General features: G+C 36.1%; 4 protein-coding genes across 6 annotated transcripts in view; 2 read left to right on the top strand and 2 right to left on the bottom strand.

Annotated features, from left to right (window-relative positions):
• Positions 1–1,310: 1,310 nt before the first annotated feature.
• Positions 1,311–9,939, bottom strand: LOC132857082 (T-cell leukemia homeobox protein 3-like). 2 transcript variants are annotated; one of them, XM_060887054.1, is made up of 4 exons: positions 9,430–9,939; positions 7,447–7,458; positions 5,015–5,240; positions 1,311–1,524 (listed from the first exon to the last, which is right to left on the bottom strand). In XM_060887054.1, the coding sequence occupies exons 1-4, from the start codon at positions 9,797–9,799 to the stop codon at positions 1,311–1,313; spliced, it is 822 nt and encodes a 273-aa protein (XP_060743037.1). In that variant the 5' UTR covers positions 9,800–9,939. The 2 variants fall into 2 exon arrangements, with proteins under 2 accessions (XP_060743037.1, XP_060743035.1); XM_060887052.1 differs by lacking the exon at positions 7,447–7,458 and having other exon boundaries at positions 5,015–5,249.
• On the top strand, positions 6,172–6,891 carry LOC132857305 (claudin-23-like). The gene has a single exon (XM_060887278.1). The coding sequence runs from the start codon at positions 6,175–6,177 to the stop codon at positions 6,889–6,891; it is 717 nt and encodes a 238-aa protein (XP_060743261.1). The 5' UTR covers positions 6,172–6,174.
• Positions 9,940–24,739: 14,800 nt separating the features above from the next.
• hrh2a (histamine receptor H2a) lies at positions 24,740–35,914 on the bottom strand. Its single transcript, XM_060887328.1, has 4 exons — positions 35,753–35,914; positions 27,652–29,029; positions 27,415–27,490; positions 24,740–27,314 (listed from the first exon to the last, which is right to left on the bottom strand). Exons 2-3 carry the CDS (start codon positions 28,771–28,773, stop codon positions 27,476–27,478), a joined length of 1,137 nt encoding a protein of 378 aa, XP_060743311.1. The 5' UTR covers positions 28,774–29,029; positions 35,753–35,914; the 3' UTR covers positions 24,740–27,314; positions 27,415–27,475.
• Positions 35,915–46,488: 10,574 nt separating this feature from the next.
• Positions 46,489–60,948, top strand: part of LOC132856588 (dedicator of cytokinesis protein 2) — a 109,891-nt gene continuing 95,431 nt past the window's right edge. The window contains exons 1-16 of one of the 2 annotated variants that reach the window (XM_060886199.1): positions 46,489–46,647; positions 49,566–49,649; positions 51,496–51,536; positions 51,633–51,688; positions 51,927–52,023; positions 52,181–52,329; positions 53,364–53,499; positions 53,720–53,877; positions 54,183–54,264; positions 54,830–54,962; positions 56,407–56,482; positions 56,697–56,773; positions 57,973–58,223; positions 58,986–59,084; positions 59,823–59,895; positions 60,713–60,816. In XM_060886199.1, the coding sequence (XP_060742182.1) occupies positions 46,605–46,647; positions 49,566–49,649; positions 51,496–51,536; positions 51,633–51,688; positions 51,927–52,023; positions 52,181–52,329; positions 53,364–53,499; positions 53,720–53,877; positions 54,183–54,264; positions 54,830–54,962; positions 56,407–56,482; positions 56,697–56,773; positions 57,973–58,223; positions 58,986–59,084; positions 59,823–59,895; positions 60,713–60,816 (1,659 nt within the window). In that variant the 5' untranslated portion in view covers positions 46,489–46,604. Of the gene's footprint in view, positions 46,648–49,565; positions 49,650–51,495; positions 51,537–51,632; positions 51,689–51,926; positions 52,024–52,159; positions 52,330–53,363; positions 53,500–53,719; positions 53,878–54,182; positions 54,265–54,829; positions 54,963–56,406; positions 56,483–56,696; positions 56,774–57,972; positions 58,224–58,985; positions 59,085–59,822; positions 59,896–60,712; positions 60,817–60,948 lie in introns of both variants that reach the window. The other variant, XM_060886198.1, reaches the window with a different exon arrangement.

The raw sequence follows: 60,948 nt of genomic DNA, 5'->3' as shown, positions 1-60,948 counted from the left end.
ATAGTTTTGAGTGAATGTTAAAAAGTGGTCTATAATCATTTTTAGAAATATGATGTTTACTGTTTCCCCAACAAACTCATTAGAGTGAAAAGTGAAACGTTTTTGTTGTTTTCCAGTACAGGGAAATGTGTCCAAATTATTGTAAGCTGTAATCACACATAAGGTACAGATGCATTATACAGAGAGTGAAAACACTGGAGTATTCCCTTTAAAGGCAGAACTTCAGTTAGCCTCAAACAAGTTCCTCTGCAAAGGGTTTGTGACTTACGATGTTTGTATTAATTACTAGGCATTTAAACCAGGATTTACAACATGGCAACTTTCTGTATTGTAGTGGCAATGAGACTGGGCCAAGATAAAGGCTTGGCCTAAAACACTATGTAGAAGCCCGAGACACATTTCATTTCAGTACTATTAGCCGCAAAGCAAGTAATCATAGGAAATTCAGAAGAATAGTAAACTTCATTTTCAACAACACAGTCACTGGCAATGAGTAGAAATGTACACTATACTCATTTATATAAAAGGTCAAACATATAATCAGACATTCCACAGTCTATATTTGTGCCAACAACACTGGAACATCAGCTGGGACGGGAATTAAAAATTAAGCAAAAAATGATGACAGCAATAGTGTGTTTTTGCCTGGGTGTTGAGATATTACCTTTTGTTTGTTTTGTATAAGGTTTGGATTTGCAGCCACAGATTGTCCTTTCTGTCCATCATGAAAAGAAAGCATGATGTAAAAGAAGTAAAAACGTCTTATAATCATAAACCTTGCTTGTGTTATTTTACATTCACAATCCCTACTGCAGTGTTATTTCTTGTTTGACACCTGGGAGGTTATACCTTAGTATACATTTCAGTATACACTACATGAGTATACATTTTATTCACACATGTAAGCCACCTTTCAGATATCTGAGTATTGAGTTTTGAAGATTGTTGTGCAACCACATCAACTCAAAGACTGTAGATGAACCATTATATTAAATATAAAGCACTGGGAGCAAAGGAAATTCTGATTCTTTAATCCTGATGCATATTTGGTATGATATTGATCAATAGTGCACTCCTCACAGAATGCAGAAGTGGTATAAATCTGAATATGTCCTAAGAAATGTCTAGAGCTCAGAGATGTCTACAGCTTTGCTCATATTTGCATGTCATCAAATTATTTCTTTCCAGCATCTACCTATCTACCCAATATGATACCAAGCTCATGAAGCTTATCTTACTTGGCTTGTAACACATTCCCAGATGTTTAGTTGTTGCACCATGACAGTCATTCCTTATTTGCTTGTATTTATTTAGGCCAGTGAAGTAGTTGTGGCCATTTTGCCTGCTTTGTCTTGAGCCCATGGCTGCAGGTTCTGCAGGGCATACAGTGAAGAGTTGTGCACGCAGAGGGGATCTACTGGCACTGACTCACTGATGGACTTCTGCAGGGCATCAGCCTGCAGCTGGAGTAGCATCCGGTTAGCCTGCTGGCGCTCGGCTTCCCTTTCCTCAGCTGTCTGTCTCCTAGCAACATATTAAAGGTTGAACGTAAATTTCACTTTATACATTTATGGGTATCTTAATGGCAGAAAGATTTTCCAGGCATAAGCAATACTGACTGTGTTCCTACTATAATGTTTGTTCGCATGAATGTATGATTTGCATATTTTTAAGTATTTTAAATAATCAAAAGTGTGTTTATTAAACTCATTAACTGAAAAGTCATGCTTACTTCACATATTTGCATAACTTAACTAACACAATCACATATGAAAACTATGTCAATCCCAAGAGAAGTGTATTTAAGTCTTGATTAACCCTTGTATGATGTTTGGGTCTGTGGGACCCATATTCATAAGCATCAATAGTTTTGAAAAACTTTGCTTCCTTGTAGATTTGTTGATTTGTTCCCACTCATAACTTGATTAAATTTGATTTTCTTTTTTTTTTTTAATACATTTTATTAAAAAACAACAACAAACGAGTAGCACTTTAATTAAAAATGTAATGTAATAAAGGTAAAGGGCAAATATTAACCATATATTCTATTTATATTGCTTGTAATTGGGATGAAGTAAACATCTGTAGAGTATTTTAACATAAAATTTTTGATTGTGTTGAATTAAAAACCCAAAAATGCAGCGGGTCCAACAGACCCACGAACGCTGGTTGAGTAACAAAAATACGAACAACATACAAGGGTTAAGGTAAAGCAATTATTTCAGTTTCAGGTTCATTAACTTTGTAATGATGACAAATGTCTGAGCATCTTTAAATGTTATCTAATATTCTAGTAAAAAAATAAAACCAACAAAAGTTAAAAGGAAACTAATTAAATAAATATGTCTTTTAAGGTATTACATGAAAACTTCCAAAAATGTCAAGATACGCAATTGGAAAAGATTAGACAAAATCATCTAAAAAATAAAACAAAAAAAGAAGCAAGATGAGAGAATCCTAAAATACCACAGAGAGGAAAAATAAACAGGAAAAAAAAAATAAAAATATAAAAATATAAAAAATAAAAAAATAAAAATATACCCCATTAAATATTCAGTTCTTTATTAAGAAATGTCAGCATGTTGATTTCAAAGTTTTAATTCGTACTTGTAGATGAAAGTCATGTAATTTCATGTAAACAACAAATAATAACTTTTTTTTACTTATTAAACAAAGGAAATAATCAAAAAGGTGTATTCCAACTGAGGAAAAAGTTAGGACACCCTGAGCTAGTGTTTTCCCATTTTGGCTGGAATAACCTCAAAGAGACGTTTGAGGTAGAAATTTAAAAGTTTTTGACATCGACTGGAAGAAAGTTTCCCCCACTCCTCAATGCCGAATTCTTTCATCTATGTAAGTTTTGAGAGGTTTCTTGCATGCACAATCAGTTTCAAATCACCCCACAGGATCGCAATAGAATTTAGATCTGGGCTTTGACTTGCCCATTTTAGAATTCTCTGTTTTTTACTTTTTACTGAGTCCTTGGTGGATTTACTGGTATGTTTTTTTCATGTTTCAAGGTCAAGTTCCACTTCAGCTTCAATTTTTTAACAGATGGTCTCACATGTTCCTCAAGCACCTTCTGATACAATATAGAATTCATAGTGAATTTGGTGGATTCTGACCAGGTCCTGATGCATCCTCAAACCATAACACTTCCACCGCCATGTTTCACAGTTAGTATGGGGTTATTTTCTGAAATGCTGTATCTGGTTTATACCAAACACACCCTCAGTTATGCCAAAGTCCAAAGCACATTATTCCAGAAGTTTGGGCCTGTGTCTCTGTGGTCTTTGGCAAACATCAGTCTTGTTCTCATGTTTTTCTTAGACAGCAAATTTTTCCTCCTTGCACACATCCCATGATAGTTGTTCAGTCTCTTTCTGATTGTAGATTGATGCATTTTGACATCAACTGTAGCAAGAGCTTGCTGTAGATTCTGTGATGATATTTTAGGGTTTCTGGAGACTTCTTTAAGCATCTTGCAGTCTGCTCTTGGGGTGAATTTGCTTGGGCATCCTGACCTGGCCATGTTAGCAGTTGTTTTTAATGTTCTCCACTTTAAATGATTTCAGGACAGTGAAATGGCTAATTACAAATTATTTTAAGATCTTTTTATATCCTTTACTAGACTCATAAGCATCAACAATCTTCTGTCTGAAGGCCTCAGAGAGCTCTTTGGATCTCACCATGATGTGATACACCTGTAGGTAATTATATCCATTTTAAATACAAATAAATGTGTCCTTACTTTTTCCTCACAAGAAATTGGATTTCTTTTAAATTGCATTTTCTAGATTATTTAAAAAAGACTTTTCTTTTTTTTTTTTGTTTAGTTACATTACTTGAATATTCCAATATTGATAAAATGTACATTAAATGCCTATATGTTTAACTATTTAAAAACAAACACATGCTTTCATGGGGTGTCCTAATTTTTTCACATGTATACATACACACACACACACACACACACACACACACACACACACACACACACACACACATATATATATATATATATATATATATATATATATATATATATATATATATATATATATATATATATATATATATAATAAATACAATGTACAATATAATGAAAGGAATGGAATAATAGGACAATAAGGTTAATGATAGACTGAGTGTGATTTTACAATATAGTGACATCACTGTTATAGTAACTCTAAAGTCCTGAACTATAGTACAATATCAGAAATGCAAATAATTGCAATGAAAACCAGGATTGAAAATTCATACAACACGTTTAAACTATCATACAGGTTTGAACAGTATTTTATTTGAAACTTTTGTAAATTTCTGTAAATGTTATTATTTTATATATGTAGACAGACTTTCTGAGATACTGGTATATTTCACTGGGGAAGGTTTACCCCATGTCAAAATCTTTGTCCTGTGAATTTTCCCTTGCCTGAATTTCTAATCAAGGTGGTAATGGGAAAGGGTTTAGAGTATTATTAAGGTGTATTAAGCTAACACTTTACTATAATGAACCTAAATAAAGATAATATAATATATAATATTTTAAAAATGTATTCCTAATGATGTATTACACATGCACTAATCCTTAATACACACGCACACACTCACCTTTTTATTATTTGTACTTTTAAATAAATGACAAAGTGAGCTATTTGGATCGTAGTGTCTCAAGGCAACTTAAAATAAATGGTGTCTTCACAGTGCATGACTTACCTTGTGCACAAAAGACTGTTAATATGAAATTGTGTATTAATATTGCAAGTCATGATATTAATTAAAAGAATGGGTTAACCATGTGAATTATTACCAATACTAATGACTTATAATAACCTTTAAAATATACATATTTATTTTCTGTTGTAGGCATGCAGGCCTATTAACTCGCTGTTATGGAAGTATTAAGCATATGACTAATTGTGGACCTTATAAAAAGTGCATTATTAGGGATTCATAGTTAAAGCTTTATCTATGTTAAGGGTTTAACATCGGTTTCTATAATCGGACTTACCTCCATTTGGTTCTTCGGTTCTGGAACCATGTTTTGACCTGAGCGTCGGTCATCTTAAGTGTCTTGGCGAGAGCCGCGCGCTCAGCACTGGCTAAATACTTCTGCCGGTGAAAGCGCTTCTCGAGCTCGCAGATCTGCACGCGTGAAAATGACGTGCGTGGTTTCTTCCGCTTGGGAGGTGTGCGGTTCTGGTATGGGTGACCAATGCGCCGGGTTATGGGCAGCGCTAATAGAGCTGGAACAAGAAAGACTCAAAGTCAAGGGAAAGTGGACAGGCTTGGCAAAGCGTGATGAAAAAAGAAAGCTGGATTAAAAATAAATTAAAAAAATAAATATGTAAAAGTATACGACAAATAAATATGCACTGATACAATAATTAACAAGTACATGTGCGAAATAAACGCGTGGAAAATGTCAAAGTATCAGCATAACATGGAGAGGGTGTTATCTCCATAACAAGGCTTGTGATTGATAAATAGTACAAATGAATAATAAGCCTAATTCACCCTAAAGTTCAGAAATGAGATATAGTTAAATTAAACTTAAACTGGTCATATAAAACCCACAAAGCAAATGATGATGTTCATCTTCACATAATAAACATATTCAGACCTGATCACAAAACTGTATAGTCTACAATGAAGTGCAATTCAGTGGCATTCAGGATGCGCTCAGTGGCCTCGCGTAAGCCTTGTGAGAATAATCTGTCCTTAAGGAAGTGAATAAGGTGTAGCTCATTTCCCTCAGTACAATAACAAAACCAAGATGTGACCTTCAAAAGAAGGTGGCAAGAATTTAAAATAAAATCTAAATATTAAAAATGTCAGTACAATAACTTTCATGCTTGAAATTCACAGGATTATCAATGAATATGAAAAATCCTCAGCCAACAAGTTCATATGTTCTGTCATTTAGACGTTGTAAGACATCTAACACTCCGTTTTTGTATCCACCATCCATTTATCTTAGACTGTAATACAATGCTATAGAAACCTGAGGGCTTTTGATTCAGACTGAATGGCTGACCACGTGATAAATTCCGAAAGTGTGGGAGTTTTCTTAGTACAACCCTGTTCAGGGTCAGATGATAGTGCATAAAACTCTTTTACGAATGAATGGTTAGACTATATATTTCTCTATACATACACAGTGTGAAGACCATGCGAATCCCAGAAATTATAATATTCGGTTTAGTTTCCGCGCCCTGCGGCTGGATCCTGACCCTGACGAGTACAGTGCCACCAAACTGGCGCACCATCCACAACCTCACTGGACAGCCCTCAGAATTAATTTTACACCAGGGCATTTGGGATATCTGTAGGGTCTTTAAGGAATCCAGGGACGTGCTGTGCAACCACGAGGACGCTGAATACTTTAATAATCAGATCATTGAGGTTGCGCGCAGGATGATGGTAGCTTCTCTGATCGTGACTCTAATCGGTATCGCCATGCTGACAATCGGAACCACCGGCTGGACCAACACACCGAGGATAAAGCAGGCTGGCATTGGTGGTTTCCTTATCTTTTCTTCTGGGATCCTGGCAATCATCCCTATCGCTTGGTACAACCACATCATGATGGACATCAACTCTCCGTCTACCGACATCCGTATTGGATACTGCATAATACTGGGCTACACAGGAGGACTCGTAGAGTTTCTTAACGGATTTGTGATATTCATTTGGATATATCGAGACTGTGGAAGAAGAAATCGGGAAGAGAGTCCCGAGATAAGTTTTGAACCGAGGGATCAGAGTACAACAGTAAGCACAAGTGTGACCAGGAGCCGCGCGAGCAGCGTCCCGTCGCACCCTGTGAAACAAGACGTGGACCTCTGGAGTGACTACAGACTGAGCAAAATATCACTGACCATGTAGTCTTCAACTCAACTGAATTTAGGATTGTTTACCTTTATCAGGCTAATATACACATGCACGATCAGTAGTCTTAACTCTCTATAGAACAAGATAATCAAGATTAGAACTGAAAACATTTTAGCCACTTAACAAGGTGTAAATGTATTATATACTGTGCTTAATTTTACTTAAATCTATTTTCACAGTGATTTTCCTCTTTAAATAGCATACAGTAAACACATCTGAAAGAGAATCTAATGTCTTTTGAACTGTGAGTGTTGTTAAGTTGCTCAAATAATTTTTTTTTTTTTTGCGTGTCATTCGACATTCTTAGATAAGTAAAATGTCTACCTTTAAGACAGGGAAGGGGTAAATAAAAGAAAATAATACAGGCCACATGGGCCTTCAAGAGGGTAAACCACGTGATGCTCTCTGCAGTTTTGTTATAGACTGTAATTTAAAGCGTGACCCATTCTTTCTTTCTTTCTTTCTTTCTTTCTTTCTTTCTTTCTTTCTTTCTTTCTTTCTTTCTTTCTTTGAGGTCACAAAATAACAAGTAGGCATATTCTTGGAAACGACAGAGGGCTCCTTTACCATCTTAAATTCACACTATATTATCCTCAGTCAGTTTGGACAAATTTGTGAAAAATTGATGCTATCTTTTACTGTCAGATTCACAAGTATCACACACACTAGAAATAAAGGTATCATTCCAATATGTCTCAGTATCTTTTCTAGACTATGTAACATTCACCAGGTAATGTGAATATAATGTTCAAAAAAAATATATAAATAAATAAAATAAATAAACAAACTTGTACATAAGAGCTGGTGCTCTTATGGGAATTATTAAGAGCTCTTAACCTTTGTAAATCAAATGCTTCTCAAGTAAAAGGTACATAGAGTGCAGACTGACAACACCTACCAGGCTCATCATAATCCACAGAAAGATATATTTTGTATACAAACAGCTTAAGGGGAAGTTTCATGTCAGTTTATTTTTAAAACAATAACAGTAAAGATCTATTCTATATAAGTTGTTATAGACTATGTTTCTTTACTTTATTTCAAAAGTCCACACTGCAATTTTGAGAAAGATATTTAAACACTGGTCTCTCAAAAGTTGAAATAATTTTCTTTAACCTGATCGATGTGATGGTTATTTTAGTTCTGTAATGCATAAGTAATGAATTTTACACACTGAAACAATTGTAAAAACCTTAACAAACATATTTATACTCTTCTTCTATTCTGATCCACAAGCCATCTTTCATGTGTCTTTGCACTGGATATAAAATTGAGTCACATGTGAGGTATCAGGATGTACAGGACGCCGTATTCATAACACCAAAGCTGTTTAACTCGACCTATTCAAAAGGCTAATTGCCCTTTGTACTTTTGAAAGACGATTCTTGAACGAATTACTCTTAAACGATTCATTTTCACCGATTGAGGTAAATAGCATGAATCGAATGTCCATAGTTCGATTCATTTAAACGGTTTGATCGAAGAATCGAATCAATTAAGCGAGTCTTATGCGCGTTGTCATGTTCCTCATGCACAGATTCCTAGGAGAACGCTTAGGCCAAAGGTTCTATGTAGAACCCTACAACAAAATGTTTCCTTAATTAATACCTAGTACCTGTCAGGCATTTACAATTTAGCTAAACTGACTAGGTACTTGATGATTGTTAGAAAAACATTAAATTTGTTGAATAATAGGGGTTCTGAGCTCCCAAAATCCTAATCCTGATAGAGAAACACAGCTGAAGGATTTGGCAAAGAAACAAATCCTTCAGCTCCATCCTTTCCCCAGACTGAGAACGGAAGAAAATGTGTAATTCTAGTTTGTATATGACAGAGTTTTATTTTCTAGATGAGTTTATCCAGCCTGTTAGGTCATAGCAACCTAATTTGCAAAACTTATTAATATTATGATGCATTGTGGAAATGAAAACCTGAAATAAAAGTAGAAATGAAAATCTGTATTATTTTTTTAATAGAAAGCAAAAACATAGAACCTTATGATGATAATAATAATAATAATAATAATAATAATAATAATAATGATAAAAGCTATTGTAAATTAAAAAGTAAGAAATATATCTCCCTGTTGAACGGATACTGTAAACAACAAACTTAGTATTAGATCAGTTTTACAACATTTGAAAAAGATTTTAAAGGCGTTTTTAGTTATGTTTCCGTAGTATATATATAATAATTGTCATCATAGTGATCGTTATGTTATTTTTAAATAATTATGCTAATTATTTCTTGCCGACAGAAATAAGTAACATTTCAAAAAAATTTAAATATTCTCTCATTTTTCATGAGTTTTAGACTGTTTACGATTATTTTCAATGAGACAGATTTTGTTAATTGTCCTTAACATATTTAATTGTTTTTATTCATTTGCTATTTAGCTATTTATATTTTATTTTGGAATGTCAATGGTAGGTCTGATAAATAAAAGTGAATGAGGTAGCGCAACATACACCCTTGCACTTTAAAGACAGTGGTACAATTTCACCATACACCCGTCTGTAAGTTTGACTTTACCTGGCAGTCTGTCTTTGGTGAATCTGCGGTGATTATCCACCCAGGGGAAGCAAAGCGGCCCGAAGCCCGGAGCTGCGCTCACCACAGGCGGCGCCATGGCAGCACCAAGCGGTCTGTGCGCAGGGACCCGGATCACCCCGCGGTGTCCCAGAGTCCTGTTCGGCACGAACTCGCTCGGGTCCTCTAAAGTGCCAGGAAAAGCAGAGAGTGGAGCGACAAGGGCAGTGAATGTAGCGGTTTGGCTCTCAGTGATGCTCTCTGATCCATGCTGTCGGTCAGAGGAAGCGAGGATCCGGTCAATGCCGAAACGTATGGGTTCATGGCTTGGTTTTGATGATTGCTCCGGTCTCGGACTTTGCGCGCTTTCCATATTCCCTGTTTACAACCCAAACTGGGGTTGAGGAATCACGCAAAACGCAACGTAACTAAGATCAATTTCAGAGTCTGTTTGTCCATTTTCTTCTCTCTTGTGGCTTTCTTTCGGTTCTGTTTCTGAAATTCCGACATATTCCGTCACATCTGAACTGAACCCTCCTCGGCTGGGCTTATTCCTGTCAAACTGTCGCATTTTCCTCTCGCATTATGCCAAAGTCACAAAGTAGTGTTTTCATTGGTCGAAGACGTCAAACCCTCGTCCCTCTATTGGTTAACTTTCTGTCCCAGTAGAGCTCAGCGCGAATATGTCAAATAGTGTCCTGTATCGACTATCGATATTCTATATAAATTAACCATGTACTATATTTTGTTGGCATATTTTGTACATTTGAGGGATATTTATTGCACATTTGTTGCACACAGAGCCACTCTGACATATCCATCTATTGGAAATTTCTCACCAAAACATATAATGAATTTACTTTTTATTTTTTAGAGTTAAAATATCTTTTTTCGACTATGCTTTTCAGGAAATCTAAGGCCTTTTTTTAAGAGTTTATTTATTTAGCTAATTGATTAAATATCGATGATCATGATCATGTAGAATCTAAAGAAAGTATTAAATCTGATCCTTGTGTTAATCATCGTTAAATGTAGCAACCAGAAATCTAATCAAAGAATCGGTTCACGTAACGTTTGATGAATATAATAAGACTCTTTTGACAGCTCGGTTATGCTGCATGCACCTTGAAACATTTCAATTCAGCACATCATTTCCAGGGAAGGCTACCTGTGTGGGCCAGCTTTGGACAAGAGGAAGAAATTTAAGATCCACAGGCATATTTGACCATAATTTTCTGCAGGCTTTGTCGTATTCCCATTTTTCCCCAAAAAAGAGAAAGAGGAGGACATACCCACTATCTGGACACTCATTTTGACAGTGTGCATTAAATCTTCTATGTAGTACACTCATAGATTTTTTTTTTCATGTGATATTAGCTTCCAAAAATCTTTTCTAAGGAAATACCTGCCAATCAACCTTTAATTACTTTAGATACTATTAGGATGTAAGTTCTATGTAGAAACATTAAAGGATCCCCCCAAAAGGGACAACATAATTGTTATAAAAGAGTAGTAAAAAATCTTTAATAAACTTTTTTTTGGAATGGGAGTTAATAAGCTTTGTTTTAGTTATTAAGTATTTGATAAAATTCGAGACAAAAGCATTGCATAAAATTAGAAGATCTACAAGCAAAATATGAATGATCAAACAAATTATGTTAATAAATTAATTAATGCTGCCCTTTAGCTTTCTCCACTTCTACTACACTATTTTTACATATAAAAACTTGCAGGGTGGGTGGATCATAGAAAATGGTTATTGGACAATTGGAATATAGAGTAAAGTCCCTTTCTGACCCTTAGCCACACCCACTCAATAAACAATGGTTTGAAATCAATGGAACTGCAGCTACTTTTCAATATACACACAACACACAAGTACTGTTAATTAAGATATGGTTGGCATTTTTAAGGCTAACTAGCTTTAATGCACAACAATTAACAGTTAACAAGCGCTGTTGGTAGCCTACAAGACCATGACCAACTGGATGTGTGATAGCCACCTAGAAGCACTTTTACAATTCAGAATTTAATCATGCACTAAAAGATTGAAGATAATAATTAATTCAAGAAATACATAAGATGTGATACTATTGCAGCACTATAGATCAAACCCTATACTAAAAAAGGTTACTCGTTGGTTACTCAATTACGTTACATTATTTATGGTTCTTTATATTCTAAAATTTATTTATGGAGCCCTGTGGTTCTGGGGTAAGTTTCTACACCCAGTCCACTAAAGGAGTGGTTGAAGAACCAGGGAAGGGTTTGAGGCTGATGTCTATGGTCTTTTTCAGTTTTGTTGTACATATACTAATCAGAAATGAATATTTTACTAACCTATAAACTAAGATGCTTGAAGGCAGTTAATAAAAATCAGTGTTTAAGTTAGATTTTTAGATGGGTAAGGTGGTTTACATTAAGGTATAGGTGATGGATATTTAACAAAATATATGACATTACAGAAAAAAATATGCTAGTTACTACTTCCAGGTTGACTGTGCATGATTAGGGGAAAACTTTCAAATACCATTTGACCAAGTTTTGGGGTATTAAGTTTCATATTGACGTTTGCTGAATAGCTTACATGGTAATGCAAGCATGGAAAATATTACAAATATGCGTTTTTGCAGTTTAGATTGTGAATAGATAATATTTTAATTGATTATAGTAAAATGTTGCCCTAAGTTTCTACACAATGTTCTCATAACGTCTTAAATGAAGGGAAGAGCAGGTGTAAAAATTCGTTATAAACTAATTTTACAAATTTGCTTCTTTCCAATTCGTTGTTTATAGAAACTAGAATCTAAATATTTAAAATAAAATAAAATAAAATTGAAACGGTTTTGATAATATTAAATTTAATAAAGTAATCCGTTTTAATCCGATCTAATATTACAAAATGTATTTATTCTATAAGCTAAATAAAAAAAAAAATCTATATATATACATTTTACATTTTAACGTGATTCAGTTTCATGGATCAGTGTCACTGTGTGTCTGACCTCTCACATGTAGTTCTGTGGCTTGGTATTGAACAAGTCTGAGCCGTGAATGATTTTTGGAGAGCAGCACATGAGCGTTGATCCAGCAGACTCTCTGGCAGCTCGGCCCGACTCCCCGACATGCGCTCTTGGCTGATTTCTATGCCATATGCCTTTCCCTCCTAGTGAGAAACGTGAGGGTTTTTGAGATTTGTGTGAACTGGTGTTTCCTGTTTTTCTTTTTTTTTTCTTCTTTTTTGTCTGATGAATTATATGTTGTTTTTTTTTTAATCTACTATAGCACTATAGTGTGTATATGGTACATTTCAGTATCCTATTCATTAAATTCATACAGTATTCCTTAGATTCTAAATACGCCTGTCTGCTGGCTACATGAATGAAACTCAAAATGCCATCTCCACACACACGGGCTTCTGAAAATGTCCACAAATGTGTTTGTGTGCTGTTTGTAAGTACTGTTCGTTTTACAGTGTAAGGTAAAACGAGATGCTTTCATATGCTACATCTCACCCGAAGGGCACAGCTTTATTTTCAGACATGCAAGCTGCACCGTTATGGCTGTTTTAATATCTGTGCTAGACCGCTATTAATAACGGCTTTGCGTTAAAGCCTTATTTTTTTGTATTACCAGTATTTTTCACAATTTGCGTAAAGAGAAGTTAATCAGGAAAAATCCGTGCATGGTGTCCTAAGAGTCTTAAATGTCGGCAAATTATTCAAGATTATATCAATCATTGCGCAGACACATTAAATGCTTAATTCTCCGGAGAAAAGGAGCCGTATAAAATGGGAAAAAATAAAGGAATAAAAGTGAACGATTTGTCTCGGAAATGACCCCCTGGATTTACATAATGGGGGTTTGCGGGTGTTGGAGCCGCGGGCGCTGTTTTTATTGCGCTTTTCTGCGTGTTATCAATTTCTCCAAGTTTCTCCACTAAAGAGCTGCCTGGAAATTCAAAGAGCACACTTATATTCACATAAGAAAAGATATAAGCTGTAGTGAGAGACGGGGGAGATGCAGAATTAAATGATAAAGGCTCTTATACTGCTTTCTAAACAACACTGAAGGCAGAATATGAATTGAACATGGTAAGTAATAGCGCATTTAAACAACCACCTGTTTATTATAAAGATATAGAATTTAATGAAACCTAGATGATACCTAGAGAAGATCAGGCTGAGGAAAAGACACACGTAAAAGAAAGAGATAAAAAAAAACAAAAGTCAAACTATTACACGGAAACTCTTTTTTCATTGCAGTCTTTAATAGAAAGAAATAACAGTCAACAATAATCACGTGACACACCAGTCTTTAACAAAATCCTTACAAGATTTTCTTTTATGTCTACACATTTTAAGTGCCTCAATTTATGATAAAACGAGTTTACACTGATTTTAGTTTAGAATACTGATTTTGCACCTTTTTCTTTTCACCTTTAGACTCAAATAATGTACCTTAAAAAATCAAGTGCATATAAGTGAATCAAGCATATAAAGTATAAAAAAAAGCTCTTTGGTATCTTAGATAAATCCGATGAACTTAAATCTACATTCTCTGTGAACAGTGATAGTCACAGCATGCTGCTCAGTTGCTTAAATATGAAATTACACTCATAACTGGGAATATACAAAAGCCAAAGAGGGTGTTTCAAAATTAATATTTTCATAACTGATTCGATCAGTGAACTAAGGAACTCATTTAGATAATAAACTTATATATGAAATGATGCTCTTTGATATTAATAACAAGCTTTCTCTGAGGAATTCATTCAAATGCAGGTAAAGAAGGTTAAAATAAATTCTAATAAAGTTTGTCGGATATTTACTCTACCTGTGCATTAAGTGCATTGGAGAGTATAGGTTGTTAAATGCACCCTTTACTAAAGAAAGAGTGAAAGAGAAAGAGAGAGAGAGAGAGAGAGAGAGAGAGAGAGAGAGAGAGAGAGAGAGAGAGAGAGAGAGAGAGAGAGAGAGAGAGCGCAGCAATAGCCACAACAGTTACAGAGCATGTGTTCACCCTGCACCTGCATCATATTGCTGAATATTGTAAAAGCCTGTGAGTTCTGATTAACTGATTAAACTTGAATGCAACAGATTTTCTTGTGATGCATAAACCTCAGCATTTCTCTTTCTGTTTTTTTAAAGTCTCTTTCATTTTTAATTTCAGCCAGATGATTCTGTCCTGTCTTCATATAGAATCTTTTGTTTTTATTATTTTGATCTAGTATCAAATGAATCAAAACAGACCTTTACAATGTGAAAAATTCCAAAAGCAATTACAGTACTCACAGTATTCACAAAAGCATCACAGTTTCATCTGATAGACTGAGATTCAAATATTGGTCTGATTCCATGGAATAAAAAAAAATAATAATTCAAAAGTCTGGTGAGGAAGTGTAGATTCATGTTTTCTGCCTGAATACTGGACAAAACGGTGGTTTAATCTTTACACCTGCAGACAGACATTATATAAAACCTGCAGGTCTAGAGTTTTTCTGCAATGTCTAGCATATGAAGCTGAGTAAGTCTCAAAATCAAATTAATTGAGAAGTGAAATCTGATACACAGATAGATAATCCAAACCTATTGCTTTACGAGAAGAAAGGGTTTGGTACAATACTGCCACTAGTGGTCAGGTGAAAATGACTTCTATATGGCTCATAAACTGAATCTTTTTAACTTTAAACCATTTTGCTCTTGATGTCTTTAAATTGCATTTTTTTACATTGCACCATTTCTGTTGATAAAACAGGCCTTAAATATGTGCACATATTGTATAACTGTTGTTGCAGTATTATCTCAGTGGTTAATATTGTGCCTGTGATCCAATCATTTTAAATTGCAGGATGTCTTAGACCACTTTCCATGTTCACATACTCCAGAAAATGGGATTTTCAAAGACTGCTTTGGTGAGATGCTTTTTCAAAATACTTCAGTTGGACAAATTAAAAACTCAACATGTAACCTAATATATGCATTTGAAGATTAATTTTATGTCACATACACAGTCATAAATTACATCCAACTTGCAGTGAAACCTAGTTAAAAACAGAATGGATAGAAATTATAAGGTATAATGTGTACACACCTAATCAAGTGTATAGAAATCCTTAGGGGTGTATATTTTATAATTTGTTTACTGTAACAATAACTTATTTGCCTATATTCTTATAATCACACCTATAATGTAAGAGCCAGTGGTTTACCAGGATTTTCATTGTTCTGTTTTTTCCTTGTTTACTAACATCCAATTGCTATTTTGTCTTTGGGGGAATCCTGACCACCATTTTATGAGATGGTCTTTTACATCAGTTCAAGTTTTGTTAAGTGACACCAAAAAGCCAAGTGAATGCCATCAGGATTAAAGCTATCTTGTTCTGATCTGCCATATTTTTTAATAGTATCAGACAAAGCTGTTAATAGCTCTAAGAAGCAATGGTAATATTATAAAAAGGATCTATCTGCACTTTATTAGGAACATTATAGTAATCCTGGTTAGAGCCATTACTTGCTCTCAAAACAGCCTCAGTTCTTTGAAGCATGGATTCTATAAGATGTTGGAAACATTCCTTTGAGATTCTGGTTTATGTTGACATACCTGCATCATGCAATTTCTACTGATTTTTCAGGTGCACTGGAATTTTCCATAGACAACAATCTTTAGAGTTTACAAGAAAAGGTGCAAAAAACAAAACCATGCTCTCTGTGTTGTAGGTCTGCAGGCCAAAACATCTTGTAGATGAGATCTGATGAGAATGACCGGAGAGGTTTCAGATGACAAGAAGCCTATAGTATCTAACATAAGCACTCTTTAAAATCTTGTTGAGCAGAAAAGCATCTCACAACACACAACACATCAAAGCCTATGGTGCATGGGCTATGACAGCAGAAGACCACATCATGTTCCTTTCCTGTCACCCAAGAACAGAAATCTGAGACTATCATGAGTACAAATGAGTGTGGTCTTCTGCCGTGGCAGCTCATCCACGTGGTGGCTCAATGTTTTGTGCATTCTAAGCTTCTGTTCTGCTCACCGTGGTTGTAAATTATGTGATTTTACTCAAACCTCTCTCATCAATAAGGCATTTACACTCACAGAACTGTCGCTCTCTCAGTGACTGTTGTGAATGAAAATCCCAGGAGATTTCTGAAATAATCAAAACAGCCCATCTAGCTCCAATATCTAGGCAACTTTGGTCTGAAGATTAACAGAAGCTTTTACATTACATATTAGTATCTACACACACACACACACACACACACACACACACACACACACACACACACACACATATTAAGGTACTAAGTAGATGTACTGTAAAAGCACAAATGCTATCCATAGAAGGTAGAGAAAAATAATAGTAGAGTAAGATTATTATATAAGATAGTAATTATGTGTACAGCATGTCGACTTCACACAGCAGAGAACACACATAATTTTCTTTGTGTTTCTTAAAAACATTGTATAGGAAAGTCTTTGAACAATGAAGAAATTGAGCAGTAAGAGGTGATATGAGTCCTTTGAGAAAAAAAAGAATTTACCATAGAACCTGATTTTTGCAATTTAAGAACGTAATTGGCTTTGCACTATTTTTCCAAACACCTTGAGGGCAGTGGATTGATTGAATTGAGAACTGAGAAAGAGGGAGAGAGAGGGAGGGGGGAGATAGAGAGAGAGGTAGAGAGAGGATCTGTTGTTTGATGGTTGAATGCATGGCTGGTTCACATGCTTGTGAACAAAGAGGGCTGGTCAGAAACTGCCGAGCCATGAATGGACAAAACGGATGTAAGAGAATGAATGCAAATGACTAAAATCCTACAGAGGAGAACTCACAAGAAAATGAAGACCAGGAGGATAAGAAGGATGTGTGTATATATTTATATGGTTTTGTGTGAGAACTAGATAGCAACTAGCTGATAGTATGTATATTTCAACTTTCACTACTATTAGAAGGAGGGTTTCACTGAGCTCTAATTAGCCCTGTTACCCCTGTGTGTGTGTGATGATACAGTGTGTGTCGCTCATTCACTCACTTGTGTGTCTCTCCCTCTCTCCGTGGACCATAGGTCACTTAATAAAAGGCGATTATCCAGTTTGTGTCTCCGTTAGCTGTTAACCTCCTCACCCCTCCTGTAGGCTGACAGCGGGGTGGGGGTCAGCGGAGGGGGGAGATGGCACCAGCTGGCACCAGACTCACTGTGTCTGGCCCTGGCATCCACTCACTCAGTGTAAGACCCTGTTTCATCCGGCCTGCTGGGCCCCAGACCTGGGGCTGTCTGCGCATCCTAACAACCCAAGCAACCAAACTCCACCTGTCTTGCCTCAGGCTAGAACACACACAAACACCACACACATACACACACTCATCAGAATATTTACATTTATTAGTCAAACCGGATAAGAGGACAGGCTGCAGGGTGTGTGTGTGTGTGTGTGTGTGTGTGCGTGCGTGCGTGCCTGTGTGTGTGTGTGCGTGTGTGTGTGTGTGTGTTTAATAGGATTAGTCTGTGGTGTGTAAGGTGAGCAGGTTCTCCATTGATTCCCTATTAGCAGAGCACTTCCCATAGGACTCATCATGGAGAGAGTAAAGAAGTCTGATGGAGTGAGATAGACAAGGAAGACATGCAGATAAGACAAAGAAAGGACCCAAACAACAAAGAAATGGATGGAAAAAAATTGCTGGTGGAAAAAAACAAGAATAAGTGAAGAAAGGAAGGATTATTGGATTGGTGAAAATGACAGTGGATTCTTATACCTGAAACATTCACACACACCAAGACTTTCTTGTCAAATTTTCCACTTATTTTAGTGCAATATTTCCCTGATGCTGTGTGCTTTGTCTATTACCTTTGAGACATGTGTATTTGTGTGTGTGTGTGTGTATGTGTGTGTGCATGTGTGTGTGTGCACGCGTGTGTGTGTGTTCTCTGTGCTCCATATGAATGACGGTCATTTGTCATGTTCAGTGCTTTGGCTGTATAATTGTGAAAGCCCTGCGGCCTGCTCTCTTCACACAACTCAATTTGACCATCACCCTGAAACATTAATTACACACACACACACACACACACACACACACACACACACACACACACACACACACACAATTTCATTCCCTCTTTCACTCGTTCTTTCCTGCTTCCTCTCACTCCCTCGCCTTATGGGTCTCTTACTCCCTATCTCTCATTTTCATCTCTTTATTCTCTTTCTCTCTGTCTGTGGATTGTGGGGGTGGACCAGGGCAGCTGCTCTCACAGTGCTCCTGTCCATGTGAGTGTGTGTGTGTTTGTGTTTGTGTGTGTGTATGAGCAACTTTGAGTTTGTGGTCCCCAGATGGGGGTGACCCAGGCTTACCCCTCCTGCTGAAGATCCACCTGTCACACACACTCACACGCATCTTCACAAACCCACCCAACCAAACACGTACACAAACAAACACAGATTATTATATCATCTCTTTATCTACAATCTACATTGCACCAGAACTACATATTCCAAGAAGTGATCATTAAAAAAACATACATTTCAGATATAAGTAGATCTAAAGCATACTTACATCTGAATGGCTTTATTCAATTTCTAATTTTACATTGTATGTGTGCTGACAAGCTTCAAGAATTCTTTTGTATGATGAAGATCCTTAAAAAATGAATAAGACGAAAAAACTCCAGAAATATTGACACTCTTTTAAAAGATGTTTGGGTGTGGTGAGGGGGCATTTGTGCTCAAATAAATCACCCAGATTATCAAAGACGGTTGCAGGATCATTAAGCCGTGTTTTTCAATGTTACATCTCTGAATTTAACCCATGCTGAAAATCTTTCCCAGAAATGAAGAGGGACTTCAACATGCACATCTGAGTCCAAGTATATAGAGGAGATAGAATTGTTCTGCATGGAGGTCTAAGCTCCCCCATAAGCATCCTACAAAATATGATTATTTATGATATTATTAAAATTAAATAACTAAAAAAATAGAGCATCTATATATGTGAACAAAGCAAATGCCTTGTGTTATTGTACTTAATAATCTCTCTCTCTCTCTCTCTCTCTCTCTCTCTCTCTCTCTCTCTCTCTCTCTCTCTCTCTCTCTCTCTCTCTCTCTCTCTCACATTAATTACGTTTTTAAGAGTCATTTTGGAGCTGAAATTTGTGAGAACACTGAGAATGTTGAATATCAGTTAGTAAATAGTAATAAGTTAAAATTATAGCCAATTAATAGTATTAATAATACAAAGTATTAATTACAGAGGTATCAAACTTTTGGGGATGTCAGTTGTTTAAAATGTGTTACCAAACTATTTGATTTGTTTTCAATATAATAATTATGATTAATTCATTGAGCATTTCATTGTGCAAACCTTTTATTTTATCACTGACTGCTAGTATGTATTATGGAACGGTTTTTAAAACACCGCCAAAGTACGTAAGTGTTTTGAATCGCTTTCTTTTTCCTATTTGCTCCTGTGAAGATTGCTGAACCAGCATTAGTTCGTTTTATGAGTTTGAAGTGCAATCTAGATTTGTCACATTTGTTGAATCAGTTGTTTTTTAAACATGTCATGGATTGTAAAGTAAAGCTTATGAATCAAGACAAGGGGAAAAAGCATGAGGCATTATCTTGTGTATGTGTGTGTGTATGTGTGGTGGGTGTATACAGTTTGTCTGAGCATACAGCAAAATATAGAAAGGGTTCAGAATGGTCCTATTATTCTTTTATTTGTAAAATTACTACATCGAATACTACAACAGAAGTATGATGTGATGGATGTAACATACGTATTGTACATTTCATGTCTTTTCTCGTCACTCTACAATAATTGTCACATTATTTAACATAAATATGCTCAATGCTAGCTAACTATTTATATACTTAATAATAACTATTCATATCATTATTTAACCTAAGGCCAATATTCATTTTCATTTCTGGAATTTAGCAGTCACCCTTATCCACAGTGGCTTATATTTTTATTTTATTGAGCAATTGAGGGTTAAGGGCCTTACTTAGTGGTCCAGCAGTGGCAGCTTTATGGACCTTGAATTCAAACTCATGACCTTCTTATCAGTAGTCCAATACCTTAACCACTGAGCTACCACATCCCACAATAAAGTAGCCAAGCTGACAATACCTCATATTTACACTCCAAGTAAAAAGAACTTCATAAAACTATCTCAGAATCATAATCAGAATCAGCTTTATTGCCAGGCATGTTTTAAAATGCAAGGAATTTGTTTTAGTGACAGAAGCTCCACAGTGTAACAGAATGACATATACAGTATAGACGAAATTGTATGTACACATTTACAGGTGTGAAATGTGCAGTTGAAATATACAAATACAAATATAGGCAATTTGTATGTACAAATTTGCAAGTGTGAGAAATGTGCAATTGAAGTATACAATATATACAATATCTGTTTCACATTCTAGTAGAAAGATTGAGAAGATGTCTGAAGGAAATTTCTTATATAAATTGCTGTCTTCCTTACTGAAGGTGTATGGCCTTAGTGATGGTTATCACAGTGCACTGTGGAAAAGAACACTATATAGTGCACTGAAAGTGTTTGGACCCCACTACAATATTTAAGACCTTTAAAATAGTACAGTATGTACTGAATAGTTAAATAGACATCATTTTAGAATGAGCATCTGCTAAATGACCGAAAGTAAATGTAAACATGTGCGTTTATTAAGTAAGGAATAAAAGACAAGAGGAAGTACTTTTAATATAGTAAATGTGGAATATCTATGTAACAAATAAATTCCTGTTATCCCATACAATATAGAGGTAACTCTTATTTTCATGTCTTTTGATGATAATAAGACAAAAATGGCAGTTGTGTTACTGAGAAAGCCCTCTGACATGAAGTGCCTGGAAACTTTCCCTCCACTGACGCTGGAGACTCTTTAGAAAAAGGCTAAATGATTTCTCACAGAAAACTGTCCAATACCTGTTAATAAAAGTCTATTAGACTAGTAAGTAGTTACGTAAAACAGTATACGTGTACCAATAAGCTGTAATGGTAAAAATAAACCTGTGATTTGATTTATAGCCAGGAATATTATCAGAGCTGATATTATAGAAAGTTAATCAATACCAATCAAATCAAGTGTTCAGTAGAGCTGGTATATTTATTATTATTATTATTATTATTATTATTATTATTATTATTATTATTATTATTATTATTATTATTATTTATTCCTTTTTTTTTTTTTTTTACTTTTTTTTTCCTCCAGCAAATTTCTCTTAAATGGTTAACATTAGAGCTAAAGTTATTTTTTTACAGTGTCACTAGTGTGTGCTCAGGGTTGAACAGCAGTGTTTTTATATTACACTAATGAAAATTCAATTCAACAAAAGGTGCAAGGCCATTAGGTGATCACTGCGTGTGTGTGTGTTAAGGTGTGATTGTTATTCTATTAGACAATGTGTCATATGTTTTTGGGGGTGTTTCCTGCCCCCTTCCTCTGGTGATAATTGATTCCCACTGCGCTCTGCTGATTGGTGTGAGGCCCCCTATGGGCCGGGAGAGGACTCAACAGCTGCCCATCTCTCACTCCCTCAACATGAAAAAGGATAAAATAGAATTGTGATTTTTAAAAAAAGATTTTACAGATTCAGTCAGTATCATAGACTGCATCCGATGATCTAAACTTATATACACACATTCCCATGTACATATACGTTATGAGGATGAACTGGAATGTTTGGGAGTAGTACATATAGCAGGCAAAAACACACACAGGCCACTGACACTCATGCAGAGAGGCGCAAGATGGCAGGGACAAATGTAGAGCAGATTGTCCTTCACAGAGGAAACCCAAGAGTGTGAGGGTTAGGGGGTGTTTGTTAAAGATAACTGTGTGGCGTGTGTTGTTATCTTAGACTGACTGCTTCTGCACATGATGAGGTGAGAGCGGATTAAAGCAGAGGCTTAAATAGAGCACTTACTCTATGTTGAATTCTTGACAAAGTTTGAGTATACATAACTGCCTAGTGTTGTTCCAGAAAGACACACAAACATAGGGCATTTAAAAGGACCCTTGTGATGGATTACACTTAGCAAAGAAACAAAAACACCAAGATGTCCCACCATGAAATAGTAGCTAGCATGATTAACTAATGTCGGCAATAAAACAGGCTTCACATCAAAACCAGAGAGAGTGAAAAATTGAATAATAGAAATAGAAAAAAATAAAAACCAGAAAGCAGTTAACTTAAAAACAAAGTATTTACCTAACTGATATTACGTCAATTATCCTTTTCAGACGTTTTGTCCATTTAAATACATTACTTTTTGCAAAAATAGTGCAATAAAGAGTAAATGTTGAAATTGTGTAGTATACTGCACATGGCAAAACAGATAATAAAAATATTTCAAAGATCGATTGGATAGCGAATGAAAATGAGAATTAAGATGGAAACAGAGTTGTTAGATTTGTAGATTAGTTAGATTATTATTATTTTTTTTAAAAAGACCTTACAGTACATATTCTTATCTTCCCCTTTCAATTTAATCATAAAATATATTTTTTAAATAGTTCACAGACATGAATATGATTTTAATGTTGTGCCTAATATGTAAAAAATGTCTGTAAATTAATATTAGTGCCTTTAAAAAAAGCAGGATCAGATTTAAAATACGGATTCAAAAAGAAAAAAAAAACATATTTATTGACAAAAATTGTAAAGCACCAAAAGATTATAATGTTAGATTTGAATCAGAAGTGTAAGTGATAAGTTTATTACACGTATAAATTTAACATATACATTTCATTTTCTACTATAAAATGCTGAAGTAACACATGCTCACTGGCACTATTGGGATTTATATTTAGTTTTTAGTGATAGTTACCATTTCAGGTCAAACTATTCTACCTGATCTCAGGCGTCTGCCTGTGCTTGAGAGACGTATGGGTAAATCTCTGATCTAATAATGCTTAATTACAAATTAATTGAGCATCAGCTGTAATGCGATCCTCCTTAACTAATTAACATAACATGTTTCTGATGAGTGTGAGTGGGAGGCAGTGTGTTGTGCTGTTCATTTGCAGAAAGGAGACATGACACACACTGGAGTAAAAGAGTGTAATATTTGTGTGTGTGTGTGTGTGTGTGTGTGTGAGGTTAAAGATTGGTAGTTCACTCTCTTGCTGCACTCTAACACCAGTAATTGGAGGTTTAAGTGACCATACAATCACACACCCAGACCTCCTGGATGAAACCATAAACTGCAATCTATCATTTTTAATTGCTGAGAAATGCATTAAAATAATAAAGCGCATTGTGAGCGTCCAGAGTGATGAATAGGTCCTGCTGCCTTTATCGCATTACCTGCACTCACAGAGATATTGCGAGCAGCATGTGCTGAGACACATGTGACTGTTATTCAATAACAAAAGTTGCATATTAAATTCCATCACAGCCCACAATGAATGTGTGACAGAGGGAGGGAGACAGAGGGAGAGGGGTCTTTCGTTTGGACTCCCTTTCATCATTCTTTTGGAGTGACACCGATCTTCAAGACCGAGCCCTTTGTGTCCATCTACTGTATCAGTATTAGAGCACTTGTTTTTTTCTCTCTGTAAGGTTATTTGTTTATTTTGTACTCATATATCTTTGTTTTTTTTTTTTCCTTTTGCTTCTTTGAGATAAGTGTTCAGAGTATATTTTAATATGTGGATGGTGAAATGTAGTATTAAAGCAGCTCTTTTCCCATTAATTCTCAGTTGAATTGACATGATTGCTAATTGCAGTGCTAATGATTTAGGCAATTATGTTTCTAAAGCGCAGAACAGAACCAGATCATGCCATTATTTTTCACTTTTATACTAATTTGGTTAATCAGTGTTAATTACGTAAGAAACTGTGGGATTATTGCCCTAAATCCATCACATATATTTATTTGTTTGACACATTTTTCATTCCTAGCTGGAGTATATATGTAAATATACTGGATATTCTTTATATGTTATACTATTAAACATGAGAACAACATTTACAAAATTTTGCATGTTTTGCAATTTAATGAAAAGATTTTTGTAGTATATTCATTCATTACAAACAATAAGGCAAACACTGTACAAACAATTGTTATAAAAATACAAAAAAATAATTACAGCTATAAAATGATACAGCACAAAGCACAATAAATACATATATGACAGGCCAATTATTTCCTCCAAAATCCAGACATTTCTAAAAAAAAAAAAAAAAAAAACAAACAAACAAAAACAAAACACATTTTGTTTTTTTTTGCATGTGAACTGACTTTTTTCTCCACATAAAATTTAATATTTAAAAATAATGTTTTCACATATAAAGAAAAAAACAAGAGACAAATCTCAGTCGAAAGACAAATGAACAAAAATGAAAAATATAAAAATTTAGAAATTAAAATTGCTACATTTAAATTCCAAATATAAATTAGAAGTAATTATATAAGAAGTTTTATATCATTTATTCATTATATTATTTATATATATCACTTTTTTGTTCAGTTCACTTTACATTCTCATTGAGATCTGCAGTCATTTAAATGTCCTGAGTATAATAAATACTCTGCAAAGAAATTGATATCTACTAGACCTGAGAGTTTGGAAAGAAATAAACTGTAAAATCTTGAAATTGGCTGCTGTTGTTGGTGCTGTTTCATTCAGGAAGTGACTGCAATCAATGTAAAATGTGTATATAAGCACTCACATGGACACTTTTCTTTCATTCTTTTCTATAATCAGTGATTTAACTGCATGTGTGTCTTTCCTCCTGCTCACACCCTCTGATTGCTGCCATACAATATGCTGATTGTCTCTCTTTCTGATCTTTTCTTCCAGTTCTGCTTTGTTTTTCCCCCTCACACACCGTTTCCACTGTCCTTTCATTATCTCCCCTTTTTTCCTCCAACTTTTTTGTTGAAGAATATCACCTGAGGGCAAGACGTGCTGGAATTAGTATTTGTATATATATATTTGTGTGTGAATGTGTGTGTGTGTGTGTGTGTGTGTGTGTGTGTGTGGTTATGTGTCCTGCATGTGTCTGCATCCACCACATTTATTTTCTTGATATTTTGATGACAAATGGTGATGATGGATAGCTTTGGAGAGCCCATTAAATATCTGTGTTATTGAAGAATGTCTTTGTGTGTGTATGTGTGTGTGTGTGTGTGTGTGTGTGTGTGTGTGTGTGTGTGTCTTTGATAATTTGATGGTAAAGAGGCAGTGATGAATGGTTTTAATGTTGGGTGGGTCATCACACAGAAAGAGATGGAGAGAAAGGAGAGAGGTGTGAGGCAGTGAGATAGAAAAAAACAAACATGAACAGATATAATGGAATGGCATAGAGATGTCAATGTGCCACTGAGAGAAAACAATGGATTTGTAACTTCCAAAAGCTGAAGAAGTTCCACAGAAAATCCTTATCCTTTTCTATCATAGGAATAGCAACATTTTTGTCATCTTATGGTCAAAGTCAGGACTACAAGAAACACCTCAGATATAAATGTGACACAAATCTACAAAATACTATCAACAACAACAAAAAAAAGAAAAATCATTATTTTTAAATTTTATAATACAAAAAAAATATTTTATAAGAATAGAGAAGATATTTGGTGCCACTTCAGTCTGTAATAACAATAATGCTAGAATTCTGATTTCTGATAGCTGACTAATGCTAGTTCTTCAAAAACCACTCTAGTGATCTGATGAATTATCATCATAATAATATTATCTAAAATATTAACCTTTATATTTTCATGTTATTTATTTTAGAGTTTACCATCATAGCAACTTTCATTGCTTGCAAGCATCCAGCTAGTCAACTAGCCAGCTAGCAAAAATTATAATAAGAGACCTTCTTAAAATATGGCTTATTTTTTGCAAAGTGAAGAGAACCGTTAAGAAAATGAACCGATAGACTTTTTAGTTAGTGCCTGCTCTAAAATCCACCAAAAGATTAGTTTACATATCAAACACAGTCAAATCATGTGAGTATTTTGAAAATATAAAATACAGAAAATATAAAATACAGAGAACATTTTGAGACAACTTTCGAATACATAATTCAAGAACAGAAATCAAATAGATCCAAATGTTACCTTTTTCAAAATAATCTTTTACAGATTTTGTATTTTCTTTTGTTCACTAAGAGACCATATTCAGCAACATACCAAATGGCTGATAAAATATCAAGAGCCTTTTGAGTTAATATTTTAATTGTTGTAGTGTAGCTTTGCTTTGCACAGTACTCTATATATTTGTAAAAAAAAAAATTGAGCTGTTATGCTCATACGGCTTTATACAGAATGTAGGTTTAGCTAATAACACATCATACACTGATTAAAACACAGCTGATGTACAATTTCACATTTTAGTTTAGAAAAACAGCACAAGTATTCAGTTTAAAAGGCAAAGGCAAAATATAATATATGTGATTGATTTTTTAATTGATTTTTTTATTCACTGTCATACAACACGTTATATATATTTCTTTATAATATTATATTATAATTATAATAATAATCATAATTATAATTATATATAATTTTTCAGTCTTCATATATTATTCACATTTTTGTTGTAATTCCCCCACTGGCCTGTAGAGGGCAGCACGAAACAGGACGAAACACTCTGTTAGTGTCTTACAGTCTCTGTCCTTGTGGCAGCAACAGCCAGGCCTTGTCTGGTTACAGTCAGATGCACTTTCTTCAAGTATTTTTTTTCCAGTAGCCCACCAACCTTTTTTTTTATTATTATTATTTATGTTTTATTTCAGCTGGTCCAGTCAGACTCAAAAGAAAGTCTTTCTTCAGAGCTTTTGTCTCCGCAGAGCTTTCAGAGGACCAAATGTTTCATCAGACTTTGGCAGACAACCCCTCCTGAAGATAACAGAAAGAAAATTAATCTCCCTTTTGCAGTTAAGGATTCCTAAATCTCCTTTGTATTTATGTATTTCATATTTATTTCCTCTTTAACTACCTGCTTCACAGTGGAGGGCCGTAAGAAACTGGGAAGAAATAGAGACAGCTTCCGGATTTGCTCAAAAGATTAAGCTCTGGCAGGAAGAAATAAACAGGGATAGAAAAATTATGATTGAACATTAGACCCTTGTAAGAAATAAACATTGTATTCATTGAGCAAAATTAAATACTATTAAAAAAAGGTCCCTGCATTGTGTATTTAAATTGTTGTCCATTGGTTATGTGTCTCCAGTACCTGCTTGTGGCCATTGGACAGGACAGTGACGATGCTGAGAGATGTCCCGTTGCTCCCATCCCTGTTTCCTTTGCTCATGTCCTGCAGCATGACACAGGATCCAGGTATAAACTCTGTCCTGCTGCTGGAAGGTGTGAGTCCATTCAACAGCCCTGCCTCTAGCACAGTAGTAGGCGTTCCTGCTGGTGTGTTAACACCCCTCCAGCCACATAACAGTCTGCCATAAGCAGACCTAAAATCTCTGTTGAGTGCGGCATAAAGGAACGGGTTTAGCGTAGAGTTAGCGTAGCCTAGCCATAGCACCACTGAGTATGGTGTGCGTGGAGGATCTGTTTCCTTTCGTATACCCATAATGGTAAAAAATGTAAAATATGGAAACCAGCAAACTACAAAAGCTCCCAGCACGACCGCTAATCTCACTGCAGCTTTGTGTTCACGTAGTGCCAACACTGACACTCCCGATAATGAAGACATGGCAGTTGAAGAGCAAGATCGGTGTACGGAAAGGATTTTCTTTGCCTGGGCCCGTGCAATGCGGAACACTCGGTAATAAGTCCAGCACATTGCCACTAGGGGGAGATAAAACGTCGCTACTGAATCCACTAGCACATATGTGGGATTTAGCTCAAAGCGGCAGTCTCCAGCAGGGTCGTCCTTACCATGATTCTGCACCGTTTGGTCCACTGTGTTCCAGCCCAGGTGTATGGGAACAAACGAGACACCAATGGACACCAGCCAGATTACTGCTAATGAGGTGCCAACATGCCAGGGAAGCACCAGCGTAGGGTATCGTAACGGCACCGTGACTGCAATGTAGCGGTCTATGCTAATGGCCAGGAGGTTAAGAATAGAAGCAGTGCTCAACATGACGTCCATTGAAATGTAGATGTTGCAGAAGTGAGCTCCCAGTGGCCAATCCCCAGTTACCTCAATGAGAGTGGAGAAAGGGAGGACTAGAGCTCCAAGCAGTAGGTCAGTGATGGCAAGTGACACGATAAAGCAGTTGGTGACGCTGCGCATGCGCCTGGTTGCACAAACAGCCAGACACACCAGCACATTTCCACACACAGTTAGCAAGATGAGGAAGGAGAGAATCACACCTAATCCTATCTGATACCACATTTTGATATTGAATCAGTGTACATAAGCAGGAGAGCATTAGCAAGCGTATCTTAATGGGGATATTCGATCATTTTTAGGTGGATAGCATTGTGTTAGAATTGTTACTGAAAATGTATCTGGAAGTCCACTGTTTGACCTTTCACAGGTGAATCCTTGTTTGGGGCTGAACGAGTCCAATTTATACGTCATATTTGAATCTGCCGCCCTCTTCTGGTGAGCATCGTCAGTGCATCATATTTTTTTTTTCTTTCTGCTCCTATAAATGAGAGAAGAGAGCTGGATTTAGGTGGCCCATATAACAATATATAGGTATTATGATGAACAATGTCTCAATAAGCTTTATCAAGATAATATTCTAATTCTTCTGCATGCTTACGCTATGAATAATACCGTGATTGTTTTGACTTATTTTTTGCTTGGTGAAAACTGAACTTGATTCCAAATTTGGAATGATTTATAAAGTATGATTTTTTTAATCATTAAAATTGTTAATTTATTCATTCATTTATCTTCAGTAAATGCTTTATCCAGGACAGGGTGATGCTGGATCAGCAATCTATCATGGGAACAGAATGCAAAGAGGAAGGTTGTTTCATTTCACGCTGCACTGTATCAGCTGTATATGATAGACATGATAGTACAAGCTTCTTGACTTGACTTTTGACTTGAATACACCCTAAACGGGACACCTAATATTGTGGTCTGACTGTAAAATGTATTTTTGTTTATTCACCTATGTGGGAAAATTCCCTAAGATGAACCATAACTTGTTTTACTTCCTCTTTTGTGCATACATAAAAGTTCACTTCCCTGTGATAAAACCTATAGACTGGTTGTGGAAAAATGTTTAACAATGATATCATTATGAAAAGGTGTGTGTGTGTGTTTGTGTGAGTGTTTACATAAAAGAGGGAGAGGAGGTGGGAGCTTGTGTGATAATGTGTTTGAGGTCAGTGTTGTGTATTTACTCTGACTGTCAGTAGATCTTAATGGAACTTTGGCTACAAGACTGTGGAGTTAACAGCTGATATTTTCAGTCTAATCTCCCAATCCCTCTTCTACACACACTACAAACTGAGATAAAGAAAGAAAGAGCCTGTGTTTGTGTGGGTGTGTATGTGTGTGTTGGAACAGTGCTGCCATACTCTCCTTGCCCATAGAGGACATCAGGATAAAAGAAATAATGTTTCTTATCAATATTATTTCCACATAACTCACTTTTTTCACTGCAAAACACACACACACACACACACACACACACACACACACACACACACACACACACACACACACACACACAAACACATTCTTTAACAGTAATTAATAGCCTTTGTAAATTTAGTTTATAAATATATTTTAAAAAACACACACAAACTCTGTTAGAAACTTTTGGCTGTGGTTTGCGCCCAGTAAACCCTCACCATATCTGGGCAGCCCCCCTCCTTTTTTCCCCTATAAGGAGCCTTTCCCACCACTGTGTGTGTGTATGTGTGTATGTTTGTGTGTGTGTAAGAGAGAGAAAGAGAGAGAGAAAGAGAGAGCTCACTCTCTCTCTCTCTCTCTCTCTCTCTCTCTCTCTCTCTCTCTCTCTCTCTCTCACACACACACACTCTCTCACTCTCTCTCTCACACACTCTCTCTCTCTCTCTCTCTCTCTCTCTCTCTCTCTCTCTCTCTCCATTTAGCACAATATAAAATATACTGGTTTTGCTAAAAAAAAAATGCTAGAGAGAAGATCTGTAGTAAATAAATGAATACATTATAAAAAAATAAAAAATAAAAATGAGATTTTTATATCTGAGTTACTCACTAAATGAGTAACAATTTCACTATAAAAGCATTTATACACCTTACACAAAATACTCACCAAAGTGCATCATATCAAAGAACATTTATAATAAATCACATTAAGTCGGTTCACTGGACCAGAAGCTAGCTACAGAGAATCTTTGTATATTTTAAACTTATGCTTTACTATGGTGTCTTATAGTATCTACATTTGTTATATTCTTGACTGTGATACTATGTGGTTTCTCTGGGGTACATACGTTTAATTATATTATATAGGTTTTGTTATTTGTCTTACAGAAATACCTCAGGAGTCATTTTTGCAGAATAGCCATGCTTTTCTTTTGCTCCATAAATGGTTCGATTTTGTGCCGCTCATGTTTCCCACTGATCATGTTTTATTAATTTATACTGAATCAGTTACAGCTCATAATCAGGAAGTACCAGGAAATGCACAGTAGTTTTAATATAATCAACTTGAAAAATATCAGCTTCTTGAGCCAAGCAGATGAAACTAGATCCGTAGAGTAAATAATAAAAGATGTCTGTCGTCTGTGCTACGTGGTGCCGTAAAGGGCCTCTGTCGTATAAGTAAGCTTTTGTTTAGCTTTGAGCTGACAGGTTATTCTAAGCCCAAGCAATCTGAGAGATCATCTCATGGGTGGGAGGTCATTTCATCTTCAAAATGAGTGCAGGCTCCCATACACAACTCACATTTAATAAATCTGTTGTCTTAGGATGTGACAGGCTGATGGTTATAATTTATGGGAATGGTTATGGGAAGCAATGTAATAGATGATTTGAAAAGTAAGCATACGAATGAAAGTGTTTCCTAAATCCCTTCCTTCTCATGATGTACTAAAAACAGCTGAGAGACCCAGACTGTTCTCATCTCTGATACACATGCTGACCTCACCCTTCTCAGCCACTTCAGAGTTTGAAAAATTAACCAGTGGCTTTTGAAAGGACAGGCAACATGAAAAGAAAAAAAAAGAAAGAAGGCTAAAATGAAATTTGTCACATATATATTACAGCACCGTGAAATGCTTTTCTTCACATATCCCTGATTTTTGAGGAGCATAAGGTCAGCCAAGCTATGTTCTCTCTGGAAGAAACAAGTGGTCCAGAGAGCAGAAGGAATAATAAAAAAGCCTGACTATGTGCCTGCTCAGAAAATTAAAAGAAATGCTAATTACTTTATTACTTTATAATCTACCTGAACACTCAGCTGTTGATCTGTACACTGGTCACTGGCATGTTCACCTTAATGATGAAGTACTGATGCCTGCTTGCTGATGTTGATTTGTGTATCTAATTTTATATTGTTATTTTTTTAAACTATTTTATTAATGAAATTAATAAAGTATCTTAATCTGAATCTGGAGCAGTGTGATGCATCCGGACAAGAGAAGTTACTGTTACACTCTGAAGTTGGTTATTTTATAATAAAAGCATGTCCCAAACTGTTTAAATTCTATTACACAACAGAAATTTGCTAACAGTTTTTTTTATTCATCAATGACATACTTTTTTTTAGTTTTAGACGCTGTGAGATGTCGACATTTCCTGCTCCGATTTACATTCTAACACTTGTTCCCCTTGCCAGCATCTCTCCCATTTGTTTCTCTCTCAGAAAAATTATATAATAAACCTAAAAAAATGAAGACTTACTAATAAAATGAAAAAAGAAGTGTTTTTTTTAATGTAAAATACATTCACCACCCACTTATTTAAGTACACCCGTACACTTGCTCAATCATGTAATTATATAATCAGAGCAGTGCATAAAATCACAGAGCTTCATAATAATCATTAAAATAGAGGAAAATTGTGATTTGAGTAACCAGACAGTCTGGTTTTATTATTTCACAAACTGCTAATCTCCTGGGAGTTTCATACATAACAGTCTCTGGAGGTCAGAGGAGAATAGTCAGATTACTGTGAGTTGACAGGAAGTTTTTAGTAACTCACATTTAACCACTTAAACCAAGTGTGACAGACAGAAAAGTATCTCAGAAAAGAATGTACAACATGTTGAACCTTAAGGCGAATGGGCTACAGCAGCAGATAACCACATCAGTTTCAGCCAAGAACAGAAATCTCACAGAGAAGAGGATCACTGAAACCAGATAAAGACTAAGTTCTGTATTTTTTTTTAATTGGAAACTATTAATTGCACGAATGTGAAAGTTTACAGATGTTCCTGCTAAAGTTGTCACCGAGTGTATATAAATCTTCCTGTGACATTTAAGATACAGAAATGTTAAGATACAGAAACGTTTCTGTTATGTTTTTTTGTGCTGTGACTGGAACAATATTGTGAAGAACAGAGCAGGATAAAGTAGAGAATCAGGTTTTACACAACATTAGACATGTCGTAAATTTACAAAAAGATTTCATGTAACTTAAATAAATCCTTCTCTTAGAGTTTTTTTCTGATATTTCTCATATGTTTCACTTTTTATTATTTATTATTATCTCAAAAAGAGGTCAGATCCTATTTTTTTGACTTTGACTCTCTTTTCCTTAAAGTCTAAACACACTGAATGTGATTCAGAGCAAATTCACCAAGCGGCAACATGACAGTAGTCTCTCCAAGAGTCTGTTATGATCCGGTAGCTAAATGACTTAGATAGACAGCTTAATATGAACTGAGTGTTCAGTGACTGAGTCACTGAGAGCTCGAGCTAAAAATAAACCTAACAGCTTTATGAAGGGAAAAAAGAAGAAAAGCTCTTACGCTGTGTATAGAGGTATAAAAGCAGATGCAATCAAAATCTGGCACTTTAGCTCTTTTACTTGTGTTGATAGCATTTAAGTGAATGAAAGTCCATTGATTGAGGAAAATAGCATAAAAGTCTGGTCCAGTAAGTTTTGTTTTTCTCTTCAACTCTGTTTGATTTCAGATAAATCAGGTTACACCTTTTAAATGGTTTACTACCATTCATTGTTTGACATCATTTAATTCTGATCAACATAATGCAACAAAATACATGAATGCACTTGGAAGGAATAAGAAAGCAGAGAAAAATCTGTTAAAATACAAAATTAGTGAAGATTAAAAACCCAGAATCATCAGCTAAACTCAGCTAAAACATGCATTCTGGCCTTAAATGGGAGCATGCATATAAAAGTAAAAAAAAAGTGACTGTCTTTAGTCTCCTCTCTTTTGTTCCTGCTGAGGTTGAAAGCTGAGGTTGACAGATGTACGTGTGTAAGGGGAGAAATAGAGTTTCAGACCCACAGCTTGAGCGTCAGTTTGATGCGCACTTCCTACCAAATATGACTATTCGGTAGAAATGCGGCTTTTCACACTGCGGACGTGAGATGTGATGCTTGCGTTTGTTTGTGCAAAGGCGTGAATGCATTGTTTTGTCAAATTTAACCGGGTTATTCGGAAAACACAGATGATTTCAATCCAGATTCCAGATATGAAGCCTTTCTGCTGTACAGTAGATCAGAAACACCCATGTGATCAATCTCTCCTATTAGAGCACATTGGTGTTATGCTGGTTGATAAATACTGTACATTCATACATTCACATGCAATGAAATATTTATGTACAGTATTGTGTCTTTACTGCCCTATTTTTTATATACTTTTAGTCATAAATTATTTTAGGTTTTCTCCAGAGGTGTGTCAGTAGACACGTTGCCTAGAGTAGTGCAATAGAAAATTTAATTGTCAATGAAAACATAGATTTTCTTAAAAAAAAACACATAACAGTAAACCAAGACAAAAACTGGCCGCAGAATATATATTCTGTATAAATTCCATAATTCATACTGATGTAGTCACAGCTTTTTCTCAATAACAGTGAAATTATTCAATTAACTCTTTTCCTAAGAGTATACAAACCAGCCGCCGCAGGTTTAGCTTCATGGTGCATTTAATTTAAAAATCCCATCTGAGCAGAAAAAAACATCTTCCACTAATTAAGCTCTCTATTAGCTCTATATTATTATTATTTGCTAATGTTATGCTAACTCAAACAGAGCTCTAAATCCTCTGAGTGTGCTTGAAAATGCTCTCACGTTTATTAACTACTTATTTGATTAGAGTCCAGGTAGATCTGGAACCTATTCTGGGAACACTGGGAACAAGACTGGGCACACCACACGCGCACGCACGCACACACACACACACACACACATGCACAGACTCATTCACACCCAGGGTTAATTAGCGTAACCAATTGGATTAGAGTTTATATCCTCAATTCATTTTGCATTTCTCCATCACTGACTTTCCTTCTTCTCTTTTCTCTTTACATTTCCTCTTTATCTATTTCAAGTCATGGTGATGGTCTTCTCGTGGTAATGAGTCATGGTCTTCTCCTGCTAATGTACCTTCATAAGGAGATCATTCAATATTTGACAGGAAGTCCAAATTTGCTTTATTAGTCTCTGATCAATATGTGACAATATGTATCTTTGTTCAGATTCTAGATTAGAGAAGGACTATTTGAAGGATCGTCTTTAAAAGAAAATTTTGCTATTCAATTATTCACACACTGGTTTACAACAATGAATAATTTTTTACACACTTGTAGTTTGTATTGTTTTAATAATAATTGATTTAGAATTTTTTTGTTATTTGTTACACTTTTTGTAGTGATCCATCCATTTGAACGTACAGACTTTAAAAATATATTCCTTCTTTCTTCTCTCTCTTGTCACTGATTTCTCACACACTCTTAATCATGCTTAGGTGGACATTGTACTTTCCCTGTCCTTAAATACATTACCTACTGCATTTTACAAAGCTGCTTGCTGAGGCATACAATTCTGCACTTTCTCTTTCTCTCTCTCTCTCTCTCTCTCTCTCTCTCTCTCTCTCTCTCTCTCTCTCTATCTCTCTCTATCTCTCTCAGACACACACACACCTGAAAAAGCTTTGTATAATTAAGACAGATCTCCATCATCTAGTTTCCAAGCTTGCACATACACATATGAACTTGTACACAAATACACACACACTGAATAAAAGAGGAAGGTGAACGAGTGTCACTAACACAATACACTTTCCTTTTGTTTTACACAACTGCCTTATTTCATAACCTATCCTTTCTCCAGGTTTTGATCATCTATCCCTGAACTTCTGCTAATGTTTAGAGATCCAGCTTCTGCAGTCTTTTCTATAATCCCTTTTAATCAATAAAGCATGAATTTAGAAGTAGCATAGACTTACTTTAAGTGACCTCCAATTCTGTGATGTCCTCTCTCCCCTTCTCATACACACACACACACACACGCTCTCACTCCACTCTCTCTCGCTCTCCCACACACTCAGCACACGTCTTCTCTTAGCCAATCACATAGCTAAATGGGTTCTTTTCAAGTAGGCGTGCTTGTTAATGCATGTGTGCGTATGTAAGCAAACTCTGTCTATGTGTGCAACTGTGGCTGCCTAGTCTCGACTCCCTGTCTGTAATCTTGTATGAGTAAGTCATCATGGGTCCCTTTTTCCAAAGTATGACCCATCATTTTTGTTCTTTTCTTTGCTTTTTTTCAGCAGATAAAAGTAGTCTAATGGGACAAGGCCCATCTGGAACAACAACAACAAAATTATTTTTATCCTTAGTCTCTCAGAGTGTTTTCACTCGGGATTTTCTGTACTTTGGACCATAAAAGAATATAATTAATGTTGATGTTTAGACTAACCACAGTGTAGAGACAGCTGATAATTATGCCGTCAGCTGTGACATTGATGCTGTTAATATTTTCTTATTATTAGACACTGTACAGCCCCACATAGACAAGCACAATTGCAATCAGGATCACAATGACCAAAGATGATAGAAGCCTTTATTTTGTCACATATACATTATGGTTTTGGTTTATGGTTTATACATTATGGTTTTCAACTTTGAAGGTTTGGGGGCAGAGCACATGGTCAGCCATGATAATGCACCCTTGGAGCAGAGAGGGTTAAGGGCCATGATCAAGGGCCCAACAGTAGCAGCGTGGCAGTACTGGGGCTTGAACTGCAATCAACAACCCAGGGCCTTAACCGCTTGAGCCACCATTGCATTCAAAGCTTTAAATCTAGAAATCTTCTGCTTATTTATTCTTTTCCTTTTCTCTGTAATGTTTACTTGATCCCTGCTTTATGTCATGGTGGAGATTCTATGATGCCACAAGCTGTCATAACAGTTTACATCTAATCATGCAGCAAGTGTCATATTATTGGTAACTGTCACAATACTTAGTGCCATGTTTGATGTCATGACAGCTGACAACCATCACAATGCTGTACAAAATACTGTAAAGTTGGATGAATACACAATTTCTCCCGATGGTGTACGTTCCATAATGTTGCTTGTTGTTCATTCTTGTTTATCTCTCTGGTGTCTTGCTTTGTTTGTGTATAAATTACATTTCTTTCCCATGCACTGTAGCTAAATTTCCTTCCTGCTTTAATACACTCTATTTATTATTTGTGATTTGTTTCCAATTTTGAGAGTGAATAAAGCATTACTTATACTTATTGTCATAGTTTCATCGTAATCTTCTTGTAGCATTCATTTTCAATGCTCTGTGCTTTATGAAGAAATCCTTTATGCTTAAATACATGCTATTTTTATTTCCATTTTGGAAATGTATAAAGTAGTATTCACACAGATTTCCTCTTTTACTAAAAGTAATGAACAACACATTACACAGTTGTGGAATATGCAGGAAACAATTTACTTCCTGTTACTTGTAACACATTATAACGGCAGTTCTTCACTCTCCAGCCTCTCTTCACTCTCCAGCCTCTCTTCACTCTCCACTTTAGAGCCTCTCTTCACTCTCCAGCCTCTCTTCACTCTCCAGCCTCTCTTCACTCTTCACTCTCCAGCCTCTCTTCACTCTTCACTCTCCAGCCTCTCTTCACTCTTCACTCTCCAGCCTCTCTTCACTCTTCACTCTCCAGCCTCTCTTCACTCTTCACTTTAGAGCCTCTCTTTTCTCTCCAGTATCACTACACTCTTCACTTTCCAGCCTCTCTTCACTCTCCAGCCTCTCTTCACACTTCACTCTCCACTCTCCAGCCTCTCTTCACTCTCCAGCCTCTCTTCACACTTCACTCTCCACTCTCCAGCCTCTCTTCACTCTCCAGCCTCTCTTCACTCTCCAGCCTCTCTTCACTCTCCAGCCTCTCTTCACTCTCCACTCTCCAGCCTCTCTTCACTCTCCAGCCTCTCTTCACTCTCCACTCTCCAGCCTCTCTTCACTCTCCAGCCTCTCTTCACACTTCACTCTCCACTCTCCAGCCTCTCTTCACTCTCCAGCCTCTCTTCACACTTCACTCTCCACTCTCCAGCCTCTCTTCACTCTCCAGCCTCTCTTCACTCTCCAGCCTCTCTTCACTCTCCAGCCTCTCTTCACTCTCCAGCCTCTCTTCACTCTCCACTCTCCAGCCTCTCTTCACTCTCCAGCCTCTCTTCACTCTCCACTCTCCAGCCTCTCTTCACTCTCCAGCCTCTCTTCACTCTTCACTCTCCAGCCTCTCTTCACACTTCACTCTCCACTCTCCAGCCTCTCTTCACTCTCCAGCCTCTCTTCACTCTCCAGCCTCTCTTCACTCTCCAGCCTCTCTTCACTCTCCAGCCTTTCTTCACTCTTCACTTTAGAGCCTCTCTCCACTCTCCAGCCTCTCTTCACTCTTCACTTTAGAGCCTTTCTTCACTCTTCACTCTCCAGCCTCTCTTCACTCTCCAGCCTCTCTTCACTCTTCACTTTAGAGCCTTTCTTCACTCTTCACTCTCCAGCCTCTCTTCACTCTCCAGCCTCTCTTCACTCTCCAGCCTCTCTTCACTCTTCACTCTCCAGCCTCTCTTTACTCTTCACTTTAGAGCCTTTCTTCACTCTTCACTTTAAAGCCTCTCTTCACTCTTCACTCTCCAGCCTCTCTTCACTCTTCACTTTAGAGTCTCCCTTCACTCTTCACTCTCCAGCCTCTCTTCACTCTTCACTTTAGAGTCTCCCTTCACTCTTCACTCTCCAGCCTCTCTTCACTCTTCACTTTAGAGTCTCCCTTCACTCTTCACTCTCCAGCCTCTCTTCACTCTTCACTCTCCAGCCTCTCTTCACTCTTCACTTTAGAGCCTCTCTTCACTCTTCACTCTCCAGCCTCTCTTCTTTCTCTCATATGAACTTAATAATACAAAGAAAGGATCATTTTATTTTAGAATCAAGGCGTTCTTGTGGTGAACCTAAAGGAGCAGCTTTAACTGTAAAAAATACTGGAGACTCATTTCATGACTGTTAAATAAATGTTTAATATCTTCTCACAGAAAATTTAATTAAAATTATTGCTAAATCACATTACTCAAAATGTGTCAAATGCATGTCAATGAGTTGCTATAGCAACCTGCTGAACAAGCACGTTAATAAAAACCTGTGACTTAATTGTAATCCTATTGTTATCCTATATCCTAACCTGTGACTTAATTGTAATCCTATCCTAAAAGAAAAGAGTATTTCTTTTAGAAAATTAATCAACATGCAGTATTACGTTATATCAACATATTTATCATACGGTATTTCTGATTTATTAAATCAATTTGGAGAATTCATCAATACTGTTCTATAAAATATTTTTAAGCACCTTTAGGATTTTATCCTAAAGCATATAATACATGCATTGCCGAACGTGTAATATCTGCTGCAGTGACATCTAACATCATGTCATCATTGTAATGACTCGTGACTAAGTGTTAGAGAAGAGAAAACCACAGAGAGGAAATCCAGAGAGATGAAGGATAGGTTGTGAAATAAGGCAGATGTTTGAAATCAAAAGAAAATATGAAATCATTTATCTTAAATTTCTTTGCTTTAAAATGCAAATATTGTTAACCAAATATAATATGTAAATAAGAGATATAAAATATAAAAGATCTAAAATAAAAATAAGCAAACAAATCAATTGCAAGACAATCAATGAGAGTTAATGTTTTTGAATTTATTTATAGTAGGATAAAAACAGAGATAAAGAAGGAGAATACAAGAAATACAATGTTTGGCCTTCAAGGCTTTGCAAGTTAGTAGAGTAATAATAACAATTACAGTAGAATAATAGTCGCTTATTCATTGTGAACATTGTAGTTTTTGTCTGTAAGAGATGTTTTATTAAGGTGTAATCTTAAAATGAATAGACGAAGTGATGACACTACATCTCTTCAGTCTCTTAGGACCCTCAAACCATTTCACTGTCCACTGGTCTTTAGAAGTGAAGGTACACACATGTCTTTAGTAGTGAAAGGTACACACACACTAACCTGAAAGTAAGCTCCTCCCATTTTTCTCCTTGTGGTTTTGCTTAATGTTCTACAGATATTACTGATGTTTATCACGATTAAACGTCTGCTTTCACGGTAAGGTCACTTTGACTGTGTGAACGGAAATGTACATGCAGAAATACGTAAAACACACGTCAGTACTATACTATACAATCATAACAGGTCTTTGGGTCTTGATTAAAATACCCGGTGGAACTATAATCATTTCATTTTATTTTAAGTCAGGTTTGTTCCAGATCAGATACTGTTCCAGATCTTTATGTAACATTAAAATGAGTTTAATCATGTGCTTGAACATGCCAACAAGATGATCTAGAACATGCTCTGGTTCTTTTAAGAGAAAGGTTAAATAATATTTGCATTTTGTATTGTGTACATGTGTTACTGACAGTCTAATCTAATTTTATATTGGTATTAATATAAAAAGGTAATACACCTTGCCATCTCTGTTAAATAGAAAGCCTACTTTCAGGAGATGCAGAATTTACTGTATCAGTCATCAAGCTTTCTTCTTTACAGGATTTCTCTCCACAGCAGACTTTTTGCCTATTCAGTCCTTTATCATCTCAGGATTGGATTACTGTACTGTACTGTAAGTTCCTGTCAGGTCTTTTCCTCTATATCATACAACCTCTCCAACTGAGCCAGAATGCAGCTGTAGCTTGTTTTCAGTCTCTTCTTGTGGTCTGGTGTCAGACCTTTTTTGTGATTATTATACTGTATTTCTGCCTTCATGATTTGCTACAGATTCAAAACACCAATGCTTGCCTACAAAGCCACCCTTCACTTACCGGAGAGCACGTACCACACCCCAATTATGCACTGCACAGCCTTCTCCTATTTTACCCGGCTTGACTGAACCCACCATACCTAAAGATACAAAAAAGATATAAAAAGACATATATCATGGATCTTCCTTGTCATTAACATCCCCTGGCTGGCCAAGCAACTGACTTACTGGCTGTCTTCAGATGATGAATGAAAACCGCCATCTTCATTAAACAGTAAATATGGTGCACTAACAGAGCACACAAGAAATATTAAAAGGTATTAACTCCTCTCTAACAGGGGTTACCTAGACCCTGATTTGTACTAGCTAGAGAATATGTTTTAATAGACACTGAAAACACTTCTGTAATTCATTTTAAGTCAAGATCCAGGAAAGCTTGGTTAAAGCATGGACATTTTGTTTAAGGCTTTCTTTACAGTTAAATCAGTTAAGTCATTGTATGTGGAAAGCCATGTGACAAAAACTTCAATCATCGAAGAAACATAGTTTCCCTGAAGTATCACAAGCCTGACAAGTCTTACTCAGCAGAGCACATGCCTGACTCTTAAATATAAACGTACCAATCAGTGTCTACTATGAATAGAACCAAAGCTGCTGTTATTCCCACTTAAAATGTCTTTATATACAGTATGGTGATGGCTGCAGAATCACACAGCAGTCTCTAATGCGTCATAACAGTGGCATAGAATTACATTTATTTTGAGAATTTAGAAATTCAATAAAAATCTTTATGCAATCTGTACAATTTTATGCTCTGGAAATTTGGGTGGATGCCAAACAGCAGTAGAAGCTACATTTTAGGCCGGCAACAGGTTGAGATTGTGTGACTGGTGTGTGTGTAGGAACAGTTTAGTTTAAAGGTTTTAATTAAGTGTACATTACTTGAGTTTATGTATATTTGGAGAAACTGAATGTGATTTACGCGAATTTTATTTTTTATTTAATATTGTTGCCTAAAGTTTATTTAAATATATATTTGCTTTGTTAATATTAATTAATATTGTTAATTGTTATTCACTTGTCATAATTGATTTTAGTTTAGCGTATTGTAATATTATTATAGGTATTTTATTGGGAGAAACAGTTAAGGTAACTATTAGTAACCTGGTGCTCCGGTCTATATAGTGAGTGTAGGGTCGGGTTATTACATATATATCATTACATATATATATATATATATATATATATATATATATATATATATATATATATATATATATATATATATATATATATATATATATATATATATATATAGTTTTTATAGTAGATCATCACCAAAATGTGTTTGTTATTAAAAGGATTGGACCGTAAATGTATTTGATTGTAAAGGCATGATATATTAGTGTTGACCTTTCTGTAGTATAGTCAGTGCTGTTATACTTTCATGCAGTTTCCTAACCAGCCAATCATTTGGCAGCAGCACAAGGTAAAAATAATGCAGATAGTATATTGTTAACCTCAAATGTCAGAATGAGTAAAACGTCTGATCCATGTGACCATGGCATGGATGTTGGTTTCAGGTGGGCAGATATATCAGGGTACATCAGAAACTGCTGATCTTCTGGGAATTTCACACAACAATCTCTAGATTTTACAAAGAATAGAGTGAAAACCAACAAAAAAGTGAGTGAATGACAGTTCTGTTGGTGGAAACAGAGAGGTCAGGCTCATATAAGCACTTGTTATAACCATTGTGTGCAGAAAAGCATCTCATAATGCACAGAACATTTAGAAGGATGGCAGAAGACCACATTGGGTTCCACTTCTCTCAACCAACAGCAGGTATTTGAGGCTATCGTGGGAATGCATTGATTTTTTTTTCTAATCAGAAAAAAAAATATTTTCCTAAGTGCTTGGTTATGTAAAGTTTTTTCATTTGTAGTAGTATTTATTCTCCCATTTTATGGAACATTACTTAGTGAAGTATCTAATACTACTACCAAAGTTTACAACAACAACAATTAGCAGTTGCCTCAACAGAAAAATATAGAGACTGAACCTTGTATCCAAAGATCATCACCCTATAAACCACATCTGTGAGCTCATGCATGTGGATCACGCTTTCCTCTGTGTGTTAAATCATATGTTGCATGAGCAGCAGTACAAAAAGAAGAGGGTCATCGGGGTTCATGTGCCTTATAAGAAGCATGTGATATCCTTCACCTTCCTTGTTAGTAGCTGTCGTGTAATAAGGGAGAGATTACTGATGGGTGAAAATCAGCCATAACTAATATTAGAGAGAATAGTGAGTAAAAATCCAACAAAAATCATTTGCAGTTGAAAGTGAACCTATTTTTAATATGGTAGTATTCCCACAGGCCCAAAATTCACATCGGAGAACAAATTAGTATAAATGAACAGTCATTTCTGAGCAGCACTAGAAAATCGACAATGTTATACAACACAATATTTCAAATAACATATAAAAAACTCTATATCCAACTGAGTTAAACAGATCAGAGTCAGAATCCTACCTTACCAGAAGAGAATAAGTGCAATATAAAGAAAGTGAAGCACACAAAGTATCTTAGTAATATCCTCAGTGGTAAGAAAATTTGAAATAGAAGGTTAAAGAATTTTCTTTGAAAAACAGAGACAAAGAAGTTTTTATCTTTTAAGCAAAAGAGTTCACCATTAGGTAAAGAGAAAACTCTTACAGTCGTAAATTACAGTCATATGCAAAAGTTTAGGAACCCCTGACAATTTCCATGATTTTCATCGTTTGGATCAGCAATTTCATTTTGATCTATCAAATAACTGAAGGACAAAGTAATATTTCAGTTGTGAAATGAGGTTTATTGGATTAACAGAAAATGTGCAACATGCATCAAAATGAAATTAGACAGGTGCATAAATTTGGGCACCCTTGTCATTTTGTTGATTTGAATACCTGTAACTATTTAGCATTGATTAATTGGAGCACACAATTGGTTTGGTGGCTCATTAAGCCTTGAACTTCATAGACAGGTGCATCCAATCATGAGAAAATGTGTTTAAGGTGGCCAATTGCAAGTTGTTGTTCTCTTTGACTCTAAAAACTAAAAACAACTCTCAAATGACCTGAAAACAAAGACTGTTCAACATTCTGGTTTAGGGGAAGGCTACAAAAAGTTATCTCAGAGATATAAGCTGTCAGTGTCCACTGTGAGGAACATAGTGAGGAAATGGAAGACCACAGGCACAATTCTTGTTAAGGCCAGAAGTGGCAGGCCACGTAAAATATTGGAGAGGCGAAGGATGATGAGGACGGTCAAAAACAGCCCACAGACCACCTCCAAAGACCTACAACATCAACGTGCTGCAGATGGTGTCACTGTGGATCGTTCAACAATTCAGCACACTTTGCACAAAGTTACGCCGGGGCTGGATATTTATTTCAATAAGACAAGGACCCAAAACACTGCTCAAAATCTACTTGGACATTTATGCAAAGGAACAAGTACAATGTTCTGGAATGGCCATCCCAGTCCCCAGACCTGAATATCATTGAACATCTGTGGGGTGATATGAAGCGGGCTGTCCATGCTCGCCAACCATCATACCTAACTAAACTGGAGATGTTTTGTAAGGAGGAATAGTCCAAAATACATTCAATCAGAATCCAGACACTCATTACAGGCTATAGGAAGCGTTTAGAGGCTGTTATTTCTGCTAAAGTTGGCTCTGCTAAATATTGATGTGATTTTTCTGTTGGGGTGAATTTATGCACCTGTCTAATTTCATTTTGATGCATATTGCGCATATTATGTTAATCCAATAAACCTCATTTCACTACTGAAGTATTACTGTGTCCTTCAGTTATTTGATAGATCAAAATGAAATTGCTGATCCAAACACCCAAATATTTATAAATGAAAATCATGGAAATTGTCAGGGGTTCCTAAACTTTTGCATACGACTGTATGATCATTCAAGCAACTCAATTAATTTATTCATCTTCAATAACTGCTTCATCCTTGTCAGGTTTGTGATGAATCCAGGGCTCAGGAAAGGTGTGAGCAAGGCAGTAGTACACACTGACTGTGACACCAGTCTATCACAGGGCACCACGCACACGCATACAGCAGTTTAGCATAGTTAGCCCACTTACAACATGTTATGGACAATGTGAGGAACCAAGAGAACCTGGAAGAAACCCATATAGACCCAAGGAGAAGATGTGAAATTTTGCACAGTCATTAACCTGATTTCAGTATCAAAACAGTACCCTGGAATGTGAGGCATTGATCCTTAATAGCAAATCCTAAAGATCATTTGTAAACGTTTTGGATTTTCTTTCATTGTGCAAATAATCATTGTGCTAATAATAGCATAATAATGCATTTCTGCAGCTGAGTGAGATGCTATGGAGGTATGTTATGATGAGGGCCTACTGTATTTACAGTATACCATCCAGTTCAGTATTTGGTACTACGTTTTATAACTAGTTTAATAAAAAGATTTCTTTACCAAATTGCACACAAAACAACTGTAAGAGGACAGCGCCATCTCCTGACTGCCTCTGCACCTCTGCTTATGCAATGTCAAATTATTGGCACCTTTTAAAACCATACACTGTTTTCCACTTAAACAATTGTATACAACTGTTTTTCTTTTACAACAATGTTATTCTTTATGATTTTGTTTACTGGCATTTCCTCTCAAAAATGATTTTTACTCTAGCACCGACTCTAGGAAGGCTGGTAAAGGGACAGAAAAGTTCTCAAAAAATCAGTTTCAGAAATGCAGACATTAGTTCTTTTTCTTGGGATTGTCATGCTTCAAAATGCCATTTTCATTTGAACCTCTGCTCCCTTGTCATGAAGGTGTTTCAAAAGAGTTTCAAGTATAAAAGCTTTGATTTGAACCTCTTTACTATTTATGAATGGATGCCCAAAGTCAATACATCTTTCTAAGGCATTGTGGTGGCTCCAGATTTGATCCTAGTGATGCTCGGTGACAAATGAAAGTACACTCAAAACTGGCAATGTGTGAATTGGAGTGTGCAGCTGTGTCCTGCTGTGGGGTTCCACCCTGGCCTTGTGCCCTGATTCCCCAAGCTCTGTGCAAGCTCTGTGTAGGATAAACAGCCCAGAGAGAGAAAGAACGAATGAATAAATATGATATATTTGCAGCTTGAAGGACAAAATATTTGATTTTTCTTCTGGCAGTCGTATACTCAGGACCTGAACAAAATCTCTCCAATATAAAATGTTGAAACTAATTTACAGGGAATAATTAAATTACATAAAGTTTTATGTTTGGAAACAGGCACTTTTTTGTATTGCTCCACTTAAAAATGGGTCATATTGAACCTATTGTAAGCTGCAGGCCCAATAATTCTTCATACTTCATGTGTTCCATTTACTGCTTTTGGCAAACCATAGTCATTAGTGAGATTTCTGTCCCAGGCCTGCATTCTGTTGTTTCTGTAAGAGTATACAGAGGCTGTGTGATATTTGTTGACTCCAGTTATTCATATTGCTGCTCATGGCCAGGTGTATGATAAAGGTCTCATTTACACTTATATCAGGAATTATACAGGAAGCTGTGAACCTGTCTCTGAGGGAAGCCAGTGTTGTCTAGAGCCCTATCTGTGGTCACAGACTGGAGTCTGCAAACTGAAAATGAGAAATTTCAGTTACCAAGATTAAGGTTATTGTACCACTTGACTGGAAATCACCTTGGTGGAAGTTAACGTTCAGTTAAACAGTGCTAAGAAACACATCTCCAGTCCTAACCGAAATGATACGATTATTTGGATATTGCTGAACAGTCTGACGTAATAGGCTTATACTCTTTGAAGAACAGCATTATGGGTAGAATTTATATAGAATTGAAAAAAGGAAGGAAGAGTAAGAGGGAGGAGCACTTGTTCTCTCAAAAAACTCAGCAGAAAAAGAGATAGGACTGAGTAAAAAAGAAAGAGAGGAACTTGAGGCGTGCAAAGACAGACAAGGACAAAACATTTGTCTGGCTTCAACATGTCTCCCTGGATCAGGACCTCCACTGAGAGATATGGTGTTGGTACGTGTTTAAATACTTCAGGCATGTAATCTGACGAGTGTTTGTGTGTATAACTGTGGATGCTTACTTGGCTTCCTGCTTCACAGGATGTGGGCAGGTGCAGCTCACTAGATAGATTCACAAATCTTTAATTTTGTTGAAAAAGTTAAGTTGAAATCATACAGCAGATATACTTACAGAAACTTACAGAAATATTCACCAACCTGTTTCATCTTGAAAAGTTTAGCTATTATAAGTGCAGGGTTTACACTAATGCTGTGTGTGTGTGTGTGGTTCAACGTATCGATTGTTCATCCTGAGGGCAAGTTTTGCTCTTTGAGAACTTTTCCTCCGAGCAATTACATGTCAAATTCCGACTGATTTTTGTTGCCTTTGGAGAAATCTGCATTTGTAGGATGTGAATCTTAATAGCAGGAAACACTACAGTATAGGGAGACTAAAGATGTCTTTACTTTTCAAATCTTTGCACTGTACTCAGCCTTGCTGCAGTCATATCTCCTTTTCTGCTTAATGAATGCAACATCTGCAAATCCGTTTGCCAGTCTATCAAAAATGTTAAACCTTAAAATTACTGATATGTCTGGTCATGTGATCTGATAGCCGTTTATATCTGTGTTTATGTGGTTACAGCCTCACACATACGCACATGCACACACACAAAGGAAGTTAACAAGAGAGGAAGTAAAAAGTGAACTAAGAAGTGCAGTAACACATTGTGTCTGTTTGTATGCTGCTTCTACTCTAAACATGTAGGCAGTGTTTTTCTTTGTTAAATATACATTATTCATTTTAGGAATCGTTTTAAAAAGACATATAAAGACACTTTAGATCACTAATGGTTTAAAACATGTGGCATATTAATGCTGGTCAGATTTCCGTGAAAATTTACATTGGTGTCTAATGTCTTGATCGTTAAAAAGTTCCAAAACATCCTAAAAAAATTGAGCAATTTTTTTTTTTGGTTCACACATGTTTCTGTCTTCAAAGTATATGAGATGCTCATATATGATACAGTATATGAGTATATGAGAAACTTTGAGATGCCTCAAATGCTTGTTCATAAGCATCTAAAATTTGAAAGTTTTTCCTTCAACCACTAAAATTCTGTGTAAGGTAAACAACTGACAGGAAACATCTGGTTACGAGGGGAAAAAAGAGGGAAAAACTGTGGACTTGAGTATAGAGTTGTGTGTATGCTGGAAAATTCTTGGAAAATTCAAGAAACTTGGAAAAGAATTTCAAACGCATATTATAAACTTTATTCTAGATTCTTTTCAAACAGACTTTTACAATGTGGATGATCTTAATTATTCATTCATTCATTCATTTTCTACCGCTTATCCGAACTATTCTCGGGTGACGGGGAGCCTGTGCCTATCTCAGGTGTCATTGTGCATCAAGGCAGGATACACCCTGGACGGAGTACCAACCCATCGCAGGGCACACACACACTCTCATTCACTCACGCAATCACACACTACGGACAATTTTCCAGAGATGCCAATCAACCTACCATGCATGTCTTTGGACCGGGGGAGGAAACCGGAGTACCCGGAGGAAACCCCCGAGGCACGGGGAGAACATGCAAACTCCACACACACAAGGCGGAGGCGGGAATCGAACCCCCAAACCTGGAGGTGTGAGGCGAACGTGCTAACCACTAAGCCACCGTGCCCCCTGATCTTAATTATGTGTTAATATAATTTTAATAATTTTAAACACAGAAAATAATTTTTCTGGGTTTGGTTTATATTGCTTGAGTATAGAAGACAGATACATTGGCTGTAAATTAGGTAATTAGGTTAATGTGATCCATTCTTTTGGGTTGAGTGAGAAAATTGTGTGTTAGCTGAAGTTTTGTAAAAGTTTGAATGTAGTTAAAGACTCATTACCTACCATCAGATTAACAGTATCAAGAGCAATATTTCCCTGACTAGACGCTGATTCCTGCTGATCCTCTCATGATTGTAGAAGTGACAGGTGCCATTCTAATGAGGCAATTACAAAGATAAATACAGATGAAAATAAATGAGTGTTGACTTTCTTAAAACCTGTACAAATGTGAGTTGATCCAAATAAATAGATGTGTGTAAATAAAAAATTGATGTCAGGATGGAAAAGTTTATTACCGGGAAGGCACACTTCAGAGAAAGGAATTACAGAATAGTTTGAATATCATTTTTGTTTTAATCAAGAAAACACTACATGCTATTATAAACATATTATGCAGTATAAATGCGTTATAAAATACAGCAGGAATCCAACAATAAGGTTATGTTTATTTATGTTGTTCTAAATATGAATACAGTAGGAATCCACGTTAAAATCACAAAACATGCCGGTAGCTGAATTATATAAATTAAACTTGAATTCCCCTGTAGGTGTGAATGTGTGTGCATGATGGCCTGTGATGGAATAAGGTTGTATCTGCTGTGTATATTAAGCTCATATTTGGCATTCCCTGGTTACACTCCAGATAGACTTTGACCCTAAGAGAAACTGATATTTGGTCTTGACTTAAATTCAATGATTTCATCTTTTCACATGTGTAAGTGAGGTTTTTAAGGGTCATAACAGAAATGAACAGATCACACACTGTCATATAGTGCATTACATAATTGTGCCAACTGTTTGCAGAGCTCAGCCTTTAAGAATTTTCAAATACAGTTAACAATTAGATGCGTATGGTCCTGAATGGACTAAAATGCTGAAATAAACACATTTCTGTTACAATTTATTGCTAGTGTGGGAGAAGTTCTTTGCGATTTATCAAGCGATGACTGACATTATTTCTATCTGTAGTGACTCCTCTTAAGGGCTGCAAGCATAGGTTTGTATTTGTAGCTTACAGAAGCAACTTTCTTTGAAAAACAAAAAATTCACTTTATCTTTAATTCACTCTATCACTTTCTTTTTAGTTAAGTGGAATTTTGCAGCAAAATCAGAGAAGCAGCTGTCTCTTGCTGTGGGTGAAACAGTGCACATAGAGAAAACATGCGAAGGTAAGAATGACATTGCTGGATACTGGAGGACTAGGTCCCATCATATATTACGTTTTGCTAGCATTTTCCGATATGAGTCGATACTGTCAGTTTCATATACGTATTTTTTAGATGGTTACTTTTTTTATCTTGTTGGGTGAAGCCATAAAACCGCAAACTACTCTAACTAGGTCTGAGAGAAAAATAGGGTTTAATCATGAGATGCACTGCTCCAGGCTCTTCTGTTTAAAACACTGATTGGGACCTGCATATTTAGCATTATAATCCCATCCGCTAACACCAAATAGAGGCTAAGCATCTGACATTTTAAGGTTTTTATGCTAAATGAGCCATTACAATGAACCAGAGCAGTGAAGTGGCAGTCTTGGTATAGTGTTTTCTAAAATAGGAAATGAGATGGATGGTCCCTGCTTAAAAAGTTCATAAGGAAGTAATCCTGGCATTCCCAAAAGTCTGTGAAGGGATAAACAAATACACCATTATCAACAATTATATTTTTCATTAGGCTCCTATAAACATTAGAGAATTTGATATGGTTAATTGAATGGCTCAGTAATAATGTGGCGTACTTCGTCTCACGTCACAACACCACTGGCTTTGGTGGACCATGTCAGTTTATTATTAAAGACAGGACAAGGATTATTACATATCGAAACACACTCAGTTCTGTAGTATCTTTGAGGAGTGTGAAAAGAAACAAAAGTCAACCACTGCTGCCATTAACACTGCACTTGTTTCTGATCAAATACCACACAAACACACAGAAATTTAGAAACAAAAGGAACATATACTTCTCGAAGCAAACTGAATGATGTTTTAAGAACATAGTCCACCATTTTATGCATTTTTACTAAGCAATGTGAAAGAAACCCGCTCTCATAAAGGCGCACGGGCGGCAACTCAAATAGCTCAAAGCTAACTTGTACAGCTCGTTAACAAAACACTCCAAATATACGCACAAACAGCAACAATTAAGCATACTATGTGACCACTACAGAAACAAAAACATGTCATCTACAGATATTGACCAAAATCTTAACTTAATCTGCTACATTTGAACCCACGGAACCCATTTACAGCCCTTCTGCCTCGCCCACGTGCCAAGCTGCTCTGCGCGTTGGTGGCAAACAATTAGGCCGGTGGAAATGACATCACACAATATAAAACACAAACAGAAAATATAATCTACTCCTGTGGAAAATTACTTAAAGTTTGCTGGAATAGTCACGTGACATTACATTAAATACAATAACAAGTCATCTTTTGAATAATGCCAAGTTAGACCTTGGAAATATTAGGTATAAAACGCTGTACGAATTTTATATATAGCCACAATATTCTTGTACACTTAATAATAAACCCACTATTTCAGTAATAGATTATGATTTAATGTTTCTTAAACCTGTGTAAAAATGTCTTATGTATAAGACATGTTTTAATAGAATGTCCAGTATTAAATTATATTAGACAATGTATTTATTCAGAAAAAAAATTAATAGACATTTTTTTTAATAGACATGGTTTCCAATGGACGACTCTTCCAATTTTTTATCACAGACTAAACTTAAAGGTTGTAACATAAAGGCTTTGACTGTAAATTTTTTAACATTATAATCATCACTATTATTATCATTTTAATATACTGTATAATGTTAATGTTGCATTAAACAATAAATAAACAAAAAACACCATGTTGTTTCTGAAACAGGGGTGGGTTGGGAGGGGTGTAGTGTTGAATTTATTGTGCTGTTGTGGAAAGAGTTTGAAAAGAGCTATTATAAAGCTTCATCATATAAAAAAATAATAACAATAATAATAAATAAATAAAAAGCTGGTGATTTTTCAGGTTGGTATATGGGATACGTTGGCCGGAACAAAGAGAAGAAAGTAAGTGGGTGTTTGTAGAAATTTTAATAATTCATAACCTGCATCTGTTTCACATCTAAATTAAACCCCATGTGATGTAATTTTCATGTACTACAGGGTGCCTTTCCTGCAAACTTCATTGAACTGAAAGAGGTTATCATTGAAAAAAGAGGGTGAGTGACTTCTTATTTTTATTCATTAGTCAGCACTTCATTATATAAACATATTCTATGTTTCTGTTTCTGAAATCAAATTAAGTCTTTTATTCACCAAGTACAAGTCTTTTTGTCTTGGTAAGGGAGTCAATACACACACAACACACTGTATGTAATACTTATAGTGAGTATGCAATAATTTACAGCACAACATAGAGAATTATAACAGTAAACACTTCTTTGTGGTGCGCTATAGAAATGAAGAGGAAGTGACCTCTGCCGAAATGCCCCTGGTGAAGGAAGTTACCACCACACTAAGGGAATGGGGCAGCATTTGGAAGCAGTTATTTGTGGTACTGTGTGATTTTTCTGTCTTGGTGAATGTGTACATGCATTTTACAGACTTATGCTATGTGTGTAAATATCTATTCTGTAGTTCCTTATTCTTAATCACTGCTTACTTCTATCCTCTACCTCCTGACTGAGCAGTGGCCCTTTTTAACACTGCAGGTGAATAAGAAGGACAGATTTAGCCAGGTGCAGGCACTGATGTGGGATCTGATGGAGTGGCGTTCTCAGCTGCTCTCTGGCACGCTGCCTGGAGATGAGTTTAAGGAACTAAAACAGAAAGTCACATCTAAAATCGACTATGGAAACAAGTACTGTAGTTTTTTTTATTTACTCCTGTGTCTCTGACTGTTGTGATTTTAAAGCACATTCACTCTGATTGTACAGTATTTAATTCTGATTATCCTAAAGTTTATAAATAATATTTTTACAATCATTATTCTATAACTTTTTGAATTTGCTGACATAGAATCTATACTGTGCAAAGCAATTAAAGTGACATGGAGTAATCAAAGCCCTGAAAATTGTTTAAAATATCTATTTACAGTATATTGTCTAACCTTTTTCACACACTGAAGCATCATGTACACATTTGCACTTGCACACACCCTCATCAGTTTCTTTTAAAAGGCAGTGATGAGGGTGTGTGCAAGTGCAAATGTGTACATGATGCTTCAGTGTGTGAAACCAATATGTGTTGCAACACGAGCTGTATCTGTTTAGTGCTCAGAACATTCATATCTATATTTGGAATAAAAGCGCTACCACTAAAATGCCAACACTGTCAGTTTGGCTCGTGACTTCTGGTTCTGTCACTTCTTAAACCTCAGCATGCCTTCAATTTATAATTGGCCTTAACTGCAGATGCAGCAGGATTGTTTTTTAATCCAATACAAAGTTATTTTACAGTTCTTTTAAAATTTAGTTCTCCTTCCTACAATATAAAAAACTAGTGGTCTTATTCAAACCTCTGTGATCTTGATCAGGGAGTTAGTGAGGTTGAATGAATCAATCTTGTAATTCCATCACAGCAATTCATATAAATAGTTTGCTCACACAAGCTTCACATCTGTTGTATTAAAAAAAACACTTGTACTCACAAATTTTTTTTTTATATCTATGCACACCCGGATAGCCTGGTAATCTTTCTCTATCCATATCTTTATTTATATGCTTATAACACATTTCTGTTTAATCCGATTAATGTGTTCATATTTAGTTACATTCACCAATACCCAGTGTGTATTTAAACATTGATACTGATGTTTAGGGTTATTTTGGTCTTATATATGTGCGATAATTATGCTCTCTCTGATCCAAACTCTACTTTCTCACCCCTGTGCAGGATTCTGGAGTTGGATCTGGTAGTGAGGGATGTGAACGGTAATATCTTGGACCCTGACAACGCCAGTGTTATTAGCTTGTTCAGAGCTCACGAGGACGCCACAGCTAAGATCACTGAACGCATCAAAGAAGAGCAGGTCAGAGAGATTTTGACCAATCTGTATTACACTGATGCCATTAGCTCCAAGCTATAAGAAAATGTGGCAGTCTTGTCCATGTTAATGAATTCAAACTGCTGCCACTCAAGCTGTACAATGTCCAATCAGGATGTGATTGATGTGGCTGAGCCAGACTATAATTAGAGAGACAATGATGTAAATGGCTGCACCTTACACTTACTCTTATACAATATTACAGTCTAATGTCCAGATGGATCACTCTGGAGTCTCGGCACGGATCCAGTCCTCTCCCACACACAGCCTCTACGTGTTCGTGCGCAATTTCGTCTGTCGCATTGGAGAAGAATCCGAGCTCTTCATGTCTCTGTATGACCCCCTTAAACAAGTGATCATCAGGTGTGGCTCTGATTACTTCATCTTTACAAGACTGTCTCACACAGCACAGCTTCATCACGGCTATTGTCCTCATCACTGTGCATGCACAGACTGAATATTGTACACCATCTATCCATAAAAGAATAACATTAAGAAATCTAGAAGCTTCTCTGAGTATACAAGCTCTATATTGAAAACGACCTGAGCTTTACAAATGCCCTTGGTAAACTTGTGTTGTGGCTGAAATTAAAGTCCTTTGGATATCTGACTGCAGATTATTGTACTACAATCTTTTACCATACGTGACCTTCTCTCTTTTTCTCTAGTGAGAACTATCTAATAAGATGGGGGGATAAAGGATTTCCTAAAGATGTTGAAATGCTCAACAACCTGAAGGTGGTGTTTACTGTAAGTTAACACTAGAGGGCAACATCATGCCAAATAGATCAAGTGTATTATCGCACACTATAAAGAGAGCAAAAAACATTCTCATATCGCCTACCTGTAAACTTTCTGCTAAAGTAATACCCTCTTTCCTTCTCTCTCTCTCTCTCTCTCTCTCTCTCTCTCTCTCTCTCTCTCTCTCTCTTTCTCTGTCTGTCTGTCTGTCTGTCTGTCTGTCTGTCTCTCTCTCTCTCTCTCTCTCTCTCTCTCTCTCTCTCTCTGTCTGTCTGTCTCTCTCTCTCTCCCTCTCTCTCTCTCTCTCTCTCTCTCCCTCTCTCTCTTTCTCTGTCTGTCTGTCTGTCTCTCTCTCTCTCTCTCTCTCTCTCTCTCTCTCTCTCTGTCTGTCTGTCTGTCTCTCTCTCTCTCTCTCCCTCTCTCTCTTTCTCTGTCTGTCTCTCTGTCTGTCTCTCTTTCACTCCCTCTCTCTCTCTCTCTCTCTCTCTCTCTCTCTCTCTCTCTCTCTCTGTCTCTCTCTGTCTGTCTGTCTGTCTGTCTGTCTGTCTGTCTGTCTCTCTGTCTGTCTCTCTAGGATTTAGGGAACAAGGACCTAAACAGAGAGAAGATTTATCTCATATGTCAGATTGTACGTGTTGGCCGTATGGACCTGAAGGAGACCCATAAGAAATGCACGATGGGACTGCGCAGGCCTTTTGGGGTTGCAGGTACACAGCTGGAAGCAGGATAGAGTTTATATGGCTTAGGGGTCAGTGAATGCATAAGGACACAGGATTAGACAAGAAGAGTCTTGTTGCAGAAACAGCTTCTGTTTTTATTTAGCTTTTGTCTATTATGGTTCTATGTCGAGTGTAAATTCGACAGCTGTTTAACACATTTCTATGCCATGTCATTGTTCAAGGCATTACGGTGGCTTAAAGAATACAGGATTTCTGCACTGTCATGCACTATTTTTCATATGAACTATAATAATATTAACAAAAACTGTGTGCATCAGTGTAATTGTCACAGTTACTGTGTTAGGTTAAAGTGCAACACCTCCTAGTTGCACTGCTGCAACCTCATAGTGTTGGCTTATGTCTGTGTGCTGGACATGAAGTCTCACTAACTAGTCTTACTAATATACAGTGCACAGAACAAAACTATCATCAATATTCTTTTTCAACATGTGCATATTTATTACCCTGTCTGTGTGCTTTGTGTATTCACTCATCAAATCTGTGTACTTTGTTCATTAACTTCTTTCTCGTTATCTGTTGCCGGGTATAAATGAGTGTAAAATACACAAGAAACACCTAACTAAACACAAAAAAACCACAAAAAACACCTAGCTAAACCTCAATACAGTACTGCACAACAAAGATAAAGCTGATCATTCACTAGCCTTCCATCAACTCACTGACTCGCTAGCTTCCATGGTGACCTGGCATGTAGTGTGAATGTTTCTAAGGGGCAATTTTCTCAGTCTGTTAACAGTTTGAGTGATGAATTGTGTAGTGTGAAGCCCTCCGCAACTAATAGGAAGTAATGCGAAAACTTGAATACATGCTGCATTGTGGGAATGCAGACTAAGCACCAGAATTAAAAAAGACTGGAGTTTTGGGTTAAAATTTTGTAATGTTCGTATGTCCATTTTCCTCTTCCTCTTATTGACTCTCACTCTGACTCCTGATTTGTTCTCTCTCTCTGATTGGATGCCTGGCACTGTGTACTGTAGTCAGGCTTCTTTCATTACTGCTGTTGTGCTGTGATGCAATTTGATGTACCTGAACTGGTGACTCACGCATGCGTACAAATTTCCCACCAATTTTGACCCATCATCCCTGACACATCACTGACAGTGAATCACTGTTACAGGACTTTCAGGCTGACTCAGCTAAAAAACTCTGTATAGTGTCTCATGACTCATGTTTTTAATTTTTAACAATAATCCTACACACTGTCACTTTAAAAATAAATATGTGAAGTTCATTATCACATCACATTTTTATAAGTTTTGATATAGCTTAATCGCTGATGCTGGTATATACTGTAAATGAATATATTTGACATACCGTTTGCTTTATATAAAATTGGAAAGATGGCTGTTTGTCTCTCTCTAGAGTTATTGTTTGAGTATGAAGCAATCCGTCTTTGTCATCATTTTCACAGTGATGGACATCTCCGACATCATCAAAGGAAAGACAGAGTGTGATGAAGAAAAGCAATACTTTATTCCTTTTCAGCCGTAAGTTATCGATTCCCTTCTTCCACTCTCCTGCCTCATTTGAAATTTTCTCATTTCTTAGACTCTTATCGTCCAAGTCGTTAATCTTTCGCTGTTCACTGCCTGTCACCTATTTAACCTACTGTCATTTATCTTGTGGAGTGACTAGTCTTGTAGCCTTTTCTTCTAAATGTCCTATAAATATATATATATTTATATATGTTTGTGTGTCCAGAGTCATGGCTGAGAACGACTTTCTTCATACCCTCCTGACCAAAGTGACCACCTCCAGAGGAGACAGTGGAGGACAGGGTAAGACTGTGATTCTTGCTTTAAAGTACATGCTATTAAGTAGTATTATTTCTCCTTGCTACAGGTTTATTACAGCATCGTATCCAGTGTGCAATCCTCCAAACAGAAGAAAGAGCATAGGTCTGGATTATAATGATCTACCTTAGGGACTCACAAGCTGAGGTTTATAGCTTTCATTAACACTACAGAGTGGTGGGCAGTGTGGGCAGAATGGGAATCCAGAAAAGCGCAATAGTTGCATGTCAGTGATATACACTTTATATCAAGTGAAATGAGATTAGTTTTTCTTTGTAGATCTAATATGAGCCATTTGGGAGAAGATACACAAAATCTTTGATTAGGCGCAGGTGTTAGTGGTCATAACTTGTCTTACAAGTTCAGTTGTTGGAAATCGAATAAAAAATTCGCTCTTGTTGATAGAAGTGTCTGAGTTTTGAACGCCATCTGATTGTAAATGAGGTCCTGCATGCAGTTCTGCACGAAATCTCATGTTCTTCTGTCAATTAAAAGAACAAATGGAAAAACTTTGCACTTACAAGTGTAGTCGATCAACCAAGATTGATGTACGAGGTCTTATTTTAGACTGCTTAGTTTTGCATTGGAGCTACAAGACTAATGTTGAAATCAAGTAATAAATATCTCAGTCAAAAAATTTCAAGTCTCAAAACAAACGCAGTTTATCAGTAATGTAATTTTTATGAAATGTATTAAATGTATTACAAAACTTGCTGTTTAACTAAACACTGCACAAATTTAACTGACAACTATCTTACAGTGAAATGATTTTTTTGGTACAACCGAGTGATTGTACCCCAGAGATGACTATATAGTTTTGTTCTATTAGTTCATGTAGTCTGTATTTAACTTTGAAAGCTTAATTATGCTGTTTAAAGAGGTTTTAAACAACTGAACGTTTATTCATGAAAAAGATGAAATAGACTTTTAGTACTTGTTATATCAGCCTCATAGCACTAGCGAAAAACTAAAAAAGGCAAACATTAAACGCTATACATGTGTTAGCTCATTAAGTATAAGTCAGTAGTAGTAGAAAATTGTATAAATTTGATTTTTCACCAAACAGTTTCTTTAATATTCTAAAAACATCCAACCAAGCTGCAAAAGAGCGCTCCGCCAACATGTTTTCAAACTGCTTATATTTATATTATGCATCAGTTTTTTACAGTACACTTGTTCTACAGGCTTGTGGGTGACGATGAAGGCTCTGGTTGGTGATATTGTTCAGATCCGTAAGGAATACCCCCACCTTGTGGACCGAAGCACTGTTGTGGCCCGCAAGTTGGGCTTTCCAGAGATCATCATGCCAGGAGACATCCGCAATGATATCTACCTCACCCTGCACTCAGGAGACTTTGACAAGTACAACAAAACTACACAGAAGAACGTAGAGGTCATCATGCTTGTGTGTGATGAGGAGGGCAAAATGGTAACGGTGAGTAAGTTTGATTTCTGATCTAAGGTTAAATAACCAGATGGTGTCTGTAATTTTATTAAAACTTTCATTCACTTCTCTGATGCTCTCAGACACTATTAGTGATCTATCTCTGGCTCTGTGCAAAGCTGTCTATGAATTCTTTTCCTCATTTATCTAATATTATCAACTTTTAGATGTGTGCTGGTCTTGAAATGAAACCTGCACTATATGTAACTCACTCTAAATTTACTGGTCACTAAGTAGGCAAACGAACTATTAGGTTCTCTAGGTTTTTTATTTGGTTTTCTATTTGGTTTTCTATTTGGTGTTCTATTTGGTTGATCTGTTAAAAATAACCACTTGAATGACAGCTATATAGGAAAAAGGAAAATAAAAAAGTGTTTTTCTTTCATAATTATTGTTCTAATGAATTGTTATTAATTAATCCAGCAGCACAGAAGAAAAAAACTGATGGTTATTAATAAATGCAGTTGGTGATTTAACTGCATTTTATACATTTAATATGTACAGATGCATACATTTGTAGTAGTGATGTTTGGAACTGTATAGGTTCTAACTGGCTATTACTGGTTAGTGCTTACTAGACAGACTGAGGGGTATGTTTCTAAGTTTGTACAGAATGAGCGCATACGGTACATAAGGTACATTTAAAAATCAGCGTAGTTACATGTTGAACTTATCTAATGTATCGAAAAAGACTGAGTTACATTCAGAGTTTGGGAAACTGATTGTCAACATTTATTCTTTTTATTTCACCAGGATGCTATCTGTTTAGGAGCAGGTGATAAACCAGTAACTGAATACAGATCTGTCATCTACTACCAGATAAAACAACCACGCTGGATGGAAACGTTTAAGGTTGAACTTTTTTATATTCATACATTTAAAAAAAAAGTTTTACAGCAAAAATAGCTGCAAGTTGTAAAAACATTCATAAAAGGGTAGCTGGATTAATGTTTAATAATAGTGTCATTCAAAGCTGTACTATAATGGCTACAATTATAATCACATTTACTATAATAAATAATGTAATAATAATAATATTTGTACTAAATATACAGTACATATTTCAAAATAGAATGCTAACACAAATAAATTAAGTACATATGCCATTGTGGCAGGTTGTGTAGCTGGAAAATATATTATTTATTATTATTTATGTTAAGGAAATATATGAATGAAAGCGCAAGTTTTTTTTCCACTTTTTATGTTAATAAAGTAATATTTAAGGTTTGCTAACTTTATCCAAGCTGAACAAGTTTTAGTGCAGTCTAATTGTTTAAGGTGCCAGTAATTATGAGCATGATTAAAAAATATAATTAATTGTGCAGCCTAAATTTGAGTTGTAGATGTCCTTCACAGCTAGTTGCACTGAGATCTTCATAAAATTATATCACACACTATAAAAATTGGAGTGACATGACTTTCATGTAACAACTGACTTTGTAAGTCCACTTGTTAAAACAAAAGTCGTTCATCTCGATCTTCTCAGTCCATCAGAGAGAGAATTTATAATCAAATTGAAGTGTGAGCAAATCTAAAATGTCCAATAACCATATGAAAGATGTGGGAATGAGATGTCTCTGCTTCCTGTAGGTGGCGATCCCTCTGGAGGAAATGCAGAGGATTCACTTGCGCTTCATGTTTCGGCATCGTTCTTCTCAAGAGTGTGAGAACTGCTTGCTAGTTTTTCTTCTTCTCTCTTATCTTCATCACAACTTCGATTTCAGTCGTTTTTTTTCCCCGTAGTATATTTCACCATGACGCTTTCACAATACACTATTGTGCACAAGTTTCTACTAAGGAACTTCTTTATTTCACCTTAAATTAACAGTCTTTTAGCAGCTCTTTTACAAGAGCTTTTACATAGTGTTTTGTTCTGTGTGAAGAAGGGATAATGTCTGTTCCAAGGCATGTTGTCTGTCTACATTCAGCTTAATTCGCATTTAGTTGTATAAGGCTTTTAACAATAGACATGGTCACAATGCAGCTTGATGTAGATTTATAGATTTTAGAGGCTTAATGATCAAGCCAGAGGTGAGAATGGCAAACCAGAAAAATGCCTTTTTCTGTATCCATACCCGCATACGATGTATCACAAGTGCAGAAAGCTCAATATATGTGTGCTAATATACCTGTCATACAGGTGCATAGTGTAGCTATAGAGTATTTAGTGGTTGCTATAAACAATAACGTCAGCAATTTGAATAATTACAATAATTTCAGTAACACACTCAGTGGTAAAAATGTTAGACTGCTGTCTGGAAGGTTGTGAGTTTAGATCTCGACACCAGCAACTGCCACTGCTGGGCCCATGAGCAAGACCCTCAACTATTCAATTCAATTATTATTATTTTTTTTATAGCACTTTTAATATATAGCACTTATCATTGGCTCAGTTGTATAAATGACATAAACATAAGTGTCTCTGTATAAGGGTGTCTGGCAAATCTCATATTTTTTTTGCATTGCCTCGTTCTCTGCAGCAAAAGATAAGAGTGAGAAGAACTTTGCCATGGCATTTGTGCGTCTGATGAAGGAGGATGGCACAGTGATGCGGGATGGACCACATGACCTGGTGGTATTTAAGGTCAGATACACACATACACACACTCTTGGTCTTGTCACTTTAAATAGGTATCTATAGTGTCACCCAGGGCAATAAATCAAACGATGTTAGCCGTATTGAAGTATTTTTACCCTCAGATGTGCAGGACAGATT

This window comes from Tachysurus vachellii, chromosome 14 (genome assembly GCF_030014155.1).
Source record: "Tachysurus vachellii isolate PV-2020 chromosome 14, HZAU_Pvac_v1, whole genome shotgun sequence".
In the NCBI taxonomy this organism is placed as follows: Eukaryota; Metazoa; Chordata; class Actinopteri; order Siluriformes; family Bagridae; genus Tachysurus; species Tachysurus vachellii.
Note: the sequence above shows the minus strand (reverse complement) of the source record. Positions and strands in the feature narration are given on the sequence as shown.

Coding starts and splice junctions, on each gene's coding strand:
- LOC132857305 (XM_060887278.1), top strand. CDS start 6,175: ATGCGAATCCCAGAAATTATAATATTCGGTTTAGTTTCCGCGCCCTGC.
- LOC132857082 (XM_060887054.1), bottom strand. CDS start 9,799: ATGGAAAGCGCGCAAAGTCCGAGACCGGAGCAATCATCAAAACCAAGC. Junction 1,525..5,014: donor AACCGAAGAACCAAATGGAG/GTAAGTCCGATT, acceptor ATATGTTGCTAG/GAGACAGACAGCTGAGGAAA.
- hrh2a (XM_060887328.1), bottom strand. CDS start 28,773: ATGTGGTATCAGATAGGATTAGGTGTGATTCTCTCCTTCCTCATCTTG.